Here is a 72,089-nt window from a genome sequence, read left to right as displayed (position 1 = left end):
GAAAGGAACTCTAACTCCCACGCTCGGCCGCCCTCAGGGTGACTCGTTCTCTGTTTGGAGACATCCAGCAAAGGGACATCCCGTAAATCATCCCCAGACCATTACGAAAAAGACAAACACTGAATACGGAACCCTGTCTGCATCTCACCCTAGGTATAGAACACTTTTAAACTCTAAACTACAGCCTTATCCCTCCTCCGAAGACTGGATAGAACCCTTTATCAAACCCTCAATGCTGGGCAGGGAGGTAATGGAAGGAACTCTAACTCCCTCGCTTACCCGCCCTAAGGGCGACTCTTTCGCTGTTTGGAGACATCCAGCCGAGGGACATCACGTAAATCATCCCCAGACCATTACGAAAAAGACAAAAACTGAATACGGAACACTGTCTGCATCTCACCCTAGGTATAGAACTGTTTTAAACTCTAAACTGCAGCTCCACCCCTCCTCCAAAGACTGGATAGAAACCTATATCAAATCCTCAATGCCGGGCCGGGAGGGGAAGGGAGGAACTCTCACTCTCTCGCTCGCCCACCCTAAGGGCTACTCGTTCGCTCTTTGGAGACATCCAGCCAAGGGACATCCCGTAAATCATCCCCAGACCATTACGAAAAACTCAAACACTGAATACGGAACCCTGTCTGCATCTCACCTTAGGTATAGAACTCTTCCAGACTCGAAACTACAGGCCCACCCCTTCTCCAAAGACTGGATAGAACCCTATATCAAACCCTCAATGCCGGGAAGGGAGGGGAGGAACTCTCCCTCCCTTGCTCGCCCACCCTCAGGGCGACTCGTTCTCTGTTTGGAGACATCCAGCCGAGGGACATCACGTAAATCATCCCCAGACCATTACGAAAAATAAAAAAACTGAATACAGAACCCTGTCTCCATCTCACCCTAGGTATAGAACACTTCCAAACTCTAAACTCCAGCCACACCCCTCCTCCAAAGACTGGATAGAACCCTATATCAAACTCTCAATGCCGGGCAGGGAGGGGAGGGGACGAGCTCTCACTCCCTCACTTTTCCACCCTCAGGGTGATTCGTTCTCCGTTTGGAGACATCCAGCAAAGGGACATCCCGTAAATCATCCCCAGACCATTACGAAAAAGAAAAAAACTGAATACGGAACCCTGTTTGCATCTCACGCTAGGTATAGAACTCTTTAAAACTCTAAACTACAGCCTTACCCCACCTCCAAAGACTGGATAGAACCATATATCAAACTATCAATGCCAGGCAGGGAGGTAATGGGAGAAACTCTAATTCCCTCGCTCGCCCGCCCTCTGGGTGATTCGTTCTCCGTTTGGAGACATCCAGCAAAGGGACATCCTGTAAATCATCCCCAAACCATTACGAAAAAGACAAATACTGAAAACGGAACCCTGTTTGCATCTCACCCTAGGTATAGAACTCTTTTAAACTCTAAACTACAGCCTTAGCCCTCCTCCGAAGACTTGATAGAACCCTATATCAAACCCTCAATGCCGGGCAGGGAGGTAATGGGAGGAACTCTAATTCCCTCGCTCGCCGGCCCTCTGGGCGACTCGTTATCTGTTTGGAGACATCCAGCCGAGGGACATCACGTAAATCATCCCCAGACCATTACGAAAAAGACAAAAACTGAATACAGAACCCTATCTCCATCTCACCCTAGGTATAGAACACTTCCAAACTCTAAACTCCAGCCACACCCCTCCTCCAAAGACTGGATAGAACCCTATATCAAACTCTCAATGCTGGGCAGGGAGGGGAGGGGACGAGCTCTCACTCCCTCGCTTGCCCACCCTCAGGGTGATTCGTTCTCCGTTTGGAGAAATCCAGCAAAGGGACATCCCGTAAATCATCCCCAGACCATTACGAAAAAGACAAAAACTGAATACGGAACCCTGTTTGCATCTCACCCTAGGTATAGAACTCTTTAAAACTCTAAACTACAGCCTTACCCCTCCTCCAAAGACTGGATAGAACCGTATATCAAACCATCAATGCCGGGCAGGGAGGTAATGGGAGAAACTCTAATTCCCTCGCTCGCCCACTCTAAGGGCGACTCGTTGTCTGTTTGGAGACATCCAGCAAAGGGACATCCCATAAATCATCCCCAGACCATTACGAAAAAGAAAAAAACTCAATACGGAACCCTGTCTGCATCTCACCCTCGGTATAGAACTCTTTTAAACTCTAATCTACAGCCTTACCCCTCCTCCGAAGACCGTATAAAACCCTATATCAAACCCTCAATGCCGGGCAGGGAGGTAATGGGAGGAACTCTAACTCCCTCGCTCGCCCGCCCTCAGGTGACTCGTTCTCCGTTTGGACACATCTAGCCAAGGGACATCACGTAAATCATCCCCAGACCATTACGAAAAAGACAAACACTGAATACGGAACCCTGTCTGCATCTCACCTTAGGTATAGAACTCTTCCAAACTCTAAACCACAGCCCCACCCCTTCTCCAAAGACTGGATAGAACCCTATATCAAACCCTAAATGCTGGGCAGGGAGGGGAGGGGACGAGCTCTCACTCCCTTGCTCGCCCACCCTCAGGTCGACTCGTTCTCCGTTTGGAGACATCTACCAAAGGGACATCCCGTAAATCATCCCCAGACCATTACGAGAAAGACAAACACTGAATATGAAAACCTGTCTGCTTCTCACCCTAGTTATAGAAATCTACCAAACTCTAAACTACAGTCCCACCCCTACTCCAAAGACTGGATAGAACCCTATAATAAAACCCTCAATGCCGGGCAGAGCGGGGAGGGGAGGAACTCTCACTCCCTCGCTCACCCCCTCTCACGGCGACTCGTTCTCCGTTTGGAGACATCCAGCAAAGGGACATCCCGTAAATCATCCCCAGACCATTACGAAAAAGACAAACACTGAATAGAGAACCCTGTCTGCAACTCACCCTAGGTAAAGGATTCTTCCAAACTCTAAACTACAGCCCCACCCCTCCTGAAGGAAGTGGATAGAACGCTATATCAAAACCTCAATACCGGGCAGTGAGAGGAGGGGAGGAACTCTCACTCCCTCGCTCTCACACCCTCAGGGCGACTCGTTCTCTGTTTGGAGACATCCAATCAAGGAACATCCCGTAAATCATCCCCAGACCATTACAAAAAAGACAAAAACTGAATACGGAACCCTGTCTGTATCTCACCCTAGGTATAGAACTCTTCCAAACTCTAAACGCCAGCCCCAACCCTCCTCCAAAGACTGGATAGAACCCTATATCAAACCCTCAATGCCGGGCAGGGATGGGAGGGGAAGAACTCTCAATCCCTCACTCGCCTGCTCTGAGGGTGACTCGTTCTCCGTTTGGAGACATCCAGCCAAGGGACATCCCGTAAATGATCCCCAGACCATTACGAAAAAGACAAACACTGAAAACGGAAGGCTGTCTGCATCTCACCCTAGGTATAGAACTCTTCCAAACTCTAAACTCCAGCCCCAACCCTCCTCCAATGCCGAAGAAGACAAACGAAGAAGACAAACACTGAATACGGAAGGCTGTCTGCATCTCTCCCTAGGCATAGAACTCTTCCAAGCTCAAATCCAGCCCCACCCCTCCTCCAAAGACTGGATAGAACCCTAATCAAACTCTCAATGCCGGGCAGGGCTGGGAGGGGAAGAACTCTCAATCCCTCACTCGCCTGCTCTGAGGGTGACTCGTTCTCCGTTTGGAGACATCCAGCCAAGGGACATCACGTAAACGATCCCCAGACCATTACGAAAAAGACAAACACTGAATACGGAAGGCTGTCTGCATCTCACCCTAGGTATAGAACTCTTCCAAACTCTAAACTCCAGCCCCAACCCTCCTCCAATGCAGGGCAGGGAGGGGAGTGAACCTTCTCGCACTCGCTCGCTCGCCCACCCTCAGGGCGACTCGGTCTCCATTTGGAGACATCCACCAAAAGGACATCCCATAAATCATCCCCAGACCATTACGAAAAAGACAAACACTGAATACCGAACCCTGTCTCTATCTCACCCTAGTTAAAGAACTCTTCCAAACTCGAAACTACAGCCGCACACCTCCTCTAAAGACTGGATAAAACGATATGTCAAACCCTCAATGCCGATATTGGAGGGGGGAGGAGGAACTCTCACTCGCTCACTCTCCCGCTCTCAGGGTGACTCGTTCTCTGTTTCAAAACATGCAGCCAGGGGACATCACGTAAATCATCCCCAGATCATTACGAAAAAGACAAACACTGAATACGGAACCCTGTCTGCATCTCACCCTAGGCATACAACTCTTCGAAACTCTAAACTCCAGCCCCACCCCTCCTGAAGGGACTGGATAGAACGATATATCAAACCCTCAATGCCGGGCAGGGAGGGGAGGGGACGAGCTCTCACTCCGTCGCTCGCCCACCCTCAGGGCGACTTGTTCGCTGTTTGGAGACATCCAGCCACGGGACATCACATAAATCATCCCGAGAACATTACAAAAAAGACAAACACAGAATAGAGAACCCTGTCTGCATCTAACCCTAGGCCTACAACTTCCAAACTCTAAACTCCATCCCCACCCCTCCTGTAGGACTGGATAGAACGCTATATCAAACCCTCAATGCCGGGCAGGGAGGGGCGGGGAGGAACCTTCACTCCCTCCCTCGCCTACCCTCAGGGCGACTCGTTCTCCGTTTGGAGAATTCCAGCAAAGGGACATCCCGTAAATCATCCCCAGACCATTACGAAAAAGACAAACACTGAATAGAGAACCCTGTCTGCAACTCACCCTAGGTATAGAACTCTTCCAAACTCTAAACTCCAGCCCCACCCATCTTCCAAAGACTCGATAGAACCCTATATCAAACCCTCAATTCCGGGCAGGGAGAGGAGGGGACGAACTCTCACTCCCTCGCTCGCCCACCCTCAGGTCAACTCGTTCTCCGTTTGGAGACATCCAGCAAAGGGACATCCCATAAATAATCCCCAGACAATTACGAAAAAGACAAACACTGAATACGGAAACCTGTCTGCATCTCACCCTAGGTGTAGAAATCAACCAAAATCTAAATTCCAGTCCCACCCCTACTCCAAAGACTGGAAAGAACCCTATATCAAACCCTCAATGCCGGGCAGAGAGGGGAAGGGAAGAACTCTCACTCCCTCACTCGCCCGCTCTCCGGGCGACTCGTTCTCCGTTGGGAGACATCCAGCAAAGGGACATCCCGTAAATCATCCCCAGACCATTACGAAAAAGACAAACACTGAATAGAGAACCCTGTCTGCAACTCACCCTAGGTAAAGAACTCTTCCAAACTCTAAACTCCAGGCCCATCCCTCCTGAAGGAACTGGATAGAACGCTATATCAAACCCTCAATGCCGGGCAGGGAGAGGAGGGGAGGAACTCTCACTCCCTCGCTCGCTCACCCTCAGGGCGACTCGTTCTCCGTTTGGAGACATCCAGCCAAGGGACATCCCGTAAATCATCCCCAGACCATTACAAAAAAGACAAAAACTGAATACGGAACCCTGTCTGCATCTCACCCTAGGTATAGAAGTCTTCCAAACTCTAAACTCCAGCCCCAACCCTCCTCCAAAGACTGGCTAGAACCCTATATCAAACCCTCAATGCTCGGCAGGGAGGGGAGGGGACGAGCTCTCACTCCCTCGCTTGCCCACCCTCAGAGCGACTCGTTCTCTGTTTGGAGACATCCAGCAAAGGGACATCCCCTAAATCATCCCCAGACCATTACGAAAAAGACAAACACTGAATAGAGAACCCTGTCTGCATCTCATGTTAGGCATAGAACTCTTCCAAATTCTAAACTCCAGCCCCACCCTTCTTCCAGAGACTGGATAGAACCCTATATCAAACCCTAAATGCCGGGCAGGGAGGTAAGGGGACGAACTCTCACTCCCTCGTTCGCCCGCTTTCAGGGCGACTCGTTCTCCATTGGAGACTTTCAGCAAAGGGACATCCCGTAAATCAACCCCAGACCATTACGAAAAAGACAAGCTCTGAATACGGAAGCCTGTCTGTATCTTACCCGAGGCATTGAACTCTTCCAGACTCTAAACTCCAGCCCCACCCTTCCTCCAGAGACTGGATAGAACCCTATATCAAACCCTCAATGAAGGAAGGGAGGGGAGGGGACGAACGCTCACTCCCTTGCTCGCCCACTTTCAAGGCGACTCGTTCTCCGATTGAAGACTATCAGAAAAGGGACATCCCGTAAATCATCCCCAGACGATTACGAAAAAGACAAACACTGAATACGGACGTTTTTCTGTATCTCACGCTAGGCATAGAATACTTCCAAACTCTAAACTCCAGCCCCACCCCTCCTCCAAAGACTGGATAGAACCCTATATCAAACCCTCAATGCCGGGCAGGGAGGGGAGGGGACGAACTCTCACTCCCTCGCTTGCCCACCCTCAGGTCAACTCATTCTCCGTTTGGAGACATCCAGAAAAGGGACATCCCATAAATCATCCCCAGACCATTACGAAAAAGACAAACACTGAATACTGAAACCTGTCTGCATCTCACCCTAGGCATAGAACTCTTCCATACTCTAAACTCCAGCCCCACCCCTCCTCCAAAGACTGGATAGAACCCTATATCAAACCCTCAATGCAGGGCAGAGAGGGGAGGGGAGGAACTCTCACTCCATCACTTACCCGCTCTCCGCGCGACTCGTTCTCCGTTTGGAGACATCCAGCAAAGGGACATCCCATAAATAATCCCCAAACCATTACGAAAAAGACAAACACTGAATAGAGAACCCAGTCTGCAACTCATCCTATGTAAAGAACTCTTCGAAACTCTAAACTCCAGCCCCAACACTCCTCCAAAGACGGGATAGAACCCTAGATCAAACCCTCAATGCCGGGCAGGGAGGGGAGGTTACGAGCTCTCACTCCCTCGCTCAACCACCCTCAGAGCGACTCGTTCTCTGTTTGGAGACATCCAGCAAAGGGACATCCCATAAATCATCCCCAAACAATTACGAAAAAGACAAATTCTGAATACGGAACACTGTCTGCAACTCACCCTAGGTATAGAACTCTTCCAAACTCTGAACTCCAGCCCCACCCTTCCTCCAGAGACTGGATAGAACCCTATATCAAACCCTAAATGCCGGGCAGGGAGGGGAGGGGACGAACTCTCCCTCGCTCGCCCGCTTTCAGGGCGACTCGTTCTCCATTGGAGACTTTCAGCAAAGGGACATCCCGTAAATAATCCCCAGACCATTACGAAAAAGACAAGCTCTGAATACGGAACCCTGTCTGCATCTTACCCTAGGTATAGAATTCTTCCAAACTGTAAACTCCAGCCCCACCCCTCCTCCAAAAACTGGATCGAACCCTATATCAAACCCTCAATGGCGGGCAGGGATGGGAGGGTAAGAAATCTCAATCCCTCACTCGCCTGCTCTCAGGGTGACTCGTTCTCCGTTTGGAGACATCCAGCCAAGGGACATCCCGTAAATCATCCCCAGACCATTACGAAAAACACAAACACTGAATACGGAAGCCTGTCTGCATCTCACCCTAGGCATAGAACTCTTCCAAGCTCAACTCCAGCCCCACCCCTCCTCCAAAGACTGGATAGAACCCTATATCAAACCCTCAATGCCGGGCACGGAGGGGAGGGGACGATCTCTCACTCCCTCGCTCACCAATCCTCAGGGTGACTTGTTCTCCGGGCAGGGAGGGGAGGGGACGAACTCTCACTCCCTCGCTTGCCCACCCTCAGGTCAACTCATTCTCCGTTTGGAGACATCCAGCAAATGGACATCCCGTAAATCATCCCCAGACCATTACGAAAAAGATAAACACTGAATACGGAACCCTGTCTGCATCTCACCCTAGGTATTGAACTCTTCCAAACTCTAAACTACAGCCCAACCCTCCTCCAAAGACTGGATAGAACCCTATATCAAACCCTCAATGCCGGGCAGGGAGTGGAGGGGAGGAACTCTCACTTCCTCGCTCGCCCGCCCGCCCTCAGGGCGACTCGTTCTCCATTTGGAGACATGCAGGAAACTGATATCCCGTAAATCATCCCTAGACCATTACGAAAAAGACAAACACTAAATACTGATCCCTGTTTGCATATCAGCCTAGGCAGAGAACACTTCCAAACTCTAAACTCCAGCCCCCTGACAACTCCAAAAACTTGATAGAAACCTCCGTCAAACCCTTAATGCCGGGCAGGGAGGGGAGGGGAGCAACTCTCACTCAATCGCTCGCCCACCCTCAGGGCCACTCGTTCTCCATTTGGAGACATCCAGAAAGGGACATCCCGTAAATCATCCCTAGACCATTACGAAAAGGACAAACACTGAGCACTGAACCCTGTCTTCATCTCACCCTTGGCAGAGAACTGTTCCAAACTCTAAACTCCAGCCCCCTCCCTCCTCCAAAGACTAGACAGAACCCTCCATCAAACCCTCAATGCCGGGCAGGGAGGGGAGGGGAGGAACTCTCACTCCCTTGCTCGCCCACCCTCAGGGCGACTCGTTCTCCGTTTGGAGACATCCAGCAAAGGGACATCCTGTAAATCATCCCTAGACCATTACGAAAAAGACAAACACTGAACACTGAACCCTGTCTCCATCTCACCGTAGGCAGAGCTCTCTTCCAAATTCTCACTCCCTCGCTCGCCCACACTCAGGGCGACTCGTTCTTTGTTTGGTGACATCCACCAAAGGGACTTCCCATAAATCTTCCCTAGACCATTATGAAAAAGACAAACACTGAACCCGGTCTGCATCTCACCCTAGGCAGAGAACACTTCCAAACTCTGAACTTCAGACCCCTCCCTCCTCCAAACACTAGATAGAATCCTCCATCAAACCCTCAATGCCGGGCAGGGAGGGGAGTGGAGGTAAAAGGAGGAACTCTCACTCCTTTGCTCGCTCGCTCGCCCACCCTCAGGGTGACTCGTTCTCTGTTTGGAGACATCCAGCAAAGGGACATCCTGTAAATAATCCCTAGACAATTACGAAATGGACAAACACTGAACACTAAACCCTGTCTACATCTCACCCTAGGCAGAGAACTCTTTCAAACTCTAAACTGCGGCCCCCTCCCTCCTCCAAAGATTAGATAGAACCCTCCATCAAACCCTCATTGCCGGGCATGGAGGCGAAGGGAGGGAAAGGGAGGATTTCTTCCTCCCTCGCTCGCCCGCCCTCAGGGCAACTTGTTCTCCATTGGGAGACATCCAGCAAAGGGACATCCCGTAAATCATCCCTAGACCATTACGAAAAAGACAAACACTGAAAACTGAACCCTGTCTGCATCTCACCCTAGGCAGAGAACTCTTCCAAACTCTCAAGTCCAGCCCTCTCCTCCAAAGAATATACAGAACCCTCTATCAAACCCTACATGCTTGGCAGGGCAGGGAGGTATGGAACTCTCACTCTCTCACTTGTCCACCTTCACTAAGGGTGACTCGTTCACCCGTTGGAGACATCCAGCAAAGGGTCATCCCGTAAATAATCCCTAGACCATTACGAAAAAGACAAACACTGAACACTGAACCCTTTCTGCATCTCACCCTAGGCAGAAAACTCTTGCAAACTCTCAACTCCAGCCCCCTTCTCCATAGACAAAACCCTCTATCATTCCCTACATGCCTGGCAGGGCAGCAGAGATAGGGTAGGAACTCTCACTCCCTCTCTTGCCCGCCCACACTCACGGTGACTCGTTCTCCCTTTGGAGACATCCAGCAAAGGGACATCCCATAAATCATCCCCAGACCATTACGAGAAAGACAAACACTGAACCCTGTCTACATCTCACCCTAGGCAGAAAACTCTTGCAAACTCTCAAGTCCAGCCCCCTCCTCCACAGCATAGACAGAACCCTCTATCAAACCCTGCATGCCTGGCAGGGCAGGGGAGGGAGGGGACGAACTCTCACTCACTCACTCACCCGCCCACACTCAGGGTGACTCCTTCTCTCTTTGGAGACATCCAGCAAAGGGACATCAAGTAAATCTTCTCTAGACCATTACGAAAAAGACAAACACTGAACACTAAACCCTGTCTGCATCTCACCCTAGGCAGAAAACTCTTGCAAACTCTCAACTCTTACAAACTCTCAACCCCCTCCCTCCTGCAAAGACTATACAGAACCCTCTATCAAACCCTACAGGCCTGGCTGGGCAGGAGATGGAGGGGAGGAACTCTCATTCCCTCACTCACCCGCCCACACTCAGCGTGACTCGTTCTCCGTTTGGAGACATCCAGCAAAGGGACATCCCGTAAATCTTCCCTGGACCATTACGAAAAAGACAAACACTAAACACTGAACCCTGTCTGCATCTCACCCTAGGCAGAAAACTTTTCCAAACTCTAAACTCCAGCCCCCTTTTCCAAAGACTAGACAGAACCCTCTATCAAACCCTACATGCCTGGCAGGGGAGGGAGGGGAGGAACACTCCCTCAGTCGCCCACCCTCAGGGTGGCTTGTTCTCCATTTGGAGACATCCACCAAAGGGACATCCCGTAAATCATCTCTACACATTTAGGAAAAAGGCAAACCGTCAACACTGAACTCTGCTAGGAAGATCCTAGTACATGTCTGTTACCCCTCTACAAGCTCTTCCTGCTCCTCTAGGCCTATAAGAAAGAGTTTTCAGCTTATTCTGTACTAGGGTGGAAAATTGAGTGTCCTATTAGCTCCCCCTGCTCCCTAGAACATCCTAGGTGATTCATGTAACCCCTTATTTCACCCCCTGGACTAATAGAAATGTTTTCTGATTGTTTGTGTGCTAAGGATGGAAATTTGGTGACTGCTCTATCTGCTCTGCTCTCTATAGGTCCCCAGACGGACTCATGTGTTGCTGGTATGCACACATCATGACTGTCCCTACCTCCAGGATGTTGTTCAAATGTACCAGTGGGTATGCAGATGGCAGGGGAGCCTTATTTTAAATGAAGAAGCAGGACTACAATCTCACCTTTTCAGCGACTGTTCTTGCTGATGCAAGATGGAGAACACACCGATAAACTTGCTTTAAACAGCAGAACTGGTGGTGGTGGTAAAATGTGAAGCCCTAAAAGGATATATATTAAGATGTCCCACAAAGGAGATGGTGGCATGTCAGTTGTGAAACACCTGTTTGGTTCACCACCAAGGACTGTTGAAAATGACCAGGCAGAACCTAATTTCAACAAAAGATGTAGCCCTGAGGGAGGCCTTTCTACAACCTAGCAGGCCGCTACTATAATAGAGGTATGCATGGCTCATTTTGAGGAGGAATGCACAGGAACGCAGTTCAGGTAGTTCTCCAAAGAGGTCATATGTCAGGTGGCCCTGCCCATACGATTGTTGGCCATTTTGGGCTGGTTGCAGGTGCCAGGTGGGGGAACCCTCCCTTGCCTGGCACCAACCCAGTACTGGCCATTATGGTCAGGTTTTGGGCCAAAAATGGTTGCTTTCGGTCATTTTGGGCCCAAAACAGCCAGGATTGGTCCTGAAATGGGCCAGATTGGGCCTCTGATGGATGGTGGATCCTGACCCTTTTGGACCCATTTTTTGGCCATTTTCAGCCCCTTTTTGCCATTCTGGATTGTTTCTACCCTGAATGGCCACAATTGCATCCAAAACAGTCAGGATAGGTGAAGCCAGAGGGTGTGGCATGTGCAAATCAGTTATGCTAATGACACACTTTCTGTGATGTCAAGGGTATTGGCATATGCTAATGAGTTATGCTAATGAGTTTCAGCAGCTCTTTTTCTACAAAATGATCCCTGGAGGTATGCGTGCTCTAATTTTACAATGCTCATCCAAGTATATGTTTGCAGACTGTAAAAGCTTGGTCTAAACTCTTTGTTGTTGATTTCTCTAGGAATGCTGCCACTTAGATACTCCTGGTCTGATATGGCCCCAGAACTGGATATCCTTCAAGAGGATTACATGAACCCTAAAAATCGAAAATCTGCAATGAATGTAGTCAAAGCTGTTTCATATTCCATTTTGAACCATTGTTTCAGTGAGATGTTTTTTAAATGTACAAGGTGTATTGAAGATATTCCTGCCTGGGGGGCAGGGGCATGATTGCCTGACATGGGAAGAAGATTTCTATAACCAGAACTTGAAATATGTATCTACTAAACTCTCCATGGGGCCCATGCGCTATATTGTAACACTGTTAGCCACAAGTATCCACTGTTTTACAATGAATAAGCGGCATATTAGATGGCTAAGAAGGTATATAGAAGTAATTCAAAATGCTACAATTGCACAAGATGCTCTAAAAGGATTATTAAAGCAGTCCAGACGTTATATAGATCTCACTATGATGATTATTAGGGATAAATTCACACATCATAAATTCACACTCCTTACTGAATTACTGTGGTATATGTGCTCCAGTATTAGAGATCAGGATGTAGCCCGAGTCTGATATATAACAGAGAGAGCAGTTTTCAATTTTTAAAAATGTGTTCATGCCATTTGTCTCACAGAGAACTGGCAGTCTTCAAAAAGGAGATTGTGCAGAATTTAGTCCATGTTTGTATAAATAAAGTTGCTTTTCAATCAGTTTAATTTGTTTATTCCCTTTGACTTACCACCAGAACAATGTCTGCCTACAGATGATAAAGAATGTGCCATTGTGACATTATCACGCAGGGTGGTCATGCTGCCAGTGGAGCGGCGGCAGCACTGGTGGCTGGGAGGCCACCCGCACCACTCACCTGCCCTGCTGAGGGGGCAGCCAGCTTGCTGAATGCTCCCTGTCCTGTGGGGCAGGCAAATGGCATGGGCTCCCAGCCCTCCATGCCACTCACTTGCCCAGCAGGACAGGGAGTGCCCAGCAAGCTGGCTGCCCCCTCAGAAGGGCAGGCAAATGGCACAGAGGGCTGGGAGGCCATTAGACTACCCTGCAGGACAGGGAGTGCGTGGCAAGTCAGCAGCCCCATCAACGGGTAGGCGAGTGGCACAGGCATCCTCCCAGCTCTCTGTGCCATTCACCTGCCTGGCTGAGGGGATGGCCAGCTTGCCATGTGTTCCCTGTCCTGCTGGGCAGGTGCGGGCGACTGCTCAGCTGCCAACGCTGCCATCAGCATGCTCCCGGAAGCTGGCAGCTTTGCCTGGCACCCTCTCTTTGGTGGTGCTGGGGCAGACTACCCTCCCTGCCCCCCCAATCTGGCTCTGCTCCTTGTTGCCCTAGAGATCTGTATCTCAGTTTGTCATTGCCTATTTTTGTCATTGATGAGTCATATGTGCTTTGAATTCATGCTTTGTAAATTGTTTAAGACAGGTCTGTCATTATAGAAATTACTCAGTGCTAAATAAATGGATGAATGCTGAGATAGATTTCTCATGTGAATGGAAAATAAGCCTGGTATGTCATTGATGCATACCAATAAATAAAGTCCCATAAAATTTCATCATGTATTGTTTTGCACATCACGTAATGGCACATCACGTAACCCCACAGGACTTCTGAAGATGGCTAACATTCATATCCCAGTGAACGAAAATAGGTAAAGGTGGTCCCCTGTGCTACCACCATGTCATTACTGACATGGGGGATGTCACATCACAATGTTTTCTTCGTGACTTTTTACAGAGTGGTTTGCCATTGCCTTCTTCAGTCATCTACACTTTAACCTCAGGAAATTGGGAACTCATTTTACCATTTTTGCAATGATGGAAGGCTGAACGAACCTTGAGCTGGCTACATGAACTCGGCCTCTGCCAGGATCGAATTCAGGTCATGAGCTTGGATTGCAGTACTGCAACTTACCACTCTATGCCACAGAGCTCATATTCCAGGGAAGAAAGACACTAAATTGAGAAGTGATGTGGTGGTGGGAATGGGGCAGACATCAACAGATGGATAGCAACCATTTCACTTTGATGAAAGTCTCAATACATCTAAATAGGAAGGAAGGTATTACACAGGTTTTAAAACCTTCCTCTTAAGTTTGAAAATAAATTTATGAAACAGTTAAACATGCACAGTTATATCCCGGTGAACCCAAGGCCGAGCCTCATAGAATCTCATTTTAGAAGCTTTTTAAATTGTCCATTTAATGCAACTGGGAACTGCAACTCTACCTCTTTGAGTCAACATTTTAGAAAATTTTTCTCTTTTAAACTTTAAGAAATTCTGTGCTGAAAAGATGTATTGTTTCCCCCTTCATTTACTTCCACCAAGGTGCTACTATTCATTAGGTTGCAGTTGCTTTATCCTCTTCAAGATTGTGGAGAATAATTTCCTATTTTTCTTCTCCAGTTCTGAGGACCATAGAAGGATTAGTATAGTTACTGTTTACATAAAATCATGAATGATCACTCAAACAAGTTCCTTAAATTGATGGCCAAATGTTAAAATGTTTTTGTCTCTCTTAAACTTGAGTCCATAGGGCAATGAAACTTCTATGTATCACTGAAAATATCTTCCAAATTAGATATAGTTTTTGGGTGATGCAATTAGTATGTGCAATGCACAAATTCAGTGCTGCTTAGAATACTGCAGCTTCTAACCCAGTTTATTTTTTTGGATTGAATGTGTTAAAAGGTTGTACCTGACATCACCCATTGTACTGTAAAAGAATACTTAGGCTGTATTGTCGAAGGCTTTCACGGCCGGAGAATGATGGTTGTTGTGGGTATGACACTGAGAGATCTCTGTCTTTTGGTGCTACACCTCTGAAGATGCCAAGACCCGGAAAACCCCGGAAAAACCACAACAATCATCAATACTTAGGCTTTCCATGGCTGTATTGAGAGAGGACACTGAGAGAGCTCTATCTTTTGGTGCTACACCTCTGAAGATGCCAGCCACAGCTGCTGGCGAAACGTCAGGAACTACAATGCCAAGACCACGGCAATACAGCCCGGAAAACCCACAACAACCATCGTTCTCCAGCCGTGAAAGCCTTCGACAATACATTAAGACATCTCTGTATGAAGACATCTGTTAGGGATATCCTGTCAATTACCATGAAACACTCAAAAATGAGCATGACCTGGAAAAGAGAGATCAAATATTGTCTCCTTGTTTTCTCAAAAGTGATATGAATACATTATGGATCCTCGAGAATGTTGTTTTGTGTTCTTAGAACCTAGTAACATCTGAGCCCCTACAATTTAAAGTCCAATATATTCGTGTTCACTCTTCAATTCAGTAATGGCATTCTACTACCTTCACCTTTGGATTTCTTAAATTTGGATGAACCCAAATGCTGGCCATTTCTATGTATAATGAACTAGCACCTTTTCAGAGCACAGAACCACTATTTCTAAAGGCTGCCCTATAGGAATGTCACATCTAAACATAATATTTAAATTACAAAGGTTTGGTACCACATAAGATTTTGTACAGCTCTTAAAAGTCCTGTGAGTCAAGACTGTCCTCATGCACAAGCATAGAAAAGTAGACATCTTTCAGGTTCTTTGAAGACCCAGTCTAATACACAGAACTGGCTCCAGTTCCTCCTCTCTTGAGAAACAACCAGAGCAGGCAGAATGCTGGGCCAATGACTGTTGCAGTCTGTTGCAGAGTGAGAAAGAGAGGCCTTTGACGTTCCTGTGAGAAAGCAGCAGAGAGATAGCTGGCAGTTAATATGTTCTGTTACATTGAAACAGTCCATGTCTAACCACCGTTTGTTAATGAATATAAGAACCATTCACTTTTATGTGTCATCTTGTAAATAAAGTTTATTTTGTTTTGTTTAACCCTGGCTGGCTTGTAGTTGTTGGCTGAGTTGAATTAAAGAGTGCACACAAACCTCAGACCCTTTAATCAAGACAAGGGTCATTAATCTAAATGGTGGCAGTGTATACAAGATCAAAAAGAGTCCAGTAGCACCTTTAAGACTAACCAATTTTATTGTAGCATAAGCTTTCGAGAATCAAGTTCTCTTCATCAGATGCCTGTACATTGGACAAACCAGCCAACCTCTACGCAAAAGAACAAATGGACACAAATCTGACATTAGAAATGGAAACGTCCAAAAACCAGTGGGAGAACACTTCAATCTACCAGGACATTCCACCAAAGACTTAAAGGTCGCTGTGGTTCAACAGAAACCTTTCAAAAACAAAATCCAACGGGAGGCTGCTGAATTGGAATTCATATGCAAATTTGACTCTGTCAAGCTGGGACTGAATAGAGACTATGAATGGTTATCACATTATCACAGGTAACTGATTTCCTTTACAGAGGCATGATCTGGGGGAGCCCAGTGACGCCTGGTGTGGGCTTTCGGGGACCACAGTTCTCTTTGTCAGATGCATCTGGCAGGGAGAGCTGTGGTTATCGAAGGCTTATACTACATAGGAATTGGATACTTTCACTGCTGAAAACTAACACGGCAAACTGACTCCACACCAAAAGGAGATGTTTACATTTACTAGCAAAGGAATGTTTGGGTTGCCTCCCCGCTAATTGCATCCTGTCCCCTTGTGATATATGTCCCCTTCTTTCCCCTCTCTCTCCTCCTCCTCTGTATTTGACCAGTTTGGATCAGGCATCTGACGAAGAGAACTTGATTCTCGAAAGCTTATGCTACAATAAAATTGGTTAGTCTTAAAGGTGCTACTGGACTCTTTTTGATTTTGCTACTACAGACTAACACGGCTAACTCCTCTGGATCTATGAGTGTATACAAGAGAAACTATTTTTCAGTTCCCTTTTCGAGAGCTCTGGACAGTACGTGAGTGAGAGGAAGTAAACACAGGGAGTGGAGTGCTTATCTGGTGGAGGCTCCAGGATAGGAGAGGGAACCCTGGGAAGTTTTGGGTCAGGGCTCTCTGACTTAAACTTAGAAGGTAGACAGCGTGTGGTAAATGTCTTTTTCTGCCAGGGAAGCCCCTGAACCAGTGAAAAAAGGTTTAGAGAGGATGGCAGGGTGTGGGAAGGCTGTTTCTTCCACTTTCTCTGAGTTGAAGAGGTTTTTCATTGCTTTTCATATTTCACTGCAGATGCTCATAAACATTTGTAAACTTCTTTGTGTGAGAAATGTCCCCCATTAACTAGCCTGGGAAAAATTGTCCATCTATCCAAATATTTCAGAGACAATGTGTGTTTACAATTTAAAAATGTTTTTGATTTATTTATTCTTTTATTTAATAATAACATCTTAATGCCTTTTCTACAGAGGATCCCTCCTGAGGCATCTCACAACACAAAATAGTAGTTTCGCAAAACTCAATAGAAAGAAAACTCCAGTCGTGGAATAAAAAACTTCAAATTATTTTGACACATTCAGGGTTGTAAACACAGTATAAAAAGGTGTTAAAACATCAACCATTTAATTAAAAGCCTGGGCAAACAGAAACATTTTGACTCTAGAAGAAAATTAATACAAATATTACTGAAAGTCGTTATTTTTTACTCAAAGTTAAAACTATTTTTATTGCTTACATCATTGGCCTCTGTCACTATGCATCATTGTGTGTTTTATCTTAAATTTTTGGCAGAGAAATTACCAAACACATTGTATCTAATTACAAAAAATTACATAACATTTCCCCTTTTATACATAATTCACATTTCAATGATTACAGAATTCAACATTTGTATACTTTACAGATAAAGTATTTGTATTTATCTTCTACTCCTCTGGTTCCACATAATCTCCGCTGAAAGAAAAATTTCTTTGCAACAGAGGATGTTCTGTAAATAAAAAATAAAAAATAAAATTTGTAGATTTTCAAAATGCTAGTAGAATTTTGGTTTACAATTCCCAATGGTGTGGGACTGCATAAACTGCTGTGCCCCCAAAATAATTTTGAGTGGCAGCTGCCCTCCCCATTGAAGGAAGGATTGGCATCGGTTCCCCTTTGGGAAGAGTCACAGGAGTTTGGGGATGCATAATTTGTGTTGCAGCTGCTCCGTTTGCTTACTTGGGGCTTATACAGAAATTGCTGGAGGTATCCACATATAAAACCTTTGTTTTCAAACCCGTTATTTTTTCATAACATATTTTGATAGTTTATTGTTTTTTCAGAGTACTAAATGTGCTTAAGTTTGTTTTCCTGCTTAATCGAAGTACACAGAAACCAGTGGCAATTAATATACAAAAACAAAGAGCAATTGTGGTAGTCAAGCATAATCTTCATTTATTTCTCACAACCTGCCTATTGACCCTATTGTCAAGATAATGCATCACACAAAACTTGCTCCCAGACCACATAAACCAAGAAAAGTAAGGGGCAACAGCTTTCCTCTTCCCCACAATGAATAAAACAATCTGGTAGTACAGTGCCATAGCAACAGCTCTACCATAGTATTTCTGCATTTCTTTTTTTCCATAACAGAAATACATGAGAAAAAATGCAAGGAGTGTTCTCTTTGAAATGTTAAAACTGACAGTAAGGTATGTTCCTTGTAGGATATTATTATGAAGGCTAGTCTGTATGTCTGCCAAAGGAGAACTGCCATTGACACTGTGTTCAGGGAGCATTTCTTTTTTTTTTTTAAATAAACATAAATTACAAAGACAGTCTCTTCTTTTTCCTCTGGGGATGCATGAGTGGAAAGGAGGTTTATCCTTCCCTCCTTATTTACTACAACTCTAAGAAGCTACTGTTTCCCCCTTGGAGCAGATATACTAGTTTAGAAGTTGTTTACATAATTTATACTCAGCTTGTTCTCCCTGAGCAGATCAAAATGAGCTTACAACATTACTCTCCATTTCTGTATTTTATCCTCACAATAAAAAAATTAATACTTCCTCTAGAGCTCTCTTGCACAAGCAGAACCATGAGAAAAGATGGTGATCTCTCTCTCTCACACACACACACACACTCAGAAGTGCTGGATGAGTTAGCCTGGGTGGAGCGGCCTACCACCCTTGAGGCCTTGATTGCACTCAGCCTGCAAATAAATGGGTGCCTGGAGGACACATGCCAGGCTAGGAGTAGTAGCCGGGGCCACATGACTACCAATTACCCTTCCCCCAGGGGGGCCTGCAACCTTTGACTCATTCCCCAGAAGACGTGGTGGAGCCTATGCAACTTGGGGCTGCAAGACCACGCCTTACCCCAGCGGAAAAAGGCCAGCGGCACCAAGCTAACCTGTGCCTCTATTGTGGGGCACCAGGACACTTTGCCACCACCTGCCCTGAGAAGCAGCAGACACCGGGAAATGCCAAGCCCCAGGGGCCTTGGGCCCTGGCTTCCTGGGGCAAGCAAAAGGGCTCGATGGACCTGGTGGCAGAGGACCACAGCACATCCTAGTCCCTGTCTGGCTACAAGCACCAAGGGGGGGCATGGATCCTGTCCCATGCCCTAGTGGATTCTGGGGCCTCATGCTTCTATATGGACCTCATCTTTGCCACCCAACACCAGGTGCCACTACAGGACAAGGCTACAGCAGTCCAGGTGGAAGCTATTGACAGCTGGCCCTTGCGCTCTGGACCAGTCATGAAAGAGACCCAACCCTTGACTTTGTGTATCCATCAGCATCAGGAGACTCTGAGGTTGGACATTGCCCATATGCCCCGTTTCCCGGTTGTACTGGGAATGGACTGGCTGATGTTGCACAATCTGCTGATAGATTGGACAGCACAAGAGCTTAGTTTCTGGGATTCCTGCCCTCATCTAGACCACTGCACCCTGTTAGGAGTGACTGCGCCTACGGAGACCCAGTCTCCCTGCACCGTATGCAGATTTTCAAGATGTATTTGAAGAGAGGGGGGCAGACCAACTTCCCCCGCACTGTCCTTTTGATTGTGGGATTGACTTGCAACCAGGAGCACCCCTGCCTGTTGGTCAGTTGTACTTGCTTTCCAAGCCGGAGTGCCATGCCCTCCGGGATTTTCTGGACAAACGTGGGTTCATCCAACCCTCTACCTCACCCACCTCAGCACCTGTGTTGTTTGTGGTGAGCTTCGTCTCTGCAATGATTACCGTGCCCTCAATAAGACTATGGTGAAGAATCGGTACCCCCTGCCATTGATCCCGGAACTGTTGGAGTGAGTGAGCGGGGCACAGCAACCTCAAGTGGAAGCACCTTGGACTGGGATACAGGAAAGTGGGTTAAACGCCTTGGACAGATCCCAGTGATGTGGACTGAAGTGTAAAAGTGAAGAATTGGAGAATCAGAGAGGTAGAATGCAGATTGTTGATGAACTGCCTATATTGCCTGCAATGTTGCAAACAAACTTGGGGAACCCAGTGACAGTTGTGACAACTACTGCAACTTCAAAGCCAAATGGTGATGGTGATTATCAGTTAGTGCATCATGGGGTATGCTCTGTGACAAATACTTATGAAGTTGTTGATTTCCTTGGCTAAGGGACCTTTGGACAAGTTGCAAAGTTCTGGAAAAGAGGAACAAATGAGATAGTGGCAGTCAAAATTCTGAAGAACCATCTGTCTTATGCACGTCAAGGGCAAATTGAAGTGAGCATATTAGCAAGACTAAGTAATGAAAATGCTGATGAATTTAACTTTGTGAGAGCATATGAGTGCTTTCAGCATCACAACCTGCTTAGTTTTTGAAATGTTGGAACAGAATTTATATGATTTTCTGAAACAAAACAAGTTTAGCCCTCTTCAGTTGAAAGTTATATGGCCTATTCTGCAACAAGTGGACACTGCACTGAAAAAACTAAAAAGTCTTGGTTTAATACACGCTGACCTCAAGCCAGAAAACATGTTGGTGGATCCTGCCCTGCAGCCATACAGGGTTAAGGTAATTGACTTTGGGTCTGCTAGCCATGTATCAAAGACTGTTCAACATACTTGCAGTCTCGGTACTACAGGTATGACCTCACAAGTCTTGGTCTATCCACCATATGTTTATCAAACCCAGTCAAGTGCCTTTTGTAGTGTAAAGAAACTTAAAGTGAAGCCAAGTAGTTGTGTGTACCATGAAAGAACCTACCCACAGATCTGTGTGAATGGTAAAAATATTGGAATCATTCAGCATCCAAGCAGGGTTGGTACTTTTTTTCAGGCAACAAACCTATTGGACAGACCTCAAGGAGAGACTTGTAGGGATGTACAGATAAAGATTTTTTAACAAGATAATAGACTAAATTATTTACAAGTTTTCACTATATTGAAGTATGCCAATACATAAATATGATGTGAAGAAACCCATTATAAAGCTCTGCTCTTTGTAGCTTTCACCCTTTAATGCTAACTAATTGTTCTGTGCCACTGCTTTGAAGATTAGAAAAATAGTCTGATGTATCTGGGGTCTGAGGCACAGCCCTTGGACTTGCTGGGAGGAGGAGATGGGAGACAGCCAGGATACAGCTGCCCAGTTGCCCCAGCAGGCTACCAGGGCCAGAACCTACCAACACAGGAGGGAGGGAAAGAAGCATCCAAGCCTCAGAGGGTTAGAAGGGGCAGGTAGAGGCCAGCTAGTCTCACCCTCCAGTGGGAGTCTGTATCTCAGCGGATTATTTTGGATACACTGGAAAAATATCTTGCTGGACAACCAAAGGACATTATGCAGATTGATGAGATGATGCTGGTCAAAAAGTTGTTGATGGAGATCTGCCACTTTATCCACACCTACTGTTAAGGGAATCAACATGCAGTGGAACTTTGCAATTCTGCCTTGGGAGTTCTCTCTCAGCTGCAACAACTTCAATGCAATGTTCAGCCGCATTTCTACCCAATTACAGGAACTGACAGTGTGTTTTGAAGACAATGCCAATGTTCATGACATTGAACTTTTGCAATACATCAGGGTGGACTGTGCTAAACTGAAGCAGATCCTGCAAGAGACTGTTTAAATTCAAAGCCCTAAATCAAGTAACGCAACTGGCTGTCATTGACAGTCTTGAAAAGGCATTTTGGAACTGAGTAGAAAACTATACAGATGAGTTTATGAAACTGTACCAGACACCACAGATGGATCTTAAAGCCATATCTCAAGCTGCAAAAGAGTAGCCTCTTGAAATCAACCAGGATCCCCCACAAAGCCCACCCAAGAGCCAACAGAGACTGGGAAAAGAAGAAAACCGTAGCAGTCCCAAGGCCAATCTCTTAGCCAGCCCCTGTCTCCAGAAGCCACTGGGAAACCTCTCTGCCAACTTTCTCTGCTGCAGGAACGGCAGCCACACTTGTGTCAAAGGGCCAAACGTGAGGTAGAAAAAGAGCGCCTTGCCTGCCACCATCCACCAGGTGGAGGATGGAGGGGCTGTTGGACATCTGGGCAGTCATAAAACCAGGAAATACCAAGATCACCTTTTTGCAGCCCAGCAGTGTAGCAGCAACAGGATATCCTCCAAAAAGACATCACCTGGGACATCAATGGGAGGGTGACCAGGCGCAGGAAAAGTCACTGGACCTCAGGAAGGCAGATTCACCTGGAAAGGCCAAGAGAGGCCAGTGGGAGGTGCTACCAGTCTGAGCCATTTGCCTGAGGCATTGAACACTGCTCCATCCATAGTATGAGTGATGGCAGGGAGGGGGGGTTCCCAGGGAGGCCTCTGTCAATGATCAAGATTGTTGCTTTCTTGGAACAATGAGCAAGTGCGTTACTGGCTGACTGCACCAAAAACTGCCCCAGTGCCCCAGCTGTGACCAGGGTTCCAGAGCAGCCCAAAGTCACGCTTCCTGCACCTGCCCCATTTTCCACCTTAGGGGGCTGCAAGCCACAGTCTGAAAAGGCAATTGGGGGAGCAGTAGTGATGGAGAGCAGCAGGCTGATCCGGTGCATGTGTTGGACATGGTGACAAAGCTTGAATCAGAGTGCCTGAGATGGCAGAGCAAATGCAAGGCAGGAAGCCTCTCAAGGGACAACAGCTTCTGGCATAATGTCGGGCGAGTGCTACTGGCAAGCAGAACACCAGCTGCGAATGAAGCTGTCAAGGTGCCTTCTGGAGTTCTTAACCAGGAAGAACAGGGCAGAGGTGATGATGGGTAGAGCTCAAAGCATGGCTCTGCGGTAGCAGATGACTTATGGGAAGTTCCACCTGTTGGCCAGTCATCTTCATTTGTGACTGCTCTTTAGGAGAACTCCAATCCTAAACTCAATCTGGAGTCTTCAGAGCCATCTGGTAGTTGGTGTGAGACTAAAAAGATCCCAACAACACTTCCCTCTACATATCCAGAAACCGCTCAGGACACCCGTGTTCTTTACATGGGAAAAATGCAGCTGTTGATTGTATGCCTAAAGAACCAAGAGCTGTTCCTCATCTGAATTCACATCTAAGGACAAAAGAGTCCTTAAGCATTAGCATCTCTGTCACAAAGACAGATAAAGCATGTAGAAAAGTGCACCCTTCCAACTCAAGCTTCGGGGAAGATTCTCTTCCAGGGAGGTTATTCCTACTGTTGTCTGAGCATGAAATTCACCACAAGCACCTCTGTACAGGAGATGTTACCACAGAAGAGCATCAAAAGGATGCTCATGGGAAGGAAGACCCAATGACACACCTTGTATGATAAACAGCATTTTGGGAGACCCTCCAGAATCTCCCATGGAAAGTGTTTTTCAGGCTCTTCACTCTTGCCATTTAAAGAGACAGAGCTCACATGACTTTCTGGAGACCAGGTTCAAGACCCAGCAGCTGCTGGAACCCCAGAAATATCTGGTCTTCCTGCCCCACCACAGCCTCATGAAGATCTTCGGTTTGCTGCCCACCCAGAGTCCACTGGCCTTCAAATGCACTTGTGGCTATTTCAAATTTATCATTACTACATCAGGCCGGCAGATTCCCGCTGGGTTCATGATCCTCGCTACCAGGAGGACCCTTGTAAGCAGTGCAAGAAAAAGTATGTCAAGGGAGATGTCTCTCTCTGTCAGTGGCACCCAAAGCCCTATTGCCAAGCTTTATCATACGGACCTGGCTATTGGATGTATTGCCACCACTCCCAGAAGAATGTCCCCAGGTACAAACTAGGCCTTCATGACCATCATTGGATCCCTGCCTGCCACAGCTTTAACTGCTATTCGCAAAAAACCCAGGGAAACAGAAGAGGACTGTTAGCCCATTCTGTGGCTTCTTTGGGAGCCTTGGTCGTGCGCGGGCGGAGGATATCACACCTTATGCTGTTTACACTGTACATAGTTTGTGGGTGTTTTTTTTCTTTTGTCCCCTTTCCACAGGGCTTTGAAACTGCACATACTTTAAATCACAAGAGCCTTTTAGAGGAAAGAGCTCTCGGCCCACCTGTGTAAATAACACTCCAGAATCTTCAGTCTTTGAATGTCTCAACAGCTGACTGACCAACACAAATTGCTACAACACAACGATGAGAGTGTTGCGGCTACAGTCCCATGTTTTAAAGTGTCTTGTTCTTGGAAATCTGTATACCCTGTATAATATATACATATTATATATATAAATATATATTAAAATGTTTCTGAAAAGAAACTCTAAATAGGTAAAGGTGAATCTTCAATGAGATGGTTTAACTGGTCCCACAATCCTTCTGGGGGCATGGGACCTCATTGGGGTCATCCCATGGGTGGTCCACCACAAGCATGGGGACATCCAATGCAAGGTGGTCCCTAGCCATGGGGTCACCCCTCAGGGCCCATGCAAGGGGTACCCTGAGGTAGTTCACTAGGGGTCCACAACAGCCCCCAGGCTCTGAGGTGGACAGCTTCTGGGGGACGGACAGAGCAGGGCATGAGCAGGAGCACAAGTGTCACCTTGCAGATATCCAATGGGTCACACGTCTTATACATAACTTCCAACATGTCTCTGAGGGTGGTGATTCCACTGGAGCTGCCTGCCAACTGAAACTGCCAACAGACACCCTCTCTGGGAGCCCAGCACAAGCAGTGCGGACTCTGGGTGCAGGCTGGTGAGCACATTCATTTGGGAAAGCGTTGTTTTGGGTTTACTAGCAGGGATGTTATAGTATTTGGCTGCAGAGTTCTCTTACCTTTTTTGTTTTTTAAGGAAGCAGTACAAAGAGAGGGTGGCTTTTTCAGTGGTAGGGGTGGAATGGTCTTTCTTTTCCAGTGGATTTGGACAGCTCCCTGCCTCCTGTAGTTGAAAAGCTGCCTGGGCATTCTTGGTTTCCTCTCTGTGTTTATCTGTGCCCTTTACCCCTTGGTAGGGTTGACCTCTTGCTGAAAAGGGAAGTAGGCCAAGAGGACTTTGCCTGCTGAGAGAAGCTGGGGAAGAGAGGAAGTGCAGACTCTCCACCCCAGTGCATGTTCTCTCTCTTGCACTACCTGGTGAAGTTGCTTAGGCAGGCCTTAGAAAAAGCTGCACTAGTGAAATGCACCTGCCTGAAGTCTGTTTCTGGTTCAGCCCCACAGGCCTGGGTTGTGTCATGTGCAGATGCAGGAGGAAAGAGTTGGGTCAGGAAGGCGGTTCTCCTTTCTGACTTCTCATCTTAGTGAAGCATCAGAACAACTTGCAGGACACCCAGAATCCCCCTGGTCTGTCTTGTTTCTGATTTTGCAAAGATGCCTGTGTAATCTGTGAACTGGGGAAGAAGTCTTTTTCAGGTTCTTGGTACATTTGTTTTCTATCCCTTTGTTTCTTGGAATCAATAGCCCTGGGGGTGCTTCTGTGCCCTGACCCCAGCTTTGCCAACTGAACAATGAATACTGGTTTGGTAGAGATCCAAACTGTGATTATAATTTTCTGAGGTGGAATTTGCCGCATTCTGAACTATACAAACAGTACAGGAAGAACCACTTGTGCATCTTCAGAGATGTTTACTTGTTCTTTCTCCAAGAAATATGGACCAAAAACTTCCATGTGACTTATATTGAAGACCACAGTGCAAACGGGACCTACATCAACTTAAAATTTTCAGTTGAACAACTGCTCCATCAGCAGCCCTTGAATTGCCACACTGGCAATGGGGAGGAGGCTCAGCTTCCTTTTTCCTTTATTTGTCTTTCTCTGGACTTTTAAAAAGCGAACACCCCCCAAGCCAAGTCCTTGCAGCCCACAAGAACAGCACATTGACATTAGCTTAGGGGTTACTGGAGTGCTGCTCACCAAGGAAGGCTTAGCTCAGACACAGAAAGTGTGGAAATTTTTGTAATAAGACTATACTGATCACCAAACCTGAACGCATAGGAAATGGCAAGTGTCCATAAGCAAAGGTATTTTTGAACTTTAATTGCCTACCAAAGAATATGTCTAAAAAAACATAAAGGCAGAGGTGATTCATACTCAAACTTACAAAGAAGTGTAAAAAAACTTTTCAACCAAGGTATTGGGCTGTCAATCTTTTGAAGTTTTTATATGAAAGCTGGGAGTAGGGAGAGAAGAGATATAAAGGAACAGGTTACTACTCTCTTTACACACAATAACTCTGAAAAGGCTGCAGTAGCAAAGTCTGATTGACCCCTGCATGACTGGTTGCACCGGGATTTACTAATGCAAGTTCCTACAAAACAGAAGTGAAATGCACTTCCTACTCTGTGCTAAGAGATCACTGGAAAGGGAAATGCTTAAACAAAGTATTCAAACTTGGCAGAACGGAAGTCAACTTTGGTAGCGTGGCTAGATCAATTTTTTTGTGTATCCTAAAATATTAAAAACAGAAGATGGAATCCATTTTCAAAGATAAGACAGAATGACTGGAATTAAAGGGGGAGGGGAGCAAATACCTCTTTATCCCCAGAAAAGATTATTAAACCATCTAATTCTAGAATAGAATATTACATATGAGTTCTTCTAAGAATGAAAGTAGCTTATGTCTCCAATTACTGGCCATTTACTTCTTGTAAATTTTGCAATGCAGGCAGCGACAGAATCAGACTAGCCAATAATTGGGGATTCCTTTAGCCAACCATAGAAAGTGCAGAGACAGCTGTTAGTTCTTCTAAGCTACTGGAATGGCTGATACAAGTAATTCACTTTTGAGTAAGTCTTTATAGGAGATATTTTAGTGTTTTTTAATTTGAGCAGGCTTCACATTTAGTAAAAATCTGTTTTCCAAAAGATTTAATAACAGTTCCAGTTCTGAGGAGATTGTTCCATTAAGCAATACTGATGGGTGAGAGTCTCTGGGGAAGACTGATGGAAATTGGAACAGACCTAGGTATCTCATCAGCTGCCCACATTGTCACCTAGCTTATCAGATTTCAAAGCAAATGGAATAAAATGGGCTGTGTCCTCTACAGTCTTTCAGAGTCCCCCCATTCCTATTTTCTAGCTTGAGAGAAAGGTTTGTTTATGAGAGGTGTCTGCATCCCAGTGCCGGTGCATAAAGGGTCAGGGAATGTGTCTTGTACTGTGAATGCAAATTGGATGTCAGTATGCCGAGCAGCATCTCTGGGATGAGTGTGGCGTTGCCCCATTGTGGTTCCTGGGACTGGATTTGGGCCCTGTCACTATTGTGTGTTTTGACTCAGGCTTTGGAGAGCACCTGATACCAGATACAGATTTTTGACTGAGGAGGAGGTTACAGTAGATTCCTTCTGATCTGATCTCTCTTCCCTGTCTGTCTGCTTTCAATTATTACCCACCACCTTCTTGTTCTGAGTCAGGCTTCTGCTCTAGATCCTGTAGTCAGCTTTGCCTTCCACCCCTGGGAAGAAGGCTGAACCTTTTCACCTGTGTCGGGGTTCTTCTTCTTTGAGAATTGGGTGCTGCTGAGCTTCTGAGCCTGAGCCTGCTTTAGTGCAGACTGTGGTGGATTTCAGCAGCTGCTCTGAAGCAGCCCCAGTGCTGTAGCTGTTCAACACAGTGAATCATCTTGGCTGAATTGAGAAGTCTTGTGGCCTTTTAACCTGTTCCACCAACATTTTTGAAAGTGTTCTGAGGAAGAAAGTTAGCCAAGTAGCTTTTATGAAGCCGATAAGTGTATTTTTTGTTCACAGAAGTCACTGACTGGCTTTTCAGTTACCATGCAATGTTCTGAGGCTTTTGTGTTACAATAAAAGACAAAACACCCTTCCCTCCTTGTAGCATCCCAAAAACGTTCAGCTCCTTTATTAAGACAACAGGTCAAAAGAAACTGTGTGAAATTATCACAAAAATTGCTTTTAGAAAGCTCTGGCTAAACTTTGCCCTTGCTTACATATAAAATGTACTAGGGTTGCAGCAGGTGTGATGGAGTCTGAGGCGGCAATACATCTGGGAGTCTGCAGCACCCGAGGGAGGATCCATGGCACTCAAGCCCTAGGATGACTTCCGGGTGCATAAACATGTGCAGCACTTCAGTGCTTTGAAAAAGGGCCATTTGGGAGATGCTGTCAATTCCTACACTGGCCAGGAGGTTTTTTTACCCATAGGTACCATTCCATATATTATGTTTGTGGACCTAGCACTGCAGCATGTATTTCTGATGGAACTTTTCTACATGTGTCCTTTTTGTCCATTTCTAGTGTCTTGAGATTTAAAGTGGCATTGTCTTTGAACCAAGGATAAGCAGGTGTATCCCACAAGTTGCCCTTCTGTGTCCAAAATGAGCTGAGAGGGATTGCAATTGTACAGGAGAGTGCATCAGGAGAGAAATCTTACTCCAGCATGTGATTTTCTAATTGCTTTCTTGGTCTGTCTGCTTTCTCCTTAATAAGGATTTGAATGGTATTTTTAGTGGTAGAATTAGCTCTTACATCCAAAACAATGTAAGAATTCATGGTATTAAAGCTGTAATGATATAAAGGAGAAGGAGTGTTTGGGGAGATGTTTCTATATTTATGAGGAAGCTGAGATTGTCAATGGGTACTCTGATAATCCAAAAGTATGTACATTACACGTTGTTGGAGGAAAATGAGCAGGAGTAATAGGAGGAAATGTGTGGAAGACTCCAGCACTAAAAATCAGACCAACATGAACCAGGCCCGGTTCTCTATAGAAGATTGCACACATGTCTGCAGTTGACTTCCCCATGTCATCTGGAAAATTCACCCAACATTCCAGCTGCAACAGCCCCTGAAGGACTCACTAACCAGGAGAGAAATGTGAGAGGTGGAAGAAGGCAACACAGTGACAGATACTGTGGCCACAATTCTGACAATACCACCAAGCCTGCAGACAGGATTTTCTCATAAAGGTCTGGAAAAAATGGAAACATCAATAAAGGCCTTTGACCTTATACAGGAATTTCTGATGGTGGAGTGGGGGCCAGCGGGGGGTGGGGGTAGAGCCCGAGAGCGACCTGGCGGCTGGAGGCTGCACACACCAGGAGCGAAGAAGACCCTGGCGGACGCAGGTTTCGCCTTACCAGACTGGGCCTACAAGCCCGAGTTGAGTCCTGGCTCATGGCAAATCCAGCTGTGGCATTTTATTCTGGAGCTGTTGCATAAAGAGGAGTGCCATGATGCCATCACCTGGCAGGGGGACTATGGGGAATTTGTCATCAAATCTCCAGACGAGTGGGGTCGCGAGCAACATGAGTGAGCCCAACCACTGGACCTTCCCCCTACTGTCGTTTTTCTTCTTGCCTCCCTCATCCTTTCCTTTTGCAGGTTTTCTCCCTTCCCCCCATGACCGGTCGAGTTTCTTCCTCACCTGCAACCCGTGCCTTTTCATTTATTCCTCCGTCACCTCAGCCGCGCATCGCCTTTTTCCTCCCCCTTTTTTAAAATCACACGTTGCAGACAAGCCAAAGAGAAAGGCTGAAGGAGATACCAAGGGTGATAAGGCCAAAGTAAAGGATGAGCCACAGCGGAGATCAGCAAGGTTATCTGCTAAACCTGCTCCTCCAAAGACAGAAACTAAATCTAAAAAGGCAGCTCCAAAGAAGAGTGAGAAGGTACCTAAGGGAAAGGGGAAAGCTGATGCAGGCAAGGATGGGAATAACCCTGCAGAAAATGGAGATGCCAAAACAGATCAGGCACAGAAAACTGAAGGTGCTGGAGATGCCAAGTGAATTGTGTGAATTTTTGATAACTACTTCTGGTGACTGTACAGTTTGAAATACTATTTTTTATCTAGTTTTAGAACAATGCAGAATTTTTGTTTTCCTTTTTTAAAAAAGCTGTGTTGTTAGCACACAGAGCGCTTCGTTGTTGTGTTTTGGGGGAGGAGAGGGGACAAATGTAATTGACTCTGTTACTTAGAACTTGAACTTTTAAAGGTCCTTCATCTTTGCAAGAGGGATTCTTGGGCTCCAGAAAGGGGGGTTTGCTAATACTGTAAATCTGTCATGTTCTCTGAAATGCCTTTGAGTAAATACTGAAATTCCCTAAAAAAAAAAAGTCTCCAGACAAAGTGGCCTGGCTCTGGGTAGAAATGTAAGCCCCAAATGAACAATGACAAGCTCAGCCAGGCACTCAGGTACTACTAGAACAAGCAGATCTGGCACAAGACCAAGGGCAAGCATTTCACCTACAAGTTCAACTTCAACAAGTTGGTGCTGGTCAGCTATCCCTTCATTAACATGGGCATGGGAGGTGGAGCAGTGCCCCAGAATGCCCCGCCGGTGCCCTTAGGTGGCTCCCACTTCCAGTTCCCACCCTCCACGCCATCTGACATGCTGTCCTCTGCTGATCAGCTGCACTCACCTGGCATATTCTCAGCAGTGGCTCACCACTTGGCCCGTGGCTCAGTCAGCGACTAGTGATGGGACGTCAGCTAACGCCAAAGTGGAGGAGTCCTTGGATGAGGAGCAGAGGCATGGTGGAGAGGGATGTTGTTTCCGTGGGGGCCCCGTGCCTAGCCACCCCTGCTTGACCCATGACAGCCTCTTCAGGTTTTATCCTCGCCTTCAGGTTCCTGAGCCCCTCAGTACATTTCCAGTGTCCCCCATGGCTGGACCCGCTGCCCTTCTACCTCCTCAGTTGTCCCCAGCACTCCCTCTCACTCAAACACACATGAACTACACTCCTTCACCCACCCTCAGCCCCATGTATCTAGGTGGCAGCCACTTCTCCTTCAATCCTGACGACATGAAGCGCTATCTTCAGGCCCATACCCAGAGTACATGTAACTACCACCTTAGTCCCAGAGCTTTCCTACACAACCCCAACATTGTTATCCCCCAGCCCCAGCACCTTGACAAGGCCCCTCTTCCACCACTGCCACCACAGGCTGAGGATCCATCAAGCTCTTTCAAGTTTAAGCTGCAGCTGCCACTGCTGGAGTGCCACAACCGCGAGAAGCAGCAGCTCCCAACAGTGGCCCCTGGAGAATCCAGCAGCGGCCTCCCCTCTTCTTTCTCTGCATCGGTGGCCGATCTGCCTCCATTCCCTCAAATCAAAGTGGAACCCATCTCAGAGGGGGAGTCGGAAGAGGATCTCACAGTGGAAATCACAGATATCAGCAAGGAAGAAGACAACAATGAGGATGTCTTCAAGGCCCCTCCTACACCCCCAGAAAAGGTTGGGGGAGAAGAGGAGATGCAGCCAGCAGCTCCCCCTATTGCCCGGGCTGGGGAAAGTGGGAAGTGTATCCCACTCAAGCTATGACTCAAGCGTCGTTGGAGTGAGGATCAGTGGCTGGAAGCTGGTGCAGGGGGCAAGGAGACAGACAACAAGGTGAAGGGGGAAGGTGACACCAGCAGTCACGGAGATGGAGTAAGCGGGTGGCGGATCAGCACGGAGCTGCAGCAGGCCACTGCTGAACTTACCCTTGAGAACTGGGACTCCTAGAGCTGTGATGCTGGCCCCCTCTCTTCCCAGGACAGACAGACTTACGGGTGGGGGACTGGTTTTGCTGCCTTAACTCAGAGATTATCTTGCTACTGTTGTCGATTCCCTTTTCTTCCTTGAAACTCTGTAAATTTTATTTTATTTTGCCTCCCTCGAAAGCCTGACAAATTTGGGGGTAGTGGTAATGTTGAAGAGTTTTTACTTGTCTATACACATACAAAGTTATATATATAAAAAACATTAAAAAACCTCTTTGTGGGGATGGGGGGATTTCTAAAATATTAATACACTGGGGCAACTTTACTTTTAGTGGTTATCTTTCCTGTTGAGCCCCCCCTAAAATTCTTTAAGGTATAGAGCCACCAGGGCATTTTTTTAAAGGAAAAAAATGAGTATTTTAAATTGACCAAGATCTTGTCTTTTCCGCTGCATTATGAGGAAAGTTTCCATTCACTTCAGTGTCGGATTGAGTCTGAGACTGGCATAAGCACAGTCAACCAGGAACTTCTCAAAATGCGGCTATGCCTGGACCCCCAGGAGCCAGCCTCTGAGTGTATTATTGATGGCATAAGAGACTGGGATAGCTACATGGTTTATTTGTTCATTAAAAGCAAAACTATATATGATGGTCCCTTTTCTTCTAGGAACCTGCATTGTACAGGACAGCAAAATTCAGTTGCCTATTTTGCAACTTTGTAAGATATGGGCTGAAGCTGTGTACTACGTGATGGGACTGAAAGAAGATTATAGCTGAATGTTCCGAGGGCAGAGAGCTGCCATGCTGAGTCTTCTTAGATACAATGCCAATTTAACCAAAATGAAAAACAACATGGTGTCAGCATCACAGCAGTTCTTCCAGCAGAGCATCCACCTTGACTTGGAAAGATACAGTGATCAAATAACCTACGGGATTATCCTCAGAAAAAATGCTGAAAGCCTGGAAAGAAATGGAAGAGAAAGCCTTGCAGTGTGAACAGGCTGGAGATATTGGCTACCTCGATGACCAGATCATGTCTTTGCATACAGAGATTGTAGAATTGTGAAGGAACCCCCATGCACGGCGTCAAGGCGATATACAAAGACCGATAGAACTCTACAAGCAGTTAAAGCCCTGGGCCCCAGATCATTCCTACAGCGACAGCACAGAGATGGTGAAGATCATCACTCAGACGGCTCAGAGTCAGGACTGGGTGTTCCAAGGAACTCTACAGACATCTTTGCAAGCTATTAGGCTGCAAGCAGAACATAACTGATTTGCTGCCCAAGATTGAAGTGGCTCTGAATAATATCAAGGAAGCCAACATTTCTGTGATGCAGATGCAGAGAGAAATCTGGCATTTGCTCAAAATAGCTTGCACTCAGAGTTCTGCTAAATCTCCTAGTTCCAGTGTAGACGCTTCCCCGGTGTCTACGTGGCTCTCACAAATGTCTCCAGGAAATGGCTGCCATATCTCAGCCAGAAAGCAGAGGGAGCCCTCATTCTCACAGGTTGTGAACCATTTTTGCTTTTTAGAAGGCATGCTGGTTGACTGATCTGAGCCCCAAACAGAACTCTTTTCTGGCATCACTCACAGATGCCATGTTCTTTTTCCACAGCCCAAGCCACTGCAGCCTTCCAGGCCCAGTACTCCCGACATATTCAACACCAAGGTTTGCCTGCAGCTCAAGATCCAAGAGGTGTGGCAGAAGATTATGGAGGCAGCCACTCCCACAGAGCAGGCACCCAGCACACCAGAGCCTGGAAGCTCCACCGGCCAAGGTGGCTCTGCCGAAGGACAGCCTTTGGAACTGGTTCTTGCACAGGACTCGTCACCAGAAATGGAGGCGACAGCTGCAGCTGCTCCCACCCCAGCCCCCCCTTCCAACACAGCTGCTGGCTGGGACTGTAACCAGCAGTCTCTCCCCCCCCTGGGGGGGGTGGCAACAGCAGCAGCACCAGCAGCAGAGATGAACAGCCTGCAAGTAGCTGAGCAAGATAAAAAACAGTCTTGTGGGAGGAGGGCGGGATCCTGGAGCTTCCCCTCATCTATCCTCCCCGCACATCCTCTTCCCCGCTAACTTTGCCTTCCCCAAAAGAGACTGAAATGGGAAATTGGTTACCCTTGCCCTGAGCACTTTCTGGCCTCCCTTTTCTTGCTCCTGCCCAGCTGGTTTGCTCTGCAGGGGGGCGGGTTGTGGACTCCTGCAGCTCCCTTCCACAGACGGGAGCAGTGGTGCTGAAATTGCAGCCATTCCAGGATGTAGGTGGAGATGCCGGGAAACTTCCAGGGGCAGGGTGGGACTGGGGGCGCCGTGGGCAGGACACACCTGTAAAGCGACATTCTAGTCCTCACACCTCCTTTTAATGTTAAATATTTTCAGACCACCCAGCCTCCATGCATACTCATTGCTTCTGTCTCAGTAACTGGGGAGGGGGAGGGAAGTGTCTCCCCCCCCCCATGCTGCAGAGGGGGTGCATTTATGGCCATGCCTCCTGAACAGGCAACTTGCTTTGGCTATTCTAAAGGCCAGGTTAGGAGAGGAAGAAGAAAGCGAACTAGGAGACTTTCCCCAGGTGTTCAAAATGGGGAGTGGAGTGGGACTGGGGGGGGAGAGGTTGATTGGGTTGCAGCACAGCCTGGATCCAACCGGGCGCAGAGACGATCTTTGGGTGCAGGAGACGACCCAGCTAGAGGGCTGTGCTGGCAGGTGGGGGCTCCCCCCCCCCCAAAGCGTGAGCATGCTGGTGGCCAAAGCCACATGTTGACCATGTGTAACCCCTTCTGTATCGGCGTGGTCCCACCTCACATGCTATTAAAGCTCCTGAACAATCAAAAATCTAGAGTTGGGCAGTGTGTCAGCATTGGATAGTGTGACAGACTGATTTACCTCAGTCCAGTCATTACAGGGGGATTCCCAGTATTTACCAAGTAAGAATAGAAAGTTTCTCTATGAATAATGCTGCACTGATAGCATGCCACCCCACCTGCGTTTTAACGGTTTCTGCTGACATGTCCTTTTTAACAGGTATTGGCACATTGTAGTATAGCCTGCCAACTGTCTCTGCAGGCCTTGCCCTTACGGTGGTGTCATTGTCCTAGCAGGGCTTGAAGTCACAGGTGGGTTTTAAAAAGTAATACTATTACAGAATGTTTTGTGCAAGACAAGAGATGCCAGCATAGCAGTGTATTTTACTGCAATGTCTTTTGCTGTTTAGATAACTGTTCTCGAGATTTTTTTCCATGATGTTCCTGGATGTTTATAAAACCAAACCTTACCCTATTTGTAAACATTTAATGAAATTTGATACTAAGTTGTATAAGATCCTTGAAAAAGAAATGGGGAAAAGGTCTGTCATTGTATGTAACATAATACCTCATTCTGTCTGTCAGATTATGTATTTTATGTTTGGGGAGATAACATGAATCTTCAGAATATATTAATGTATTCAGTCCAGCAGTTGGAACACTGCATTAGTATAGATATTGAAATGAATCCAAGAAAGCACTAGCATTGGTCAGCTTTAAAAAAAAAAAAAAACTTTGCCATCTCCTATTGATAACCCATGACGTACATCCACCAATGGTTCTCAGTCATATTCACTTCATGTCAACCAGTTTCTCTCCAAGGGACAATGCTAGTTATCATTGTGTAAATGAATGTAAGCACTCTCGCTTCTCCTTGCTCTTGTCCAGGAAATTACAAATATTGCTATGCTCAGCATATCATTTCATGCAAATCACAGCTATGGTTGGTTCTGTCTTAAAAGCAACTTAAATCTTGATTTAGAGGATAGAGACTAAATCTTAGCTTGTCATTTTGGCTGAATCATAAACTATGATAGATACAAAACCACTCTATTTATTAGCCTCATACTGAGAGAGTAGAGCACATGAACACAACAATGTCCCATAGATATATTTCTGTAGTGAAAAACCATGGTTTGCTATTTTGTGAATCATGGTGGGGCATCTCCCTTTTCCTACTGTGTGTTTTAGAATGCAGTGGAAACACCTTGTTGAGGGAGACTATCTATTCTACTATAAACATAGGAGCATGTAACATCTTAAGTATACTTTTTCCAGTAATAAAAAGTTCAATGTGTGTGAAACATAATGGTGTAATACTACAACTGTGGTAGAGGTTTCTCATTTAGCTAGTCTGACTAGCAAAAGAGAAGTATTGAATTCCCTATCTTTCATGGAAGTACTATTAGACATACTATGAATTACAATAGCTACAGCTACAAATGTTTTTGGATTCACCCATTAGAGTGTTTTTGCAACCATTTTGAATGTTTTTTTTATTTTTCAGAGTTGTAGTTCTCTCTCTGTCCTTAAGACAAGTAGCTAGTCCTCTTGACCACAGAACTATTCTATTTCCTGCCTTTCCCTTACAAGGGACTACAGGCTAGTACAAGAAATAGATTTTAACCACAAGAACAGAAAATGTTGTCGGTGGCAGAAGCTAGAACTGTAAGGGGAGGGGCCCTAGGCAGGATTTTCAGTTATTGTGGGTCTGGGTAGGCATGCTGACCTTTAGCAGAATACATTTGGATAGGAATGTACATTTAGGAACTTGGGGAAGAACTCCAGATCACTGCATCAGAACAAAATCCACTTAAAACTGATTACAGTCTCATTCTTGTCAAAAGGAAAAGAATTTCTGTGCCAGCCTTTAAGAAGCTCCTTTCCAACCTGGCAAGCCCTGGGCACCAGCCAGAGCCAGCTGGCGCCCATGGATGGCTCCCATGCTTTCCCCAGCCGCAGCGACCTGTGCAATCACTGGAATGGTGCAGGGCAGTCAGGAGCCAGTAGTGGGGAGCTCCCTGCCACATCCCTCTGGGGGAGCACTAACTATTCCGCCAGCCTCTGGGGGGGCTCCCTGGGCAGCAGCGACAGCCAGGGCATGGGCAGCCCCTCTCCACTCAATGCATTCCTCTCTGTGGACCACCTGGGGGCAGGGGGGATTCCGTGTAACCCTCTTTCCTCCTTCAGCGAATGAAATTGTGACCTCAGAAGCTGCAAGGACACAGCACTGAATTTGGACTCACCCCCCCCCCCAATCCCAGACCACCTGTATCTTCCAGGGGTCACCTGCGGAAACACTTACTTTTGTGTACATTTTCCCAATTTTGTGTTACCTTCAAACATGCCAGTTGGAATACTTGAATCATACAGACCAATTCTATAATGTGAAAAAAGTTATGTATGGAAACTCCCAGCTAGTGCTTTGGGCAGTTTCAAAAGCCTCTCCAGAGTCAGCTTGCTTTAAGTGTGCATGTGTCTGTCATGTGGTTTTCCTTTGAATTGGTTCCATTTGTGCTTTTTGCTGATCATACGTGCGTTTGAGCCTTTCTCGCTCTGCACAGACTCGGTCTGCTTCCTGCCTGGCAATACTGTGATGAGGAAGCAGCTGTTTGCATGCAGCATTTCCTAGTGGCTGATGTCAGGGCCAGGGGATTGCTCCACAGTGCCTGGAAGACCACCCAGCCACAATCAAGCACCTGACCAAGGACGAGGAGGATGGGCAAAGCCAGGATGCAGCCAAGATTTTGAACCCAGCCTGGTGCCCCTGGCAGGTTCTGCACTTTCAATAGGCTTCTGGGTTTTTTTAAATTTTTGTGCGGGGAGGGAAGGGGCTCCTGTGTTGGGGGCACTGCCTTGTTTACAGAAATTTTGGTGGGTTTTTTTGAAAAACAATGTTTACTCTTCCTTCCCTTTAAAAAATATTTTTTTAAAATGACACGAACAGAAGCAGGGCTGATTAAGATGCTTCTTTTTCTGGGAATCCCGATTAGTTCGTGGCCATGTTGTGTGCATGTGTGCATAGCCTCTCCTTGCTTCCTGATTCACAGAGCATGGCTCTCAGGAAAACCAAGGTCCCAGTCTAACTCCTATAGTTCCTTATAGGAAAAGAACATTTAGCACTGATCTTACGATTTGCTCAGTAAAACTTTCTTCTGCCAAAAATTGCTTCAAATCAATCGACCAGTCCTACTTTCCAAAGCTGGTGGGGTGGGCTTGGCCTCTGACATTCTTGATTCCTTCCCCACCTTTGTGAGTTTGTTCAGTGTTTAACCTTAAAGCTGAATTGAGTAACTATGCAGAAGTTCCTTTAAGACCAATATTAAACCAGTATGAATCCAACGGTACATTTCTCTTTTACATCTCAACAAGAGATGCAGCAATACTTTTGAATACATATCAGTTATACAAACATTTGAGTAAACCCTGTTTATGCTATTAGACAAGCCATTCTACATAACACACGCACTTCCAATTCTCAATACAATAAATTTTAAAATTTCTTAGAAGAAAAAAAAAGTGAGTTCTCAGAACCTTTTGTATTTCCTTTTTTGTACAGGAACAGATGTCATTATGGCAGATTTAGTTTCATGGTAACGAGATTCTGAACCAGATTTTTAATTGTTACATTAACTTAGAAGTAAAATAGGATCTTCTGGCTCACAGAAAGGGATTGAGCTGGCCTGGCTCTCCCCAGAATCTGAATCATGAGGAGCATCTGGGAGTTCCATGAAGCTGTATGCTAGTGGTTCATCTGCAACATCTGACCAGATATAGCAAGCAGAGTTCAAAAACTCCTCTTCATCTACACTGTTGAAATGCTGGGGGATATATAACACCGCAGGAACACCGAGTTCCTGCTCACAAAGTAACTAGTACTTTTAAGTGAGATCTTTCTAAATGCAATGAGATGCATGTGAGAAAACTTGGAATATTTGAAACATTTAAAGCCCAGGGATTCTACTGCAATTTTCCAGCTTTTCAGCATCATAGCATGGCGATTTTGATGGGAAGAGTCAGGAGTAATAATAAGCACCGGCACCTGCACAAGAAATACTGTGAAGTGGGAGACTTTGACAAAATCTGGCGTGAACATTGTGAGGATGAGGAAACTGTGAATATGCTGAGGCAATGAAAACCCTGGCAGACAATCACTGGACTAAAACCTGTGAAGGAGGGCCGTATTGAATGGTGTTGCAGTGTGTGTCAGGAGTATTTTCAAATTGGTGGGAAAAGGAAGGCACTCGAAAAAGATGAGAAACGAGCAGTTCTTGCTACACAAAGTACTCAAACTATGAGTGTTCACCTGACTCCAAAAATAGAGAATTCTTCTGAAAACTTCATCAACCCCACTTCTTTAATGGATGAATTGCTGCATCCTTCAGAGAAGGTCAGATTACTTGATGTTGTCAGCTGTTTTAATCCCTTTCTGAAGTTTGAAGAATTTTTGACTGTAGGTATTGACATTGTGCCAGCAGTTGAGAGCATCTACAAATGTGATTTCTTAAACCTCCAGATTCAGCAGCATCTTTAGCTGGCACAAGATGCCATAGATGCTTTTCTGAAGCAAATGAAAAATCTTATTGACTCTCTGCCTGGAGAATTATTCCATGTTATTGTCTTCTCCCTTCTTCCTTTCACCCTCCCCCTTTGGAACAGGATAGTCACGGGGGAATTGGCAGCTGCCTCTCCAACAAATTCTCTCCACTTTTTTTTAAAAACTTTAAGATGGTAGACTTTTTTGCTCCCGCAGTCAAGTTATGAAGCGTCCACCTCTAAATTGGGCAGGGGATCCACGGGTGCTGCTCGCTGTGCTTCATCTCAGCATGGCTGCCTGCAGCATTGGCAGAGGTGGCTGCCAGATCTCCCATCTCTTCAATCTCTGGCTCTTTGCCTGGGCCTCTCTTGCACCCAATTAAAATCCCTGGCACTCAGTGCCTTGAAATAATTCTCCTGTATTCTGAATATTCAGAATAGTGAGATAGAAATGCAAAAGATGGCCTCACGTTTATCCTGCTTCCCAGACTGCTCTTCTGTGACTTTTGAAATGGATTGTGTACCTACACTTTACATTCAAAAAGGGCTGTTTTGGACTAATACAGGAGAACTGCAGATAACTGCATAAACACATGACAAAGCTCTACACTGCTGGCAAGGAAGGACTGACCCATCATATGGGTAGAGAATACAGCAGCTTGTGCCTGCATTTCTTAGGGATGTAAAGAAAATTGTTTTCTTGAACCAAGAGAGTAGAATCAAATAGTATTTACAAGGTTTCTTGACATTGCTATATGCAAGGCTATACAAATAAGAAGTGAAGAGACCCACTGTAAAGCTCTCCTCTTGGTAGCTTTCCCTCATTTAATGCTAACTGATTGGCCTATGCCACTACTTTGAAGATTAGGAAAATGGATGGGGCAGGAATGTAAACCTCTGGGCCCTCATTAGGTACTCAGCAAGAACCACAAGCCTGCAGGAACATGCATTACACAGAGCTAGCATCTAACTCCTCTGCCATGTTGGCATCACCCATGGCAGACTGTTGCCTCTAGGGACCTGCTCCTACACATCTTCCTGGGCCATTTATGTCACCTGCATTGCTGGCCTTCTGTGTGCTCGGGCACAAAGGCCCTTGAACCATGTGTAAACTGCCACCTCCAGATCATGCTTGTCCAGTGCCAGAGATGGCATCACTACATCCTGACCTCCCCATTCTTGTCCAGTGCTGTGCAGCAATGGCTCTGTGTGTAATCCTGTGCACAGAGGATACACAAAGCAAGAAAATGACATGTACAGGGCAACGTTTCATACAAATTGAATGTGCACTGGTCATTGTGTTAACAGCCCTTAATCTGAGTTTTAAAAATTCCTTGTCAAAAGGAATTCCTGTGCCAGCCTTTAAGAAGTTCCATTAAGACCAATATGAAATCAGTATGAATCCAATGGTACATTTCTCTTTTACATCTCAACAAGAGACGCAGCCATCCTTTCGATTATGGGATGCTAAAAAAATTCTCAATTGAATGACAAAACGGATTTTTGCTGAGCAGAATAAGAGTTGACAGTAGCATATTCAGATATATGATTGATAAGCAACAAGAAATGAAGAACTCAATGCAGCCAAGTTAAGCACTTTACGTTTCCCTGGGAGAAATATTAAGAGAGAAATATTAAATATGAAGTACCTATAACATTGGCATCGCTGGGACTTTGCATTCATTGCAGCCAAACTTAGCACATGGTTCCCCTCCCCCACAAACTAGTATTTTTTAAGCCATAAAGATAATCTGACCTATACAGCTAAACATTATCACCGTTTTGCTGGTATACCATACCAAGCAGAGTGAAAGCTGACTTTTTAAATGGATTGTGTTCTTAACTCTTTACATTCTAAAAGGGCTATGTTTTGGACTAATACAGGAAAACTATAGATAATGGCATAAAGAGATGACAAAGCTCTTCACTTTTGGCTGGGGAAAACTCCCCATTCATATGGGAAGAGAATACAGCAGTTTCTGCCTGCATTTGTTAGGGATGTTAAGAGAATGGTTTGTTTACCATGTTTGTTTACATTCAATTAGTATTTACAAGTTTTCTTGACATTGCTATATGCCAGACTATACAAATATGAAGTTGAGACCCATTGTAAAGCTCTCCTTTTTGTAGCTTCCCCCCTTTAAGGCTAACTAATTGGTCTATGCCACTGCTTTGCAGATTAGGAAAATGGATGGGGCAGGAATGTAAACCTCTGGGCCCTCATCAGGTGCCATCAGCAGGAACCACAAGCCTGCAGGAACATGCATTTCACTGAGCAACTAGTCTACAAGTGATGTGATGTGTGAAACAATGGGGGGCAGAAAGCGAGGGTTTTTTTAAGTTTAAATGGGGCCAAGAGTGACTTCACAGGAAGGGACAGTTTTGTGGAAGGGAGGTAACTGAAGTGATATCACAAAATGGGCGTGTTCAGCCAGCAAGCAGGGGATGACATGGGCAAAATGTTACAGTTCCTGGCTGCCTGTGGCCACTCAGATCCAGCAGGATGTGATCAAAGCTTACGGCTTCAGTAACAATGGGGAAGGAGTCCTTGAGTTTGCCTGCTTGATAAAATCTTGTGAATCTCAGGACCTGGAGATTGCCAGCATGCCCGGGAGGCTGAAATCCATGTTACTCCCTCCAATGACGCTGCCCCCACATGGAGCTGGAAATGGGGGCCTGGCAGCATCCTGAAGCCCTCAGCCATCTCTCTGGCCCCTGTCAGTGTCCTGGCAAGCACGTTAGTTGCCTGGATTCTGGGACATTTGATTTTTTTGATTTCCGTATACTCTCTTGGACTTTGCCCTTTCTGTGACTTCCTTTTGTGCAGGACAAAGTTTCGGTGTAAATATTTTTTTTTGTCATTTTTTCTGAATGAGTCTGTGTCAAAGTTCACCGCAGTGGGGACCCATTTTAGGGGCAAATAAGATGGAAGTGTTGCTTCATTCTATGTAAACTCATCCTGGAACCCTAATAAGTGCTGAGACTTTATATACATGCACATGGATGGATATATATATATATAAAAATGTAATGTATATATATAAAAAATACTGGGCAGTTGGGCAAAGAGCAGAGAGAGGACCACAGAGTTCTCTGGGCTGGGAATGGTGTCTTACAATTAGGTCAGAGGGTTCAGGACTGGATAGAGGGGATGAGGGATAGTGGGGGAAGAAGCCGGAGCTGGGGTATCTGGAGGGGGGAGTGTACTGGAATGGAAAGGAAGTGGAAGCAGCAGGGAGCAGGAGAGGGAGAACTCCCAGCTTTGTGGGGAAAGGAGGATATAGCCCCAAATGCATTAACACAAGTGAAGCAAGAACAAGGACTTTTCCATTGTTGAGGAGGGTGGGAACAGGGTCCGGTGTCGTGGTTGTACTGGCTGCTCAACAGATTCCCTGAATCTCTTCCTTGGGGTGGGAATATCTCAATCCGATGGACAGCTCCCAAAGTCATCACCTTCCACAAATTCACTTCAGCAAGCGATGTCTGGAGTTATGGCATTGTGATGTGGGAAGTGACGTCCTTTTGAGAGAGGCCATACTGGGACATGACCAATCAGGATGTGAGTGACACTTTCAGGTCCTTGAAGGGGGTCCTCAACCTGAGGCCACCCACCAGATCTCTTGGATGGGGTCTCTGTCTGTTTTCCACCCACCCTCATGATGGCCTGTGTTGCTCTGAGGCTGCAAGTTCTTCTTTTCTTTGCTGCTACACTGATGTAGCAGAAAGGGTTATCAAATATTACAGTTCTTTAAAATTAAGCTTTTGCAATTTTGCAATAAACAGGGAAACTGTCTGCCTAATCAAGCTTGCTAGGCCTAAAAGTGGTCGGGCCAGAGTTTGAGTCTGCCTCAGTGGCTTTCAGTCAGCAAATTTTGGACCAGGAGTCCATCCACCCAGTTGAATGTTTGTTTCAGGCACAGCTGGAGTGAACGGAATAGAGAAAAGAATTTGGCAGCCAAAGCATCTGTCCTTAAGACAAGTCTCTAGTCCTCCTGACCACAAAACTATTCTACTTCTGGGCCTGGGACAATAAACCTGGGAAACCTGAGCATGGAGAAGGAGCCAGCTTGCTGCCAAAGGAGGCAGCCAGAGAGCCTTTGAAACTGGATCAAGGAAGCATGTCAGTCCCACAGATGCCTCGCGCTAAGCTGGAAGAGAGTGACAACTTGACAGAAGACTCGCTGGAGAGTCATCTGAATCCTGGGCCCAACTGGTGCCCAGGCTCTGTGCAGCGTGCCACCCTGGAGTTTGAGGAGTGCCTCTGGCAGGAACAGGAACTCCAACACGCCTCCCCTGTTGCGCCATTACCCATCCACAAGAACTCCAAGAACGAATCAGCAGCGGCTGATGCATCCTTGAAGGGCAAGGATGAAGAACCATCTCCTGAGCTGGCCCAGACCTCCAGGGATAAGGAGGCTGCAAGAGTTGGGTACACCAAGAATGAGACGGGTTCCGAACAGCCCACTGCGCTGTCTGTCTCTCCCCCTCAGGATGACCTGTTGGAGAGCTCTCATGCAGAGGTCTCAGGGTTGGCCAAAGAGCAAAGAACAGTGATTTCAATGGAAGGCCACAAAAAGATCCCTGCTCCTTGCCTTCTCCCAAAGAGAATTGAGATTATCGAGTACACCCATGTGGCCAGGTTGCCCAGTCTCTCTGGAGCAGATTTCCCAGCAACAGAGCAGAACCATGAATCTGAGGTGCCAGAGAAAGCCCAGGTGATAGTTGCAGCATCCATGGTTGATGAGAACTGCAATGCACCATTATGCTCTGAAAATCCTCTTGACTGTTATTGAGGCCTTCAAGACTGGAGCATGGGGACTTCAAGAAAGCTGTCTTCTCCTTGGGGAGTCTTGAGGAGGAGGACTTTGGGGCATTGACAGACCCGGAAGCTTCACTGTTAGTGAGCCAGGTAAGCTGTCCGCCCCCACTGCACTCAGATTGCCTTGCTCCCAAGCACTTTGTTTGCTTAAAGGGGGTCACGCAGGACAGCACAAGCTCAGACCCAGAGCCTGCCCCTTTGCAGGGCTATGCTGGAAACGGACAGTTTGCATTTGAGGAGTGAGGGGACACCTTTCGCTGAAGGAGCAAGGGGGCCCTAGCACAGTGAAGCCTGGGGGACTTAAACATGCCCTGTCAGCTAGACCCATCTGCTGGGGCAGCTCCAGAAACCATGGCTGCCTCCTCTCTTTGCTGCAGCCTCCCCCACAGCGCCAGCAGTGACAGCATGCAAGACATGAGTGGCAGCCCTTGCTCAGTGAAACAATGCGCAAAGGAAATGGAGGCCCAGATCCAGCAAGCAGGCCTCACCACGCCTTCCCACATGAAACGATCAGCGTCCTTAACCACGCTCGGTTGCCTGGATATGTTAAAGGACACTCTCTCTTCCTGCGCCAGCCCAGCCTCCGTTGACCCGCTTCCTGCCATCTGTGGCCAGAGAGAGCATGCAAATGCTTTGGAGCACAGTGCACAAGGCCTGGATGTGACACTTTTGCCCCCTGTCCTCCAGGCACACCAGCTAACAGTGCATTTTGTGGAGCTGCTCGAGATGACAGAATGCATCGCCCTCAGCAAACCATTGGAGAGGCCGCCAGCACAGTATGCCAAAGAGTTCAGTCTGACTCCACCGCTCTCAGAAGTGAAATTGACTAACCCCCAAACGGCTGGGTTGCCGGGTTTGCCGATGCCCCTAAGGCTGGCTGTGGTGCCCAGGTATCAACACGGTAGAACTCGACTGCCAAGGAGACTGAAAAAAGCAAATGACAGGAAACGTGCAACCAATCCCCTGTATAATACCACGTGATCTTTGGTCACCCCCCTTGCCCCCTCCATTAAAAAAAAAAAAAGAAATCCTTGACATTTTTTGCAAAACCATTATTGTGTTCTTCAGATGGGGCAGATGTGATATATATTGAAACATGCACATTATTGGTTAATTTTATATACGTTTGTCATTTTTACTGTTCCTGTTGCATGTAGGTTTCAAGGTGGCTGGTTCCTTGGTTCTCCCCCACATGAGTGACTGCAAAGTTGCAGTTTTATTATTTTCATATTCTACTTCCTGCCTTTCCCTTCCAAGGGACCACAGGCCAGTACAAGAAATACATTTTAACCACAAGAACAGAAAATGTTGTCAGTGGCAGAAGCTCAAACTGTAAGGGGCGGGGGCCCTAGGCAGGATTTTCAGTCATTGTGAGTCTGGGTGGGCATGCTGGCCTTGAGCAGAATGTACACTTCGATGGGAACGTACATTTAGGACCTTGGGGTAGAATTCCAGAACACTGCATCAGAACAGTGCATTCACAGGGAGAAGGCACAGCCAGCCAGTTGCAACAAAGATCTACTCGCGTTTATACAATTTTGCACTGACTTTCATTGATGATATACCCACATTCACCAAAAACTTCCCAGGGCACCTCATACACTTAGAAAAACATCTCTGTTTTGAAAAAGGCAGTCTTGACAGTAAATGCTAACAAATGCCACTTGGGGTTACCAGAAATCATATATCTGAGACACAGAATAGGAAGTGGGAACATACCACTGTTATAGGACACAGAGGAAGCAATTAAGAAACTAGCCATATCACAGACCAAAAAACAAGTGAGTGTACTCCACAGAACGGAAGGTATCTATAGATGATTCATCCCAAATTTTGGGGAGATTGCAGTTCCCCTACATAACCTCATGAGGAAGGGCAACCCACCCCACAGTAAAGTAGGCAGAGAAGTGTCAAGAGGCTTTTCAGTCTTTAAAAGAGGCCTTCATATCGAAGCCTGTGCTGTGAGCCCCAGAGTATTTTATGCAATTCATCATAGCAACTGATGCCAGTCAGGGAGCAGTTCTGAAGCAAAACCAACATTGTCTAAGACATCATGTGTCTTATCTGAGCCGTAAGCTAAATGACAGATTGCAAAACTATTCACCTGTTCAGAAAATGTGCCTAGCCATCATATGGGCTCCCTCCAAGCATTATATTTGGCACTAAACACACATTATTAGGAGACCACCATTCTTTGAAATGGCTGCAAACAATTAGAAAAAACAACGCATTATTACAGAGAATGTCCTGGTGTATCCATGAATGCAATTTTAGTAGCCACTCATAAAAAACAAAGAGAACACTGTTGCAGATTTCTCAGTGTGAGGTGTAGGTCAGTGACCAGAGGAAAGTTCCCAGACCAGAGCAACCCATGCTGACTAATGGCCAGTGACAAATAACCGGACTAGAGTAACAGGTGATAAAAGTGAACCGATTCAAGTACACAGACCCGAGAAAACAGATGACCGGCACCCAGAAACAAGTACCAAGACGAGATCAGCCAGTGATGGAGAGTGATCTGAGGTGGATGTCCAGCCAAGACTGAGTAGGGGTGATCAGAGACCAGGAAGTCAAGACCAAGTCCGTGAGAGTTGACATCAGACCGGAGAACAATTGTGTGCCTGACAAAAGGGAAGAAGAGGATCCGACTTTAGCAGAGGCAATGGCAGAGACTCCCAAGGGGTACTGCATTGCGAAAGGGATGCTACATGCTGCCCTTCTGGGAGAGACAGTGTTCTGCTACGAAAAAGTGGGGGATCTGTAATGTTTTGTATTTAAATACTTTAGGCTTCTTTTCTGCTTGCTAATGTGGGTTAATTTATTAATGTTAGTTTAAATGGAGGCCTCTGAGGACAGAAGGAGGGGGCAGGATGGATGAGTGGAGTATAATCAGATTGGACAGTAGCTGCACCACAGAGGGTGGAGTGAACTGCAGTACTGAGTGCTGTGAGAGAGCCCAGCACAGGCTCATCCCTTCATGCCCTCCCTCTGCCAATCTGCATATATTCACATTGGTGGCAGGTGACTATCTAGCCTCTTCTTAAATGCTTCCAAGGAAGGAGAGCTCGGCACCTTCTGAGGAAGCCTGTTCCCCCAAGAAACCACTCTGTCAGGGAGTCCTTCCTAGTGTTTGGCCAAAAAATCTTTTGCTTTAATTTTGTCCCAGTGTTTCTGGTCCAACCCTCTAGACACTCTCCATCTTTGAATTGCTCCTTTGAGCATGTTACAGCTTGTCAACATCCTTCTTAAACTGTCATGCCAAAAACTGAGCACAGTACTCAGAGTGAGGTCTAACCAGAGCAAAGCGATACCATCACTTTGTTAGATCCGGATACCATATTTCTGTGGATACAGCCTAGAATCGCATTTGCCTTTTTATCTACTGCATCACACTGCTGACTTATGTCCAGTGTGTGATCTATTAAGCCCCCTAGATGCTCTTCATATGCACTACTGACAAGACAAGTCCCCCTCATCCTATAATTATGTCTTTGGTTTTTCCTACCCAATACAGAAGTTTACGTGTATCTCTGTTGAAATGTATTTTCTTAGTTTTAGCCCAGTTTTCCAGCCTGTCAAGATCATCCTGAATCTTGGGTACCAGATTGCATACAAGTAAGTTGTGTTAGGCCCAGATTTTAAGCTAGAGTCTCACCTGAGCTGTCTCTGATTCAGTGGTCATTCTGACAGCCTCAGCGTTTGTGGGATCAGGCACAGCTTAATACAAACACTTTCTTGCCCTAGAAAAGAACAAGGGAGGTTAGTGAGAGGGGCTGCTTGAGGGGACAGGCTTTGGCTTTGTGATAGTGCCCCCCTACTCAAAGTACACAGGAAAACCCTTTCATATAACCCTGTAAGGAGGGCAATACAATCAGCCCCACATTACAGATCGAGGACATTGATTGGGTGGATTATCTCAGGCCCCCTTGTGAGTTTGTGGCTGAGCTGAGAACTAGCCTTCTCCAGCTCCTACAGTCAGCCTTTCTGTCACACCACCTGCTGATAAGAGCATCCCAACTCCCACTATTTCGCTCATTTAATGATCTGACTATTTTGAAAAACGCAATCGTGGGGGTTGTGATATACAAATAAAGTGGCTCAAGAGTTCACTTGGTTTCATGATGGCAGTTTGTTCTAGATTATTGCCAGGTTGCAGTGAATCAGACTGCTGTTCCATTTGGCCTGCTACCACCTGCTCTGATTAGATTTCCTAGCCTGTCTTGGATCAGTGTTCTCTCTGTCTCTTTCTGGATTCTCTTTTCTACGCTACAGGACTGAAGTGGATGGAATTTGTTTTTATTTTACATATTTAATTTTATTAATATATCAGTAAGTAAAGCCCTGCAAACTCAGCTGCATACTCAGTTTTTCTAGATAAAAGGTGTGGGACTGCAGAAGTCAACCAGACTTCAGCGTTCAGAGACAGAAAGGTGGGATGTGTTTGATCCCGTCGTCACAGTCTCTGCCCCCCCAGCCAAAGCTCAGCCAGCAACAACAAAGGAACCCCCCTAAAAGACATATACTTTGCAAAAAGTGAAAAGAGTCCAGTAGCACCTTTAAGACTAACCAACTTTACTGTAGCATAGGCTTTCGAGAACCACAGTTCTCTTCGTCAGATGCATGGAGGGTATGAATCTGACTGTGGTTCTCTGTAGGCCGGAGTAGGCATGCCACACAGCCTCCATTAACTGCTCTTTACATTTCTACATTCCTGATCTCCTGGTCAGTTGGCACACAACAGGAATCAGGAAGTAGTTGTAACATGTTTCATCTTGTTCTCTCATCATTCACAGAGCACAACATTCCCATACACTCTAAGTAACATTCTCCTATGCTCAGAAGCTCATGATGTACCTTTCTTTCCGTCATGCTTCCTAGATAAGGCAAAAGTCTGATCACAGCATATTTTGCTTAGTTGGCTGAGAATGGAATGTGTAACTTGTAACTGTTGCTATAGCCATATTTGGGCATCCGGGACTTCCTGAATACAAGCTAATAAAACTCTCACCTCCATCTTTGGAGGGACAGACTTTGCATCCAGATCCTGCCTCGTGTCGTTCTCGAGAGCCTATGCTACAGTAAAGTTGGTTAGTATTAAAGGTGCTACTGGACTCTTTTCTATTTTGCTACTGCAGACTAACATGGCTAACTCCTCTGGATCTATTGCAAAAAGTGGAAACCCACAATTCAAGAGAAATCTCTGTATAAGACCACATACAAAAAAGAGATCTTAATAAATATTTATAAATAGATTATAAAGTCCAAAGTGACTAGGTGCTACAATACATTATAAAGACATTAAAGACAGTCTCTTCTCAATAAATATGAACTATTTACTTCAGAGAATATCCATATCTCACAATAAATATTCTGGCACAGAAATAGGTGTGTTTTTACAAAATTGGATGAATGGCCAAATTGGGAAAATGCACTAACTTCAGAAAGTAGGAAGTTCTTTCTCTTCTTTACTAGGTGAGATGAGAAAAAGCATTCCTGAAAGAGAATTCAACAGGTAAGTTCAACAGGTAAATATCAAAGATGAACCTACATGGACCCAACAAGTGGCCAGCGGCTTTATTTTGTTTCATTAAGTAATCGAGCCCAGACATGCGCAGAGCGTGAAGAGGCTAGCTCTGCATTCTGGCTGGCTGCATGACTGGCCCACAGCAGCTCTTCCCTGGACTGAGCTTCAGCTGCTGATCCTCAGCCCATCATGGTTCAGAGCGCCCACTGCACAAGCAGGCTCCAGTCTCAAAAGCCAAAGAGAGCCGAGAAAAATGGGCCACACTTTCCTGTCTCATTCCCAGCTAAGGCTGCCTATTACGCAAACTGGAGAAAGCCAGACTGAGACGGTTTAGAAGATCGTTAGCCTTATCCAAGAATTGGGTGTGATCTCAGTTGCACTGAAGCTGAACAGGCTACTTTCCTGGCAGAAGAGCCTTTTAGCAAGTTATAAAACTAAGGACTAGGAACAGAGGGGCACCTGCAAGTTTGTTTTCTGTTTCCCCTTCTGTGTGATTCTCTGTCTGTGCAGGCACGCAACCATTACGCATATGCAACACAGCCGCTCAATATATTTGATGCTGTCCCTGGTGCTGAACTGACTGTTCTCTCAACTATTTGTCTTCGGACAAAAACCAAAGATGAACAACTGTCTCTTAGGCAGGGAATCTGTGCCAGAAAGAGTGCAACAAGAAGCCAGAATTTGGTACCAAGGCAAACAGCAATCGCTCTCCTTCACTAAGGCGCAGCCACATCGGCAGAACTCTGCCCATTTCTGAACAGAAACAAAAGCAGGCAGAAGAGAGTGCAAGTTACACCAGATGTGTATAAAGCATAGCAGCTTACTATCTAAAGGACCCCCATGGGTGACCACACTAGGCGACACCAGTTGCTAAGGCACTGTGTTAAAGGCGCACTTATCAAATGCTTCAATATCTTGCAGGCACGGACACACAAGTTTTCAAACTCTGCATCTCACCCCTCTGAACTTCAAACAAGCCACGTATCAGTTCCTTCTGAGTTCTACCAGAGCAGACATTTCCCTACTTCTCCTCCTTTGGAAAGGCAGGTCTGTACTCCCCAAGAGCCACCACCACGCATGCTGACAGAGAAGAGCCAGCAGCCAGCACTCCAGTTTGTGCCTGCAGAGCACAAAATCATGCTCCCTTGGAACAATGAGGCTATGACCTAAAGGCTTCTGCAGATTATTACAGAAACATCTGATCTAAGACCTTGACGGAAACACAGGGACAAAGAGTTATAAATAAATAAGGTGGCATAAGGTCCTGCATTTCTTTCAAAACCAAACTCTCCGATTCTTTAGCTCAAACATCCGCCCAGCAGTATTCACACAGAAGGGGAAAAGGATATCAGAGAAGGGCTTCGATGGTTCACACCTGACCTGCCGCAGGGCACAGTTCTAAAGCAAAGAGAGGGCATTTCTGAACCAGCCCACGGCCGCAGGCACTTGAACCAGCCATTCCCACCACCCACACAAACCACCCACTGCAGCGGGTGCCTCACCGGAGAGCCTTCGCCTTCTCGTCTAGGTGGACGGATGCAGGAGAGGTGAACAGTTTTCTAGTCACCAGAGTTAAGCTTCACCACAACGGCATCTGCATTCAGCACCTGCATCACCTGAGCAGACAGAGGAACAGGAATCGATGGGGAATCCCAATGCCATCCTGAGCTCTGTGGGCAGGAATGTTCTCTCATCTACAGGAAATCAACTACAGGGCCAAAAGGCTCCCGAGAACCCCTTTTTTATCAGCAAGTTTTAGGAGGAGGTCAGGATTTCTCCTACACAGCCCCACAGTCTCCCCACCCCACCCCAGGCTCAGAGCAGCACCAGAGGCAAAACAGGCTCAGCTGCCCACCCACCCCCCCGGGCCCAGAGATGCTGGCGGTGCCTGCTGCAGAAGGCAAGCCCGTGAGCCACACCAAAGCACTCCCAGAAGAGCAGACAGGCGTCTGTCCCAACCCCTCAGCCAGCCCTCAAGTGCAAGAGGGAGCATGAGGCTGGGCAGACCATGGTCAGCCCAGCAGAGCTTTGCTTGGCCTCCTATTCGGCCAGTCTCACCTTTCCCCAGATACACCATTCCATACTCCTTTCTGGCCTTGGCGAGTCTTGTGCTCCACTCTGAAGCAAGCCTCCTTTCCTTTCCGAAGGGATTCACGGGCTGGAAATCCCCACGGCTGGGAGGAGAAAGCAAGGCACAAGTCACTTGTGGATGAAGTCACTGCCATGCAATTCTAGCCCTACCCCTTCTTTTTGGACAAAACCGTACTTTGCTGTAGGAAAGCCACCAACCTTCCTGCTGACAAGAGGACACTGTTACCTTCACCTCACCTGCTTGACAGGCTATCCTGAAACATCACTGAAATCCACCCACTACCAGTCTTGCAATAAAAACATATCCCTCTGCCACAGATTAACAGGGCCCCACAGCAATCTCAGGGATGACCAAACCCACTAGGTATCAATCGCTCATTTCTATAAACCATGTCTGAGCAGATAAGAGTATACCCGTAGGGCTGGCATTTCAAACATACGTACGTACATACATACTGCTTTTTCAAGCTTTTAAAAATCAATTAACGTTTTGCTGCAGCACAATACTGTTACAGCAACAAAGTGTTAATTTCAAGCTACCATTTTTTAAGTCTCTAACGCTCTTGATTGCAAAGTTGTAAGGGGAAGTGTGCAGCGTGCACATTTCACCTTATCAATCTGGAAGGAAAACGACTAGAGAGTGACCATTAGTTCTGGGGGGGCCAAGTGGGGTACTCTCCAGGAAGATCCGTACTTCAGTCAAAGGGCAAGGGGCAGAAGCACCAAACACACAACTGTTGCTTGCCTTTTGAATAGCGCAAGACCCCCTGGTGCTTTACGCACAGGTTCTATTAAAGGCTGAACAGAAGCATGAAGAAATTATCCTACTTGTTAATGATACAAACTGGCAGCAGCTACAACGACTGTAGAGGAACAGATACACATTCCCAGCAGTCTCGATACCAACCATGGCGAGGACCAGCTCTGCGCCTCCTTTTGTGTCACCAACAGCTAGGAGTCAGTGTGAACAGGCCTCTTGGCAATGCAAAGGGGTTCACCTTGGGAAATAAACATTATGGGGACAGAACTACAATTACCTTCATGAAGAAAAACGGGATGCCAGGGAGCAAGTCTGCTAGATTTCAAGTCTTGAAGTCTCTCTCGACTGCTGGCAGGAAAGTTCCCCTCAAGCATGAACAAACTTATAATCCTACAAAATTTGTTTCCATCCGTTACCTCCAGTGGGAGAAATGTTTTTGTGTCAAAGATACACAGGTTATACCCATCTTCTAGAAGATCAAGGACATACTTCACAGAGGGATATCTTCCCTTCAACACCCTTGACACCCAAAACCTTGAAAACGCAGCTTGTTTGACAGTGAGGTGTTTTATGGGATGTTCCTTTGGCTCAGATAGCTTATAATTTTTTTCATAGTATTTGACTCCTGAGATGATTCTCAAAGATTGGGGACCTTTATTTTATACTCTTGCCTCACCCTCCTCTTCCGCTCGGAGAGTATGCTGGGAGATGGTTCAGTGCCTTCCCTGCTGGTGCTGGGCTCAGACTGGGAACTGGGCTCTTCCATTGTCATGAGGGGGGTGGATCTCAACTTTGTCCTGAAGGCTTCTGAGAAGGGCCCCTCTTCAGTGGCAGAATCCGGCACAAACACACTCTCTTCCAGAAAAGGCTTTTCGACTGGTGGAGCTCCAGGTGAAGCTGTTTCTGAGGGAGGGCATACCAGGCTTGGCCTCTGGAGGAGGTCTTCTTTGCCATCTGCAGCCTCCGTTGCTGATGGTATTGCCTCTCCCTCACCTTTTTCACCTTTGTGTGGGTGGCCTTTTTCTGAACTGACAAATGTTCGCTGTTCAGAACATTTCCTTTTCCAAAATTCTGTGGATCCTTTTGCCTCCTCGATTGTTTTTTGCGGGAGCTCAATTGTTTCGTTAGCCTCCTTTTTTCAGTTTTTATTGAAACTGCATAAAATACAAAAATGCAAAAAACATTAGAAGTCGTAAAATGATAATTACAAATGACAATGAAGCAATACATAGTGCATTGAATTACAACAGATTGTAGCTGGTTAATTACAGATTACAGAGAGAATGTGCTTAACAATACCCAACATGGATAGCCTTAATGTAGTAAAACAATATTTAATAAGAGCGTAAAGATAACTTACACATTGGCACACACGCTTGACAGCTTGCTGTTGATTCTGTATTTTGTCCTTTACCCTTCTCTGAATTTCATCTAGCCTGGATTTTATGACATGGACCTGCTCGCTGAATGCCTTTATTTCACTCCTCCTCTCCTCAGCTTCCTTTTCATAATTTCCCAGTGATTCTTTGTGCCTCAAAAGCCTTTCTTCCTTTTCTTTGGCTCTGTGCAATATCCGCTTGGCTGGCGCTGAACACTTCTGAGAAGAACTCCTCTCCAACAGCAGAATCTTGCACAAACATGCTCTCTTCCAGAAAAAGCTTTTGTCATTCTGAGGAAGGGCATATTGGATTGGCCTGCTTTCTGTCAGTACGAGTGCTTTTTCATAATGTATCCTGAGAAGGTCTTCTTTGAGATTTGCAACATCAGTGGCTGATGGCACCACCTCTTCCTCGGTGTCTTCACCTTCTTTTTCCGGGCCTTTTAAAAAACTGACAGCTTGTTACTGTGGCTTAAACCAGCAGGTTAAAAATAATTTTCTCTGGGTGCTCCAGCCCAAGTATTTCTGAAAGAATGGTGCATGTTAACTAGTCAATCAATTGCCAAAGCATGTTTATATTACAACTAAACAGAGTATCTAAATTTTCCAGGATGGCATACTTTGATAGATCTAAAAACAGAAGCTTAATTTTCCCACAAAATGTTCACATAGACAACCATTCCGCATCCCCTAAGCTGTCCTTAAAATGTCTGAATCTATATTCATTGTAGGCCTGGAGTTGGCACGCCACGCAGTCTACATGACGACTTCCTGCATTCCTGATTCCTGGTCGATCGGCACACCACCCAGGAACCGGGAAAGTAGCGTCAATATGTTTCATCTGAGTGTAATAAAAGTCACTCATCCTTCTCAGAGCACAATACTCCCATACACTCCAAGTAATACTCTTACATGTCTTAAGGTCCACTGTGTTCCTTTCGCTATGCCTGATAGATAAGACAGAAGCCTGATCACAGCATATCTGCTTAGCTAGCCATGACTGGTTTAGAATGTGTAGCTGTTGCTATAGACATATATGGGCATTGCTCTTATCCGGGTTCCTGAAAGCTTTCTCAATAAAACAGTCGCCTCCATGTTGGAGGGACAGACTTTGCATCCAGATCTTGTCTCGTGTCGTTACTACAATTCATAATACGAGAGGCAAGCAAACCAAAGGGCTCAGATATTTAAGAGCAGGAAATTACACAAGTTCACAAGGTGGGCCCAGTGCACAATCCTCTAAATGTTACAGAAGATGACATCTCCAGGAGTCAGGGCTAGACCAGCCAGACCCTGGCTCCCACTATCAACAATAATAATAATGACATTCGATTTATATACCGCCCTTCAGGACAACTTAATGCCCACTCAGAGTGGTTTACAAAGTGTTATTATTACCCCACAACAATCACCCTGTGAGGTAGGTGGGGCCGAGAGAGCTCCAGAGAACTGTGACTCGCCCAAGGTCACCCAGCTGGTTTCATGGAGGAGTGGGGAATCAAACCCGGCTCTCCAGATTACAGTCCCATGCTCTTAACCACTACACCAAACTGGCTCTCAAGCCAATCACCATTCCTAAGAGTAACCAGTGTGGCTCATATGCCAATCAGGAAAGGAGCAAACCGAATCCACTCACAGGAAAGGGCTTCCAGATAACTGGGGGAAGGCTCAGGCATGCAGAAAAACAGGACTGTAAAGTTAACTATAAAAAACCAAAAAAAGGTCTAAGGAGGACTGAGTTTGCTCAAAGAAAAAAAATAAGGCATCATGAATAAAGCCACGAGTCTGCAGAATCCCAGAAGTGGGAAGGGGGGGGGGGGTCCCCACTCCTGCAATCCCTCACGGATTTCTACTTTGTCACCCATAATGCAGGACACTCTGCTCATCATGATGTTTGAACAAGGTTGTTTACTCATGTTTGTTAGCTTATTAAGAAGAGCACTCTTTGATTGATACAAAACCATGATTCTGTTATAAACAGGCTACTTTGAAAGAGAACCTGAAGTATTTTTTTTAAATCACCCACTTTTATTCACCCCGTAAGCCACCCAGTCATCATTCAAAACAATTTAGGTCTCAAAATATTCTTAACCGGAGCATGACTGGGCTCGCTTTTTCCCCCGTTGAAACCTTCCCCAAAGACTGGCAACTCTGCTTACTTGTACTGTGGCAGCCAAGAAGCATCTTCAACTCACCAGGATTCCTCCTCCAGACTAAGCTTAGGAAAAAGAGGGCAACCCCATCCATTTTGCCAATTAAAGGAGACAGGGAGAAAAAGAATTGCTGTGGAAACAGAAGAGCAATACTAAGAACATAAGAGAAGTCGTGTTGGATCAGGCCAATGGCCCGTCCAGTCCAACACTCTGTATCACACAGTGGCCAAAAACCAGGTGTCATCAGGAGGTCTGGCAGTGGGGAAGGGACACTAGAAGCCCTCCCACTGATTGCCCCCCCCAAACACCAAACATACAGAGCATCACTGCCCTAGACAGAGAGTTCTATCTATACCTTGGGGCTAATAGCCTCTGATGGACCTCTGCTCCCTATGTTTATCCAATCCCCTCCTGAAGCTGTCTGTGCTTGAAGCTGCCACCACCTCCTGAGGCAGTGAATTCCACGTGTTAATCACCCTTTGGATAAAGAAGTACTTCCTTTTATCCATTCTAACCTGACTGCTCAGCAATTTCATTGAGTGCCCTCGAGTTCTTGTATTGTGAGTAAGGGAGAAAAATACTTGTTTCTCTACCTTCTGTATCCCATGCATAATCTTGTAAACCTCTATCATGTCACCCCTCAGTCTTTGTTTCTCCAAGCTAAAGAGCCCCAAGGCAGCCTCTGACTAATTTGATTCCTTGCCACAGACAAGCGTGCTGTCCTCACATGAAGTGCAATGGGACTATGTAGTTCTACATACGCACCCCTCTGTCACTAAACACAAGTACTGTTCATTTTTGAAGTGACTAGACCAAGTGTGGACCCTTCTCTTTTTTTAAACAATCCCTTTTACCTGGGTGGAGGAGACTCCACCCAGGGAAAGGGTTTCATAACAACAGCTACCAACGTTTACTCGTGCAAATTAGCCAATACACTCTATTTGAAGCAAGAAATCTTCTGAGAAGGACGTAAAGAGACTGTTCAATGTCACCTCTTTACTGTTCATTGCTGAATGCAAATATTTCCCCCCATGGCTCCCAGATCCACAGACAGACTACTGGAGAATGTAAAAGGGTTTCAGAAAATTCTAGCAGCAATCTTTAGCACAAAGCCCAAAAGACTGCATTGGCACCACTGGGCAAGCTATTCATATATACCCCCTGGAAGGTGCAGAGTCATTAAAAATAACTGTCAGAAAGTTTCAAAGATACTTTTGGTTTGGGGTAAGCAAATTCCACTTTCCAGACTCCTACCTGTGTGGAAGCTAAATTAAAAGGAGTGAAATTTATTAAGTATAGTCCCGTGACACTTTCAAAACTGACAGATTTATTTTTGCACAAGCTTTTGGGGAGCAGAACCAACTTCATCAGGTGCATGGTTAGGTGTATGTTAGACAGAGAGAAAACATTTTCTTCATATCCATGTCAAATGTTAGAAGACTCCTCTTTCTAAGTTCCATTCTCCAGTGGGAAGCAGGCCTAGACTCTGAGGAATTAAAGCAAGAGGGCTCCATGTTGCTGACCAGCTTCCAAAAAACAGTGGGATGAGCAGGGGCCCAGTTTGGTGTGGTGGTTAAGAGCACGGGACTCTAATCTGGAGAACTGGGTTTGATTCTTCACTCCCCCGCTTGAAGCCAGCTGGATGACCTTGGGTCGGTCACAGCTTCTAGGAGCTCTCTCAGGCCCACCCACCTCATAGGAAATTGTGGGGATAACAACATACTTTGCAAACCGCTCTGAGTGGGTGATAATTGATCCTGAAGGGCGGTATGTAAATCAATTGTTGTTGTTATTCAGTTACCCAGTTCTCAGGATCCACGAGAGGCATTCAAGGGACATTTCACGGTGGCTTTTTTCTTCTAAGCAACATACCTCCAGTCCCAACGCAAACCTTTCCTCCCTATGTCTTCCAATTTCTCACACAGAGCAGAAAGCCAGCACTAGGAGTGATACAGCCTGCCACTAGAGAAGCTGAATACAAGGAAGCCTCACCTATATCCTATGCTTTCTCAGCTGATACTGATAATGCAGTTAGATGTTTCTTCTCGAAGGGAAAAAACCCTTATTCATGGGGTAAAAAAAACACATGTGAACGTATGGCAAGCTGGGATTGCAGCAGGTTGGCTGTATAAGCAAAACCACTTTGGCTGCAGATATTCACTGGCCCAGACTGTAGGAACTTGGGTTTTAGTCTTTTGGAAACCATACACCAGGCACCACTGGAGCTTAATGTGATCAAATGCTCTGTGGGGTTTCAAACTGCCCCCCCTCCAAGTAATTTATTGTAAATCACTGACTGTAGCCTGGGGGTATTTGGGACATTTTATCCCTATTGCGCTGAGAAACTTAAAGGAGTATACAAGGTGAATCTGACGGTACACCATATTTTCTCCATTTATTTATATAACCTTAGTCCCTGATCTCTTTGCTACTGTGCTGTGCCAGCATTGTCAAAGGGAAATACTTAATACTTTACACAAAGGGTAAGAGGTTTTTTTTCTTCGTGTTTGGTATGCTGAATGCATCATCCAAGGTTTTTTTAATTATTGTTTTTATGGCTTTGGAAGATATTAGTAAAACACACTCTTAATCTGATTGCAAATTTAACATTAACAACCGGAATTAACTTTGGTACATCGTGCTACGTCTGAAACTGTAAACTGGAAAGTTAGATGAAATAAAGAAATTCAAAGTTGCAACGGAATTGTGATTCTATAAATTCTTTGCCTTCTGAATTAACACTTGCAACTCCCTATTCGTTCAAGAATCAGTTACTATTAAAATGCCAGGGTACCCAAGTCAAAGTGCTTCTTGCTGTTGGGAAAGGCTTGTGTTACCCAAACATCAAGATCTGGCCCCATTTGGTCAAAACAGTCTTTTCTGCACTGGAATAGGTCTGTTTTCAGAACACAAATTGATGCTGGAAGCAGGAATGGAAATTGCCTCTTCAGGCCTCAGATTTACATTTGCATTCTTTCTGGGAGGTCAGAAGGAAGACAGACTCAAACTTGGAAAAACAATTCTGCTTAGCAGCACTAGGATCTTACACCTACATGTTCGTTATCAGCTCTGTGAAATACAGCTGAAAAAACCACTATCAAAAGCCACTTCAGCCTCACTCCTGCACAGAGGAGCAATGACCCTTCAAGCTTCTCTAATGAAAAGTGTATGAAATGAGAATTACACTCAGGTTTAACGTTACAGAAAGATTCCAGCCACGAGTCCATAAAATGTCAGCTCTGAGTGATGGTGAGAAAGAGCAGAAAAACAAGAGTGTGCTGCTTTGGTGAGACCAAGATCAACCAGAAACAATATCAACCTAAAGCATGTGCCTTAGTGACAATAAGTGCCCAATGCCATTCAACAGTTCGGTCATGTTGTATTTTTAATGCATTTTGCATTACATTAGGCAAGATCCTAGTTTTAGCAGAGTGCTACAGAGATGCTTGCACGCAGTTCAGGAACTAACATGGCACAACAGGAGCTACACAGCTGCCACTAAAGCTTAGATAAAATCCAAACTGAAACACAGCAACAATCTCATTAAAAAGAAACAGCTGCAGGTAATCAATCAAAACACCCCAAAAGCTGGAGACACAAAAAAAATCCTACAGGCTATCCATCACTATACAGGACACGGCCTAATACCACTGGGAATGTTGTTTGGACCAACTTCCACCTCTATTTTTTCTTTTGACAGACTCACATCAGCAGATGAAATCACAATGTCTCTGCTTAAGACTGTTGTCCAAGCAGAGGGTCTTTTGGACACTCTCAGCAACAGACAAAACCCCTCAGCACACATTGCTTAGAATAGAAGTGATACAGGGTGCTATGAAAAGTGGCACTTACTGAAGTGTTCTATCAGCATTCTGCTTGAAAAAGTACATTGCAAAAAGGCTTCTCCCACTCATGGCATAAGACAGAGGCAGTGTGGTACAGTGGTTAGTGTCCTTCCCTCACTGTCCCTCCTACAAGCCTGCCTGCAGTAAGTTTTCAGTATGTCCAAAGCCCCTGTGTGGGCGGGAGGAGATTCACACCCTTGCAGAACTGAGGGAAGGACACTAACCAATGAACCACACCACCCCTGTTATACTATGAGCAGGAGAAACCTTTTTGCAAGGTTCTTTTTCATGCAGAATGCTAGTAGAGGAGTGAGAAAATTTTCACTCTGTTCTTGGACACTAACCATTATACCACCCTGCCTCTTCACCAAGCCATCAGTAGAGTGAGCGGTTATTAATACTACTTCGCTTGCAGAATGCTAGAGCTGCAGTGAGTATCTCCAAAAACCCTATTGGGGGGGGAGGGAACTGCACCTTGGCAGAACCGAGGGAAGGGCACTAACCACTGTACTACACTGCCTCTCTGTTATGCCATGAGTGGGAGAAGCCTTTTTGCAATGCGCTTTATCACGCAGAATGCTAATAGAGCAGTGAGAAAATGTTCAGTGTCTCCTTGGACACTAACCACTATACCACACTGCCTCTTCATGGAGCCCTGAGTGGAGGCAGCATTTATTAATGCTGCTTCTCTTGCAGACTGCTATAGCAGCAGTGAGATAAGTTTCAGTGTGTTCCTGCATACTAAAACTGTCTCTCACTGCTCTACTCGCATTCAGCATGAAAAAGAAGCAAACTCTAAAGCTTAGATAAAATCCAAACTGAAACATAGCAATAATCTCATTAAAAATAAACAGCTGCAGGCAATCAATCAAAATATCCCAAAAGCTGGAGACTCAAAAAAATCACTATACAGAACACGGCCTAATGCCACTGGGAATGTTGTTTGGACCATCTTCCCCCTCTATTTTTTCTTTGGACAGCCTCACAACCATCAGATGAAATCACAATGTCTCTGCTTAAGACTGTTGTCCAAGCAGAGGGTCTTTTGGACAGTCTGAGCAGCAGACACACCTCGCTCAGCACACCTTGCTTTGAACCTTATTTCAAAGAATAGAAGTGAAACAGGGTGCTCTGAAAAGTGGCCCTTACTGAAGTGGAATCAATGCTTGAGCTTCTTGATCAAAATCGTTACTGGGAAGATTTTTATAGCGTTTTCATATAACTCTTAAAGCAGACTACAAAATCCATTAAAATGCAAATTAGCAAAAATGCCTTCCTCCACAATAGCTACATGAAATCAGGTTCAAATCATCTAAGCAGAGGCTAAATGGCCCTCTGACAGCAATGCTGATTCTATGAACCAAAGCAGAGCATGAGGGGGAGGGCAGGAAGGGTTGCATCAGTGCATAGTTCTCGTGGCCCTTTCTTACATGCCCAGGGAGATGTCAATCACCATTTGGGAGTCAAGAAGCAATTTTCTCCAAGCCAGTTTGGCCAGGAATCCAGGATGTTTTTTGCCATCTTCTGGGCATGGAGCAGGGTTCACTCGGGGTGTAGGAGGGTTAGTTGTGAACTTCCTGCATTACGCAAGGGGTTGGACTAGATGACCCTGGAGATCCCTTCCAACTTCCTCCAAGCAGCAAGAAATATTTGTATTCGTATGTGGTAGGGTGCTTTCATTGTCAAAACCAGAATTGTCTAGAATAAAAATAACATTCTGGTTAAAACTTTCAATTTAATCATGGCTCCTTTTTCCCCAAAATTGACAAGTTGATTTTCTCCCATCTCACTAGATCGCTTATAATTTCATTCCAGTTCTTAATATAATTATTTTGATACAACATACAATTCATATTTTCAAAACAATACCCAAATATTGTACTTTTTTCTCAATTCCAACTCAGCCATTCTCTCAAGTTCTATTCAAATATTTGTATTGAAGAATGGAGAGCGCATCACTATCATATCTGTATCTTCATTTCATATACACTTTTATATAAATTATTACACTGATCAAGGAGAAAGTGCTTAAGTAAAAAGACAGCAAAGTATTTACCGACTCCATGGCTGAAAGTAGCAGTTAGCAGGCCGTGGATAAAATCCAAAAGGACGTCCCCTCCTCCAACCAAGTTCTGTATCCTGAAAGGCAAAAGTTAGCTGGTATAAATATTAAGACTTGTAGGCCGACCCTCGGGGGCGGGGGGGGGAGCATGTTAAAATTACTCTGCCTGATAAATCCATAAAAATCTCTTCTGAATTCTATTCTTGCGGTGCTTTGCTATTTCGACAGCCCATTATTAGGACGGGTAGAAAAACACTGCCAAGAGGGAGTGTAATTAAAGTGTCATAAATATATATTAGTGATAGAAAAGGGTTTCCTGGCTCGAGGCCTGACCACAGGTCCCTTCACAAATGACCGCAATCTCACTGTCACGGTTGTGCTCCTACCTCCAAGATGCAATTTCTTCTCAGAAAAGGGTTCAGATTCAAAAACAGAGAAGAGTGCAAATAATAGTTGACAAAATCCTGTCAAAAACCCAGGCTAAAATGAAGACATTTGCCTTCCTTGTTTGGGGCAGAGAGCATTTAAAAACAAAAAACATTGCCATTTAATTTGCACAAACCCTTGCAATGATGCTGATTGCAATAACACAGTAGGCTGCAATAAGTTTTACAAGACCAGAAAATTGGACACAATGCTCACAAGAATCAAGAGAAAGGGATACAATTTCTCCTACAAAGAAAAAAAATTACCACTGCAAATAAACTTTGAATTTATTTACTGTCCAAGTTTAAAAACACAAGCAGTAACCGATGCTATCAACCCAAGTTGGTGCTTACAAATGTGCGTTATGTGCCATCAAGTCACTTCCGACCGATGGCAACCCTATGAAGGAAGGACCTCCAAAACGTACTATTGTTAATTGAGTTGGTCAGATCTTGCAAACTAGTGGAAGAGGCTTCCTTTATTGAGCCAAGCCATTTCCTTTTAGTTCTTCCTCTTCTCCCACTGTCTTGCACATTCCCTAGCATTACTGCATTTTCCAGTGAGTCTTTCTTCTTAATTGTACCTACTTTACAACTATCCCATACTAGCCATTCACTACAAACAGTAAGAGGAGAAATAAAATACCCCCTCCTTTTAAAATATTACCCTTATAGATTTTTAAAAAACCTAACCACTACCAAAAAGAGTATCTGCTGTCTGCTTTTACTGTTCTAGAAGAAGCAGAGAAGCCAGATGTTAAGTTTAAAAAGCCAACACTAACTTATAAAAGGAAAAGATTTGTGCATTTGAAAGCTACATGTACAATCTTTACTAGAGAAAGAATGCAGGAAAAATTACATTTGAGCAATGCAATAATTATGGCTACAGAATGGTCTGAAGGTTTAGTTTGGCAAGAACCCTTGGAAGGGAGACCACATCTGACCCCTATGTAATCCTCCAAGGAAAGCATGGGCCATTAAATTTAACAAAAACAATACAAGTGAGAGTCTAAATCTTCAGAGGCAAGCATTCACATGCTCACTAAGCTACAAAGCTCTGAGAAATTAGCTTCAATTGTGCATCTTGATAGTGAAACCACCATCAATGCTGTAGAGCAAGAATTGTAAAGTACTTTGTACAGCTAGACATTTAAACAATAAAGAGGTTTGATGCTTTCAGAGAGACAATGAACATATCCTTCCCCAAACCAGCTATGCCATTTAGCCAAGGAAGAATTCTCTCGGGTTTGAAAAATAACTAGTTTTCTTGTAACTATGGGTGGAAACCACTGCATGGCAATGTCTGTGTATTTGCCTAATTCCAACCACGTCATATATGCCAGTACAACAGAGTCAAGAGCATTGATAAAATATGAAATTGAACTCACGTGCTGCAATGCATACAAGCTGATCTCGACAGCAGAAGGATAAAAACTATGCCAACCCAAGTACAGAACAGTACATTTTACAAAAGATTTTTAATGTTGCACTTCTATTTCTGTTAGCTGCCGGGGGGATCTTTTGTGGTTCTAAAGAGAAAGCAGGCTGTGTGCCATATTGAGAAGAAAACAGAGCAGGTAAAACAACACATTTGATCATGCCAACCAGGCACAACCAGTTTGTGGTATTGGTTAAGCGTGTGGATTTGGTTCCACTTGAAGCCAGCTGGGTGACCTTGGGTCAGTCACAGCTCTTTCAGAGCTCTCTCAGCACCACCTACCTCACAGGGCGATTGTTGTGGGGACAATAGCAACATACTTTGTACACCGCTCTGAGTGGTGTAAAGTTGTCCTGAGGGGTGGTATATAAATCCTATGTTATTGTTATTGTTGTTGTTGTTATACAGGCTTACAAAGATTACAGAACTTGCAAAAATTACACTTTTTAAGGCACAATTTTTAAGTCTCCGCCACTCTTCTTTGATTGTTGTGTTGTATATTCCCCTAACTCATGAGGTTATCTTGCTTTACCTTCACAACAACGCTGTGAGGTAATAAAGACAAGGAGAGATTCTCCCCAAGGTCTATAGTGAGCCCAATATAGTGCCTTAATATAAATTTGAATTCAGGTCTTCACAGTCAAATATTCTATGCCTGTATTTTTAAATTCTTCTATGAGCTTCTGAAAGGATTTGAGTTAAGCTCTTAGTTACACAAAACTTCAGTCTATGACATCTGAACAGTACGAGGTGCTCACAACTCAAGAAGTTTAACGTCACTGGGTTGGCACATCAATGCTGGGCTGTTAGTCACCATTCTAGTATTAAGAACTGATATTTTATTCTGCAGTCCCAGATCCCATTTATGCATGTATTTTCAAAAGATGTAGGGCAGAAAATTTTGTGGTATTTAGTTTTCTACAGCAAATTTTCCATGACTAAAGATTCATTGTTTCATCAAACTAACAACAGTGAACGAATGCCACTGCCAACACAGTATTAAGCAAGTTCGGCAGTGTCCAAGTTGAGATTAATGTTTCTACATGACTATCCCTAGAAAGAATGTATGAGTGTGTACAGGTATGTTTTATTGACTTGAAAATGGGGCGCAGTAGCACAAACGCATACAATAATCCAAATTAAAAAATCAAGTTTTTAAACTGGCTGCTGCACAAGTCAAATCAAAACTGAAATTCAGATTTTTATCTATGTCTCATCTCACATGGCAAATGGGATACTTCGATCACCGACCTGATATGGAACTAACAAGCAATGCGAATGATGCTGAGGAGGGTGAGAGTCCAACAGAGGCCTCCCTACAAGACGGTTGCATTCTGTTGAAACAGATGAGTAGGAAACTTTTTATGCTCGTTTTGTGGTGTGCTAAAGTTAGTGTTAATCAATTTTAGCACGCCCCAAATCAATCAATTTTTTTCAAAGATTTAAACAATGTAACAGAAGTGCATGCAATATTGCCTTAAACTTTACAAGTATTACTCGAATAACAATAATTTCCAGATAAAGTTTGAATGTAAATGTAAAAAATAAAACACACTGTTTTTTTCCATAATCAAATATTTCAGTTCAAGAATTTGTTGCTAGGGGGCATAAAATGAACATGGGGTATATTTAAAGGTTTACTAAATGAAAGTCAAAACAAATGTGCTAAAACAGATCACATTCTGTTTAGAGCATCCAAATGTTTTGCAGAGAAATTCTGGAAATGTTTTATTTTCAGAAATCCCGCATCTTTTTCCCCCCTCTCACTCAGGACAATGTTTTCACACTTTATAATAATATAATAATAATAATAACATTCGATTTATATACCGCCCTTCAGGACAACTTAATGCCCACTCAGAGCGGTTTACAAAGTGTTATTATTACCCCACAACAATCACCCTGTGAGGTGGGTGGGGCTAAGAGAGCTCAAGAGAACTGTGACTCGCCCAAGGTCACCCAGCTGGCTTTGTGGAGGAGTGGGGAATCAAACCCGGCTCTCCAGATTAGAGTCCCATGCTCTTAACCACTACACCAAACTGGCTCTCTTTACAATGCTTCCTTGCCAGGCCTGAGAACGAATGCTGCTGGGACACCTGGAACGGTGTGCATACTGGTGGTGGTGGACAGCGCTAGCAATTCGTAGCTGACTGATGGTGCTGGAGTCTGCATAGTGATTTAGGTCTTCTTTGGAAGTCTCTCACCCAATTAGTAACCGAGGCTAACCCTGCTGAATGTCCAAGATCTGAAGAGGTGGGGCTTGCCTGCGCTATCCATGTCAAGGTACCATACATATTACTCACATTTATTGGGGGGGGGGGGGGAACAGTAACTCTCTGTAGTATTGTGGGTCAGGACAGTGTTTCAAACATGGTTGACAGTCTTTACCGAACAGCCACGTTTGCTGAACAAATCTATACATGTCCTGGATCTACAGCACATTGTAATGGGAGCTTTTGCTCACATTTTATCTGCAAGCCTGAATCAAGGCCATATATGACACCGCTTGGTATTTTTTAGTAGAAATTAGCTCTTTTCAAAATTTACTTACAAACTACGTCCTCCAAAGGGTCTTATTTTCTGACCGCCTCCAATGCTTAGCAGCTCTAATATGGACTCTGAAATTAAAGAACTAGGAGGCACTTTCTTCACCAGCACCACCAACAGTGAGGTTATTAACTAGAACAGAGGATATTTGAGGAAAGAGAAATGCGCCTTGTGTGTCTTACTTAATGGTGTCCAGTTTTAAGAAAACATCAACAAGTAAAACAAATTAATTGCTCAAAGCTTCACACCAGTCCACCTTAGCCAAGAACTCAGAAGGCACACCCCAGAAGGTCACTGAGCACCCAATCTTCCCCCTTAGCTTGGCCTCTCTCTGCAGATCAAGACAGCCACGAGCTGATCAGTGTTGGCCACCTGATTTCCCCATCGTGGAACACATTCAGATGCTTTGGTTAGGGCTGCTGAGTCCCACGAACAGTCACTGCCTGGCACATGTGTCAACCTGTCCCACACTGAACACCACTGCCCTAACACAGAGACCAAAATAATCAATGGATGTCAAACAGGCACACACAACGCCCCCATTAACAAGCAGCCTAGGATTTATACAACACAAGGCAGAATTAAAAACACATAACACCAAACCACCCTTTGGTCAAGCTTCTCTGACAAGTCTGAAGAGTCTCACATGGAAGCCTTTTTAGGCTGAAGTTCACTGCCTTTCCAGCATACCGCATGTGCTTTGCTCCACTTCTCCCCTCCCCCCACTCAACACCAGAGAATATAATGGCCTTTAAACCAATCAGGGATATTTGCAAGCTTCACAAAAAAGAATTTAGTAACATGCAGTGGCCTGGTCAGCTTTTGCCTCCAAAGCTAACTCCCATTACTCTAAATGAACCCTCAAAGCAGCACACACCCATGAACCTGAACACTACGGGGAGCCCTAAAAAGAAGGCTTGCCTAAGCAAGACACGTGGCAGCACCTTGGTGATAGTAGACAAAAAGGAGAACACTCTCACATTCCTGACAAGGCAACAAGAGCAAACCACACTCAGGTCCTGAATGTTAAATTCATTTAAATATTGCATAAAACCAATTCTCTAGAAGGATTTATCCCTAAAAGGGCAAGGGAAATATAAAACTAAAATTCTTCCATTACTCGTATTGCTTTGAATTAAAAAGAGGAGGTAGACACAGCTTGCTTGTGTACATGAGTAGACAAAGCATTTGCAGTTCAATGACCTGGAAAAATGCTCACATGTGGCTCACAGCCACAACTCTGTCTTTGGGTGCTACAACTCTGAAGATGCCAGCCACAGCTGCTGGCGAAACGTCAGGAACTACAATGCCAAGACCACAGCTATACAGCCCGAAAAATCCACAACAACCATCATTCTCCGGCCGTGAAAGCCTTCGACCACAATTCAGTGTTTGCACAAAATGAAGCACTGACGTCTGGACTAAATGAAGCTCCTCCCTCTAAATCAAGCCTTCCAAGCCACTTTTTTATCAATAGAAAATTGTCTCAAAATAGCCTCTTCATTCTTGAGAAAGAAATCCTGATTTAGCATGATGCTCTGAACAATTATACTGCATTGAAATTGGATGGTCTAGCTGTTTTGCTGCCACAAACTAACAAGGCAAACTCCTTTGAAGCCTCACACAAGCCAACTGATCCCAACACCAAAAGGAGATGTTTACCAGTGCAATCCTACACAGAGTTACACCGGTCTAAGCCCATTGAAGTCAATGGCCTTAGACTGGAGTAACTCTCCATAGGATTGCACTGTACATTTACTAGCAAAGGAATGTTTTGGTTGCACCCTCCCTCTCTCCCCCCCCCCAATTGCATCTTCTCTCTCCTCCCCTCCTCTTCTATATTTGACCAGTTTCTGTACCATGCATCTGACGAAAAGAACTTGATTCTCGAAAGCTTATGCTACAATAAACTTGGTTACTCTTAAAGGTGCTACTGGACTCTTTTTGATTTTCCTTTAAATCAAGCCTTCCAAGCCACTTTTCACTCTTCATTCTTGAGAAAGAAATCCTGATTTAGCATGATGCTCTGAACAATTATTTTTTTTCCTTTTTTTCCTTTTACAATGAGATGCCCAAGCCTTGAGAAAACTTTGAAGCAAATATTCTTTAAGAAAAGCTGGAAGTGATTTGCTTAAGGCCACTTAGTCTTTAATATCCAATTTTCTGCCAATATTGGCTCCCAAAGCTATCTACAATAATTAAAATCCACCACAAAGATAAAATGTATTAGTAAATCGACACCTGTTTGGGGCATGTTCTGAATGCCCTCCTCCTTGAGGCTTGTCTGGCACCTGCTTCACTTTCTTTTAGGCGTCAGGCTAAAACACACAAGTTTGTCCATGCTTTTTAAGGGGTGGGTAGGTGGGTGGGTTTGCCAGATTTTTAATGGTCTGATTCTGCTTTATGGATAGGTCTTATGCTGCTTATGTCCAGTGGCTGGCTTTTAATGGCTTGTTGGAATATTAGGGTGATTTTACTGGTGAGCTGCCTCGAGCAGGACTCTGAAGAGGCGGCACAGAAACCTTGTAAATAAATGAAATTCTGCATACATTTAAAATACTACATTGACAGTAGCACTACATGCTATTGCAACATTTATGCCATTTAGGAGGATGGGAATGTCACAAATCCCAAAGAGCCAACAACACCCAACGAGTTGGGAATCTCTAGTCTGACCAAACAACTCTCCACCCATCACTTCCAAAGAGATGCAAGCAAAAACTCATCATTTTTCAACTGTGGAGTTAACCCCAAGAGGTTTCTAGCACACAAGAGGCATGCATGGCTCTGACAGAACCCCAAGCAAGGGAGATGCTTCAGGATGTGAAATTGAAAGAGTGAGTTACATACCGAGGTTGTACCAGACGCTCATCTCACCGGTGAGGGTTCTTGCTGTAATAATGGTTTGCCTCTCCTGCAAAGTCATCCAATTCCATTTTGCAATGCAGCTTCATGTGGAATTTTAGATCATGATCTTCATCCCAGGCTCTTACTTTGATTCTGTCAATGGAGATATGGCACTCATTGAAAACGACACACAAGGAAAAAGACTGTGGTTCCAAGACACTGCAGCCACAAGGGCAAGAGCACAACACCCCCTCAGACCAACAGTGTCAGAGTACCCCAAACGTGGGCTGAACTGTTCGGCCTGGATGTCAAAGGCCGTCTAGAAGAAAAAACCTCTCACATTTTAAACTCTGTCCTTCCTGCCAGGGGCCCAGGGCAGCACACACAATTTGCTAAACCAGATTTGGTATGGGCAACGTCTTCTTTGCCTTATAGGCAGGTTAAGCAGACAACAAAGAACTAGCCAGTGAGCCCCTGGGCCCATGGTGTATCTCACAGAGCTGTTGTGCAGAAGAAACAGAGGAGAACAACGTATGCTGCTTTGGGCCTCCAATGGGGAGAATGGTGAGATATAAATGAAACAAACAAACTCATGGAGCAGGGTAGCAGGGAGAATAAAATGTTTAGGCAAATGCCTTGGGCCCTGACCAGGATGGCCTAGGCTAGCCTAGTCCCAGAAGCTGAGCAACACTGCCCTGGTCTATTACATGGCTGGGAGACCACCGAGGAAGTCTTAGGTCGCTACACAGAGACAGGCAATGGCAAACCACCACTGTCCACCTCTTGACTTGAGAACTCTATGAGGGTTTGCTGTCTGTCAGCTCTGCACTTCCCACTCAGTGACTTGGAGACAGAACCGAAAGCTCATGAAGTGATCCTGTGCACCTCTGCAAAGAGAAAGTGAAAGGCTTCTTGGGGAGGACGTGGGATAGCCAGGGGCTTTCAAGTACCTGTTCAAAAGCAACTGCCATAAAGCCACAGCTACGCTATTCTATGACATTGCTTTGTTTTCTTACAGGAACTCAGCAGGTGGCCTGGAGTCAGCTGCTCCACTGGGGCCCACCTCCCCAGCTGTATTGTGGGGACAATAATATACCGACTTTGTTCACTGCTCTCTAAGCAGGCACCAATCTGTCCAGAAGGACACTACATGAGCACACTGCTGTTGTTGCTGTAGTTACCTCTACTTCGTGCATAATTTTTAAAACCTCCATCATGTCCCCCTTGACTTCTCTCTTTTAAAAAATCATTCCTTATCATGGGAAATAGTTGTCTGTGCTGCTTGTAGATGAACTGAAGTTCATCTGGGTGGGCCAGTAAACATCTGAGTAAAAATGTCACATTCCCTCATTAGAACACTGAAAAAGGCAGAAAAACCCTGAAAGCCAACGAGAGGACACAATTTTGCCCACAAGCAAGGGGTGCTGAGCAGTAACCAGCATTGACCGGATGGCCCTTTAGGAATTTGGAAGGGAACTTGATACAAGTGAAAGCTTGAGCAGCAATCCTTGGTGCCCAGCAGCTTGTTAGGGTCAGGTTTAATAATCATGAAAAAGGCTCATAAACAGACAGCAGTTTCAGCAGTAAAAACTGGTGTGACCTTGTGGTTAAGGGGACCTGGAAGTAGCAAGCTAGAGAAAGCATGAAAGAGCAAATGGAGCAGTGCAAAGACTAATCGCCTCCATTCATTCCCAGGAGCCTCAAGAGAATCTGCTCTCATCTCTTTAAAACATCTCCACTGATCCTTGTCACTGACTCAGTCCCTTGCCTTTCTCCCCCATCCTCCCCCCCCCTTTGCAGACTTACAGTGAAATCTTAAACAGAGTGAATCCAGTCTAAGCCCACTGAAATCAGAGGGCTGAGACTGGACTAACTCTGCTTAGGATTTCACAGTTAGAATATTGGGGATAACCCGATCTGCATCCTTGACCCAGGAATTCTGAGCAGAAGACACAACAACAAATACCGTCAGTAGAAAAGAACAGAAGAGGCCAGAAACATGAAGCCAGAGCAAGGTTCCCTTCTTAAATGTGGGTGTATGGTGCCCTCAAGTCACAGCTCACTCAAGGCGACCCCCGGGGGGGGGCTTTCACGGCAAGAGAGTCACAGAGGTGGTGCGCCACTGCCTGCCAATGCAGCCCTGGGCTTTGCCGGACGTCTCCCATCCAATGACTAACCAAGGCCGACCCTGCTTGGCTTCTGAGACCAGATAAGATCAGGCTCACCTGGGCTAGCCAGGTCAGGGCACAACCCTTAAAAACAGAACTGGAAATGCAAACCTAATCAACAAGGGGCTGCAGAAGGAACCAGATCAACGATGCCAAATGTAGCGCAGATATTGGGAACCATTGCAAGCCCCTGCTCCCTGCAACATGAAGGGAAAAAGTCTAGGCCGTCCCCTCTAGAGGAGCTGCTTTTTCTGGCACTGACCAGCGGGTGGGCGACCAAGGGAAGTAGTCACAACCCGCCCCCCAGGCTAAGGCTGCCCCACGGCGGAGGGCCAGGCGGCTCCTTTGCTCCGAGGCCCGAGCGAGTCTTCCCCCCTTCCCCTCTTGGCCAGTGCTGGCGGCGGGCCTTGCCCCTCGGGACTCCCCTCGTCCCTCGCAGGGCCAGCCAAGGGGGCCGAAGGGGCTTGGGGGCTGCCCGCCCGCCCGCCTTTTCCGCCGCTCTTTCGGCAGCGGCGGCTTCCCCCAACACTCCCAGAAGGCGCCGGCCTGGGCAGGGGGCGCCCCTCGGCTGACGGAGCTCGCTTACCTGAGCTCGCGTGCCGGCTGGACGGGGCGCTCGCCGACGCCGGCGAGCCCGGGGATGTCCTCCGCGGGGGGCCCGAGCGAGAGAGGCACGCGCTGCGGCCCTCAGGCAAGGCCACGAGACCAAAGCTTCCCGCGCGGCCTTTTCGCAGCCGCCTCGGGCGCCACGTGGCGCGCGGGGCCAAGATTCCTCTGCTGAAGGCGGCGGAGGGCCGGGCCGGGCGGGAAAGCAGCCGCCGCAGCAGGTCCCCCGTCTCCCAGCCCGCGCTGCGCCCTCGGCAAGGCTGCCCCGTAGAGGCCCGTAAACGGGGAAGGGGCGGCAGGGCGCGCGGGCGACAAGCCCTGCCAAGCGCAGGCGTGAAGGCGGCGGCTGGGAACTCCTCCTCCCCCCTCCCTCCCTCCCTCCCGTGGCGGCTCTCGCGGGAGCCTGGCTGGCTGGTTGCTTGGCTGCGGCCCTCTTTCCTCGTTGCCCAAACCGGGCGCTTCATTCCCAGCCAAAGGCCATCGAAGCGCAAGAAAGAGGGGCGCCCAAAACGCCTGTAAGAAGCGGGCTAGCACTGGAGCATCTCAGAGCACCAGCCCCTCTGGGGCATGGAAGTGCTTCATTTCAAAGATCCGGGCCCATAGCCCACCCGCGGAGGGTTGCCAGCTCCAGGGTGGGAAATTCCTGGAGATTTGGGAGGCGGAGCCTGGAGAGGGAAGG

General features: G+C 45.8%; 5 pseudogenes; all 5 read left to right on the top strand.

Annotated features, from left to right (window-relative positions):
- Positions 1–19,262: 19,262 nt before the first annotated feature.
- On the top strand, positions 19,263–25,029 carry LOC129344547 (F-box only protein 34-like; annotated as a pseudogene).
- A 4,003-nt stretch (positions 25,030–29,032) lies between these two features.
- On the top strand, positions 29,033–31,425 carry LOC129334780 (ETS domain-containing transcription factor ERF-like; annotated as a pseudogene).
- A 7-nt stretch (positions 31,426–31,432) lies between these two features.
- LOC129344424 (inhibitor of nuclear factor kappa-B kinase subunit alpha-like) lies at positions 31,433–36,408 on the top strand (annotated as a pseudogene).
- A 1,805-nt stretch (positions 36,409–38,213) lies between these two features.
- Positions 38,214–41,438, top strand: LOC129344383 (S-adenosylmethionine sensor upstream of mTORC1-like; annotated as a pseudogene).
- An 853-nt stretch (positions 41,439–42,291) lies between these two features.
- LOC129344377 (protein phosphatase Slingshot homolog 2-like) lies at positions 42,292–44,562 on the top strand (annotated as a pseudogene).
- Positions 44,563–72,089: the final 27,527 nt, after the last annotated feature.

This window comes from Eublepharis macularius, chromosome 1 (assembly GCF_028583425.1).
Source record: "Eublepharis macularius isolate TG4126 chromosome 1, MPM_Emac_v1.0, whole genome shotgun sequence".
NCBI classification, from domain to species: Eukaryota; Metazoa; Chordata; class Lepidosauria; order Squamata; family Eublepharidae; genus Eublepharis; species Eublepharis macularius.
This window is presented reverse-complemented; position numbering and strand designations above follow the sequence as displayed.